This window comes from Harpegnathos saltator, unplaced genomic scaffold, assembly GCF_003227715.2.
Source record: "Harpegnathos saltator strain DR-91 unplaced genomic scaffold, Hsal_v8.6 scaffold47, whole genome shotgun sequence".
In the NCBI taxonomy this organism is placed as follows: Eukaryota; Metazoa; Arthropoda; class Insecta; order Hymenoptera; family Formicidae; genus Harpegnathos; species Harpegnathos saltator.
Window position 1 is genome coordinate 2,526 of NW_020230283.1, and position 72,089 is coordinate 74,614.

General features: G+C 41.3%; 1 protein-coding gene across 2 annotated transcripts; it reads right to left on the reverse strand.

The window, feature by feature from the left end:
- Positions 1-2,255: 2,255 nt before the first annotated feature.
- On the reverse strand, positions 2,256-13,481 carry LOC112589330 (fatty acyl-CoA reductase 1-like). Of its 2 annotated transcripts, XM_025302214.1 has the most exons (8): positions 13,110-13,481; positions 12,789-13,037; positions 12,450-12,595; positions 10,809-10,918; positions 6,374-6,569; positions 2,969-3,151; positions 2,787-2,867; positions 2,256-2,412 (listed from the first exon to the last, which is right to left on the reverse strand). In XM_025302214.1, the coding sequence occupies exons 1-8, from the start codon at positions 13,305-13,307 to the stop codon at positions 2,334-2,336; spliced, it is 1,242 nt and encodes a 413-aa protein (XP_025157999.1). In that variant the 5' UTR covers positions 13,308-13,481; the 3' UTR covers positions 2,256-2,333. The 2 variants fall into 2 exon arrangements, 1 of the variants encoding a protein (XP_025157999.1); XR_003113473.1 differs by lacking the exons at positions 2,256-2,412; positions 2,787-2,867 and adding an exon at positions 4,897-5,144 and having other exon boundaries at positions 3,003-3,151.
- Between the last annotated feature and the right edge of the window lie 58,608 nt (positions 13,482-72,089).

A 72,089-nucleotide genomic window follows, 5' to 3' on the forward strand; every position in this document is an offset into this window, starting at 1 on the left:
AGATATCGAGTATCGCACGTAGCATTATAATGTTACCCACAGATGTCTATACTATAAATATCTGTGGTACTACTAGAAACTTAGGTTTGAAATATATAAAGTAACTATTAAAGTAACTATTAAATTAGTTACCAGTTGCATTAGTTACTAGTTATCAAATAAATGTAACTAAGTTAAGTTACAGTTACAAATGAAAAATGGAACGAAGTTAAGTTATAGTTACTAAAAAAAAGTAACTGTAATTGTACCTTCGTTACAAGTAACGAGTTACTTCCCAACTCTGAATTCTTCATCTCGAAGTACTTACAGTGCTCTCATTAACATGTAACCTCTCATTAACATTAATGCTGTCACACGTCAGTCAGTTTTTGTGTATAGAAAATAGGAATCGCTTCCTCTTTGTAATGATCTGTATAGCTCATGAACAATCCTGACCTGTTGGCTCGTGAACGCTATCTTTCGCTAGAATAACCTAAAACTAACCTAGAACAATATGAAATCAATCTCCCGTGCGGCCTAACGTATATTCCGGCCCGCTCGGCCTAACGTAATCTCCGGCCTGTTCGGCCTAACGTAAACTCCGGCCCGTACGGCCCAATGTTACTTTTTGCCCAACGTTTGGCGTGCCACAATCTCCGACTCGTACGGCCTACAACTCGAAATGCACCTCATTTCTCGGTAACTACTGGGCGGTGACTCGATAAGCTCCTTATCTGAGGTCCAATACAATCTCACTCACGAACGATTTCTGAATAAACATGTTAACATCTCCCGTATTGCTAAATTGCGTCACGAAAAGTCGTAATCCTACACGTTTCCTTCACTTACTATTTTAATATATCACTTCTTTTGTACAGTAGAATAATCTTTTATCGAGTTTTATTATAGTTTTATTATAGTTTGTTATAGTTATAGGTTTTATTTGTAAAAACTTATGTACATACATATCTTGAAAAAAAGAAATAAGTTGAATTTGAGGTTTCTAAAAATAACAATACGTGTTGCGCGTGTACTTGGCGCCTTCTTTACCTTTTTGTTTAAAAAGGTAAGTTTTATATTTTTGATATCTTCGCATGTAGTTAGGTAAGTTTTATTTGTAAAAACTTATGTTACGTACATATATACAGGGTGTTTGATAGCTGATCATGCAGACGAAAGTTGGAGATAGATTGGGTATAGCCGAGAAGAAAAGTCATGTACCATAATGTCAAAGTGGCAATAATTACTGAGTTATTAATTAAAACATGTGAGCCAACGAGCGCGTAGAGAGCGGAGGGCGGCCGCAGTAAGCACGTAGACATTTGATACAGGCGGAGTCAATGAGTAGCGGTAGACAAGCGCGCGCGGCGAGGGGCAACGTAAGCGACAAGAGGCGATCGCGCGCGACGAGGAGCGAGCGAGCTTTTTCTTTACAGCTTTTTCTTTATAGCTCGCTCGCTCCTCGTCGTTCGCATCGCTCGCGCTTCGTCGCGCTCGCTCGCCTCTTGTCGCTTGCGCTCGCTCGCTCCTCGTCGCGCGCGTTCGCCTCTTGTTGTTTACGTTGCCTCTCGCCGTGCGCGCTCGCCTACCGTTATTCGCTGACTCCGCCTGTATCAAATGTCTACATGCTTACTGCGGCCGCCCTCCGCTCTCTACGCGCTCGTTGGCTCACATGTTTTAATTAATAACTCGGTAACTATTGCCAATTTGATATTATGGTACATGACTTTTCTTCTCGGCTACACCCAATCTATCTCCAACTTTCGTCTGCATGATCAGCTATCAAACACCCTGTATATTGAAAAAAGAAATAATTTGAGTTTGAAATTTCTAAAAATAACATTAATATAACATTACACAAATTACATTAACATAACATTATATAAATTATATATAACATGTACATTACATTATATATATCATCTCCACTACGTTCGCTCTCCACTAGTATTGAAAGAATTTTATTCACATAAAACATTATTGTGTTTCACTATTTCTGTCATGCAAAATGTAAGCTTATTATATATAATGTATGATTGGATTTTGTACAAGAAGACTTTGCATAAGAAAAGAGGGACGATGTTCACAATTTTTGCTTTATTCAACCCATAACATTCAACCCATTACAATTTAATTATAAAGTAATACAATACAACGTCCTATAAGACTCAAGAAACAACGTTTTTCAAATGTCAACTTTGACATTTTATATAAGTAATCGCTAATAAAAATTATTATTTTTAATAATTAATTGATAATGAATAATTAATTGATTTTGACATTTGGACATTAGTCTTCGATGCTAAATGTCGTACATGAAAATTGTATACTTTGATGAAAATCAATTTACCTTGCTACACAGTGTTTTTGTAAATGATCCATATAAAGAAAATAACAAACGAAGCTTTCACAATTATGTCGATCCAATACATTCTGATGATACCGAAAACAAATAAATATGTTCATTATTATATATTTAACGACCATATAGTCGAAATTTACAATTTGAGTCGAAGCGAATAACTTTATTTGTCGAAAAACTCGTTTTTTAATCAGCCTAGCATTAACAACTCGATGAGGTGGAACTCAACTTTTTATTTAAAAATTGCCATATGTTATCGAGAAATTAAAAAAAATTTACCTGCTAGCTGTTCTGCTTTAAAATGTAGACGTTAACAAGACGTTAATCTTTTATAAAAATGAGATCGTAAAGAGAGAAAGACGTAAAAGATATTCATCAATAGACAGAATAATGTAAATTTCAGATCATTTTGCAATAAAAAATGTAATAAAATCTGGGTTTTCACCTGTTAAACTGCGATTTTGCTTTGTCCAAGTGATCCATACGTTCATTCAGAAGATGTGTTTTAGCTCCAATTATACAGTCTCTATGAAAGATACGATAAAAATAAATAGTTTCATTTATCTACTAGTAAACACCTATGTGTGACATTTTATAATTAGTAAATAAAACAGGTGTGTCACTTACTCAAAATATGTTATTACGTTAACTCCTTCAGAGAGGACCGTTCCATATTCAAATTCTTGTTGATCGTTTAGTATTTCATCAGACAGACTTATCGCACTTTCATTTCGTATATCCCAATTGTTTAGTGTGAAATGTGCCAAAATGCAATTATTTATAAAAATTTTCCTCTGCAATGCCATCAACCTGTGATTTAAAGAAGGTCGAATCAATTTGGCAAAAAATCATGTTATCTACACAGTAAGTATACGTGTTTATTGTAAAGAAATAGTGAGAAAAGAATTGTTGAGTTTTATCTTAAAATGTAGGTAATATTCGTTATTTTAAACACATTATCTGAGCTTAGCTCAGATTACATCTGAGCTTAGCTCAGACACATTATTGATCTTAGCGTCTATAGTATACAAGGTGTCCTATTGTAAACAGTCGATCCGAATATCTCGAAAATTGAGTCCGATAAACAAAAATGTTTCAAACAAAGTTGCATGGTTTCAAAGGAAACATAAAACAACTATATCAGCTTGTTTACAGAAGATGCACTTTCAAGATATTCATTGTTTATTACTTTATTTAAATAGAAACCCTAATTTTTTATTATATCTTCTGTTTCTACTAATTAATTTGAACAACTTTATCTGAAATATTTTATTCGCCTAATATTTTTTAAGATATTTAAGAAAAACTTGGTAATTTTTTTAATATTTAACTTACGATATCTCGCTAACTATTTGTTGGAAGAAAAAATGTTATTAGATTTTTTTATTCTAAATGATCTCAAGAATACATTGTTATTGGTTTGGCAACTAAATAATTGCGAATTTTTTAAGAAAATAAAAGACAATTTTTTCATGTAACGAAATAACTTTATGCAGTATTATATATTGCCTATTTTTATCAATGACTTTTTGCTCTCTTTCAGGCATCGTTATAATTCAATGTTCATAAAACTTCTGGCTTTTATAAGCAAAAAGCGAAAACAAGTGCGATTTGACATTATCATTATTGAAAATTTTCCCATTCAAGAAGTTTTGCAAAGAACAAATAAATAATAATTTAATGGTGCAAGGTCAGGACTATATGGTGGATGTGGCAACATATCCCAACCAAGCTTCAATAATTTTTGCCGAGTGACCAAAGTGTGTGGCCTTGCATTCTCATAGTAGAATACAATAACTTTTGGATTTGCCAATTCTGGTTGCTTTTCTTGAATTGCGTTGTTCAGTTTGGTTAGTTGTTGAATGTATACATCTGAATTGATCATTTGGTTGCGTGGTAATACTTCAAAGTAGTCAATTCCTTTGCAATCCCACCAAACTGATAATATAACTTTCTTTTGATGAATATCAGCTTTGGATGTTGTTTGCGTCGGTTCATCTTGTTTGCTCCACGATTTTTCCGGTTGATATTGTTGTAATCAACCCATTTTTCATCGCTACTTATCAATCATTTAAAAAATGAATCATTTTCGTTAGGTTTCATAAACAAAGAGCAGATGGCAATGTATTGTGATAAGTAAATTTCTTTAAGTTCATAAGGAACTATAAATCGAGTGTTTTTACGTAGTCAAGTTGTTTTAAACACTTTTCAATGCATGTGATATATCGAACTTCTCTGCAATCACACGTGTTGTGCTATAACGATCTGCATCGATTAATGTTTTGAATTGGGTGTTATTAACTTCACCTAGACGACCAGAGCGTTGTTCACGTTTGAGTAAAAAATCATCGGAACAAAATTTAGCAAACCAATTGACACTGCAGTTCTTTTAAGTTTTCGAGATATTCGGACCGACTGTTTACAGTGGGATACTTTGTATACATACATATCTCGTATAAATCGTCTCAGAAGATTTTACCTTTTGCTCCAATAGTGAATACACGATTACATATGTTTGCACAATCGACTAATCGAGAGAAAAATTAACATCTTACCTTGGTTGTCTGCCTGATAATCGTAGGAGCTCATCAATGAACCAGAAAGGTATTATTTGGAACAATATAAACAATAGGTTGTAGATGTACAGGTTCTTTATGAATACACTTGAGGATACCAAAGTGGATTTTCCACAGGAATTCTTTTTAGACAATTCAGGCAGAAACTTACTAGGTCTTCATATTTTGGACATATATAATGAGATGTCACGCAATTGTATACAAGTGGAAGATTGATCCTCATGTTTCTGTAAAGAATTCGAAACAACTCGTTATATTCTTATGTATTGAATGAGAATAACCAGTACATAAATGAAATGAAAAATTGTGAAAATTGACCAACCAAATTGAGAAAAAAAGTTATGTACCATTTTCCAAAAATCGCAATACATATTAAGTTATTAATGACTGAAAATGACTACATTTAGGGTTTTTTAATTGATAACTTGGAAATTTAGACACTTATTTACAAAATGGTAAAGGACTTTTTGATTTAGAATGACTTAATCTACAATTATATGACAACTATTATGTATAGCGATAGATATGAATATATTGTGCTTTGAACACTGAATCTGGAAACTGTCGTTACAATAACTGTCATATAATTGTAAATTAGGTCATTCTAAACCAAAAAGTTTTTCACTATTTTACCCTTTCACAAATGGCACCATTTTCGAGATTTACTGATCATTACTTTTCTTAAATGGAAATCCCATTTTTTATTACATTATCTTTGTCTACCAATTAATTTTAACAACTTTTGTCTGAAACATTTTTTTATTTGCCTAATATTTTTTGAGATATTTAAGGAAAACTTGATAACTTTTCAATATTTATCTTACGATACCTCGCCATTTGTCGGAAGAAAAAGTAGTACTAGATTTTTTTGCTCTACTTGGTCTCAATAATATGTATATTGTTACAATAGCGCCCTGACTTTTGTTAATCTGATTTTGAAATTCCCAAAAGTTAGTAAGTTAACAAAAGTCAGGGCGCTATTATAACAATATATTCTTGATATTAAATAGAATAGAAAAGTCTAGTACTTTTTTTCCGATAAATAGTTAGCGAGGTATCATGAGTTAAATATTGAAAAGTTACTAAGATTTTCCTTAAATATCTCAAAAAGTATTACAAAAAAAGACAAAAATGTTTCAGATAAAAGTTGTTCAAATTAATTGGTAGAAAAAAATAGTGTAATAAAAAATTGGGGTTTCTACTTAAGGAAAATAATGATCAGTAAATATCTCGAAAATGGCGCTGTCTGTGAACAAATTGAAATAATTGTTGTATGTCCTCCTTGAAACCATACAACTTTTGTCTGAAACATTTCTCCGTATCTTCCATCTTTTTCAAGATATTTGCCTAGGGGATTTAAAATGGGACTCCCTGTATATTCCGTTACTTTTCCCTTCAAAAATTTTAACGATTCTTCTGATCCTCGCTTAATATCATATAATAAAATGGAACTTACGTCTTTCTCACTCCACATTTCCATGATGCAACAATGGCAGATTTGCTGAAGGTATCAACCGGTACGAAGTTATTCTGTATGTTTTTATCTGCATATATTAACTTTAATAGTCCTTTTCCAACGCCGATGAAAAGTGCTACCGGTCCATTAAAATTGTCCATCCATCCTTTTACCGGTTCGCTCAACGTTGCTACAACTGTTAAAATATTAATTTTTTTAGAAAGGTTTGATAATATCAAATAATTAATAAACTGCAAACCTGAGATAAACAGACTGATATTCAAAATTCCATTAATTTATGAAGATAAGTTGTTTAAAAACAAATTCTCGTCCCTTTACGTTTATGTACCTAAGTAATCTGACAGTTTTCTAATTCATGTTTTTTCTAAAAGGATGGTGTTGGTGTACCATGTAGGTGCATAACATCCCCTCCGAGGGATGCTACCTTGTCGTGTTGGAGGGGCTCGGGCGTTCCCGTGATCCACTGGGCAGTACCTCCGGTCCAACCGAAGGGAGGGCCCGGTGGGAAGTACGCCCGCTAAGAGCATCCCAGGGAAGGTTTTGAGACCTCTGAGTGGAATTCCCGACTCAAGATCTCGTTTTCACGAGGGAGGCCTCCCACCCCAAGGGCATAGCCCGCCGGTGCTCCGGCAGCCCGAGGGGTGGATTGGGTCCCTTTTGTGTGGTGTAGGGAGCGCTCCTGAGGGCATTGCACGCCGGTGTTCCGGCAGCCCGAGGGAGCGAGTCACATCTGGGTCTGCACACCGTTAGGGCTTGGGATCCCTCATCGTACCCAGGGGTGGGGGGTTCCGGGCCGCTCAGACATATTCCGAGGTCGGGGCCGGGACCCCCCGTTATGCCCGGTGGATGGGGATCGCATCATCCCTAAACCCATCCACCGGGCGACGACGTTAGGCTGACTGCCGTGAGGAGCGGTCCCGTCGGGGTGCGACGGCGGTGACCTAACTCCTTCCACGGGGCCTCCGCGTGGCGGCGCTACAGAGGTAACCCGGGGTCGAGAAGGGGGCCCCTGAAACCGGCCTGGCCCCAGTGATGGGTCAGGGCGGAAGTAGGGGGCTGGAACCCAGAGACCAGATGTCCTTCCTGGTTCAGAGGTATAGACCGGTTCCCCGGGGGAACTCGGGGACACCACCGGGTCATGTTTTCGGTGGTGCGGGCATGCCCGGCCGGTCGAGCCCTCAGTAGTGGTGGGTTTCAACTCCAATGGTTGAAGTAACTGATACACGGAAGGATAAGAAGAGAAGGAGGAAAAAGATGGGGAGGGATCGTCGAGTGGCTCGGTGGTGGCACCCGCTGAGCTTGAAACATCGGCGGCCTCTACGGTTCTCCTGGAGGAGGATCCAGAGGTTCCGACGATGGCCTTCTACTCCATGGATGGGTGGTTCTTATGGGATCAGAGAGGGATCAAATGGAGAAGGACATAAAGGATATGATCAATGGTGTGGAAAGAGAAGATGAATGATATGAGGAAGCAGGAGAAAGATGGAAGGATTATAAGAAGACGACGAGGAATTTCGTCTGGCGCCTTGCGAATGAGGCCAGGCATTTACACAAGGAGAGAGCCACCCTTAGAAAGGACCTAAGGTAGTGTCGGGAGGAGCTGTCGCAGACCAAGACTGAGCATAGCAGACATTATAGGAAGGATCTATCAGAAATGATAGAAAAAAGAGAAAAGGAATGGGAAAAAGGGAAGAAGGGTAAGGAGAAAGCGGAGATAGATGCGAGGAGAGGAGCTTAGGCTATTTCAGGGCCAGCTTGCCAGATGCCGAGAGGAGCTACAGGAGGCCGTTAAAGCAGGTAAGCGAAGCCGGGGTGAAAATCTCAGAGTGTCATGACAAAGGAAGCGAGCGAGAGACACCTGAGACAGGAAGTGGGAATCCAAAAGGACGAGGAAGGAGGAGGGATTGCGTGGTGGGGGATCTCTGGGCCTGAAGGCCCGATGAAGGCGGATGCGTCTTCTCAGACGAGAATCCCCTTGCCCCCGGGGTGGAACATTGAGGTGCATTACGACGGTCCCTCTGATGAAGAGGGATGAGTGTGTGCCGAGCACCGAAAGAAGAAGAGGAGAAAGGAGCAGGTGAGGCTGGGGATAGGCCGCTGGTCGGTAAGGCGGGCCTGCCCAACCTCAGGATGGGAAACGTGGGAGAGTGGAGGAGGGGTGAACATTGTCCGCCCCTGAACCACCCGCCCTAAGAGAGCATAGAAGAGATGGGAGAGAGTGGATGGACAAGGCTCGGAGGGACTAACCCCACCACCCCCAGCCCCCGCACCCTCTCTGCAGGGAAGGAAATGGCCACGGTTTCCTAGTATCGCGGTGGTAACGGTGAAGCTGGCTAGGGGGGCCTCCTATGCGGAGGCCCTTAGGCGAGCAGAGGAGATTCCCCTCGGGGACATGGGGATCCTGGGCGTGGACGTGGGGCGTAGCGCCGATGGCGCATTATTAGTCCGCGTCCAGGAAGATGCGTCTAAGACCCAGCCCCTAGGGGAAGAAAGGCGGATGCCTTGGCTGAACGCCTGAAGACGTTGCTGTCAGATGTGACTGTGAATCGTCCGGTGCAGAAGGGGGAGGTTCGTCTGGCCGGATTTAACGAGGCGGCCTCCCCAGATGCGGTTAGGACGGCTTTAGCTGGCTGCGCGGGTTGTGTGTCAGAAGCCATCCAGTTCGGCCCGCTGAGGTGGGGTCTCAGGGGCCGGGGGGTAGCATAGGCCCGCCTGCCTCTGGTGGCGCGGTGGCGGCTGCCAGGAGGGGTGGATTTGCGCTGGGCTGGTCGGCCGTCAGCGTCACCCTGCTGGCGGCGAGGCCGGCCCAGTGCTTCAAATGCTGGGGCCTCGGTCACACGCGAAGTAGCTGTACGGCTTCCGTTGACCGCGGAGGCCTCTGCTATCGATATGGCCGGGGCGGGCACGCCGCGCGGGAGTGTAATAACGCTCTACATTGCGCGGTGTGCCAAGAGGCCGGTAGGGAGGCCGGTCACCGCATGGCAGGGCCTGCGTGTTGGCTGGCCTCCCAGCGGAAGGGGGCGGTGGATGCATTAGGCGTTCACGCGGCCGCCCTCCCAACATGGGATCTGTGGGGGCGGGCACGTTTTAGTGTCCGCCCTAAAGGGGGGGTTTTTCTTTAAACCGTCAGCTTCGGCTGACGGTAGTGGTGGGCGCGTTTAGCGCCCATAGACATGGGTGAGCGCCGGGGGCACTGGCTGGGGCGGGTGTGTTTCCCATGTGCCGCGGGTTGAGCCTGGCACTTGCCTCTGACCGGCTCCTGGGTGCTGTGAGCCCGGTGGGGTATGTGGTCTTCCGCTGCTGGCTGGACGGGATTGGTTGCCCTGTCCGGTTGCAGCGGTTAATTCTCTCCCGTGGCATCGGAGGGGGGCAGGTTTTTTCTCTCCCCTGGTGCGTGCCGCCCCTGGGGGTGGGGGTTTGCCCCTCCTTGGGCCTCGGGGGAGATTTTGGAGAGGTGGGGACAACCGGCGGGGGTTCCGGGCCTACCTCTTCGCCCACCCCACTCCGAACATCCGGAGTGGGGGAGAGGGGGTTGGAGATCCCCCTCCCTCGCCGGCCAAGCAGCTTTGGTCGGCGGCGAGATAGTAAATATCCCGCCTCACCGCGCGTCGCAATATGGACGGCGATCCTTGTCCGGATCGGTTTGTGAGGAATCTCGCCCAGGGAGAGGTTCGCTCCCTAGAGGGCCGAGCATGGTAGTACTCCCCCTTCCAGGACAGGAGTGAAGGATACGGTACTGGGCTTGCACGGGAACGGCGATGAGCGCATGCTTTTGCCTCTAGAGGTAGAGACTGCTCTCTCTTCCTCTCCTAGTCACCCCCCTTCATTAAAGTCTGCGGCGCGCGGTAGCCGGAGCGAAGCTCTTAAGAGCGTGGCCGGCATGGTTGTATAGGGACAAGTAATGGGTGACCCGTTCGGCCCCACTCATGCATAATATGCCCGATGGCAGGTCTCCCCCAGGAGTTTTAGTGGGTGCGAGTCCCACATAACCTCCGTTCTTCCTCGAGGACGGAGGTACCCATAGGGGTTTCTCCTAGGTGATAAAAAAAAGAAAAAAAGTTGCATAACGTGCATAACAATATTATGAATGTTCCTCATTGGAAAACGACTGTTGTGAAGAACTACAAGTCATTTATGTATCGTGAGAGTCCAATTCAGGATTTAAACTCGATGATAGAAACATATAGTCTATACGTTGAAAAGGATTAATTGAAACGTATTTCAAAACCGGAAAAACCATAATTTCTGAATCTTAGAAACAAATTTGATAGTCAAGAGATCCTATATTCTTCAAGCAAAATAATTTTGTTTTGTTGATTGCATCGTTAACATATGTAAATTATTTTTCTCCGTGCAAAATTTGTATAACAAGCGATATGAATAATAAGCAGTATATTTGTTAAAAACAGCATACCTATGGATGGCCTCAAAATTACACACGGCAACGACTCAGAGTAATCGACTATCACTTGCTCGGCGAGTTTCTTGGAAAATACGTAGCTATTCGGCATACAGCCCGTGTACCTGTCAATAATTCCATTTGCAAGTGTTTTAAATTTTTCAAGAATATATTCTAAATCTGTCATAAGCGATCGTTTTGATGCAACATATCACTTTAGATGAAATCAACTAAATTTGCTAACGATTTGAGAACATAAATTATCTCATTTTATTAATATATTTTAAATTTATCAGATATATTAGATGCGCAACTAAGTTCCCGCTGTTTTTCAAGAGATGGCTCCAGTAGTAAGTGCTGGTCGATTGTGGCATAACCAAAACGTCATGAACCGAGCTTAGACATATGGTAAACAAACCGCTTTGACACATTAGTGATTTTGTTTTTGCGTCATATACTTTTGGTTGTGTGAAAATGTATGATTTTGTGCCAAATAATCGTCATTTGCGGGAAGTGTTGCTTTTCTTCTTTCATTCGAAGAAAACGGCGGCTGAAGCGCATCGAGAACTCCAAAAAGTTTACGGAGATGCTGCTCTAAGTGAAACAACGTGCCGTGATTGGTTCCGTCGCTTCAAAGACGGTGATTTCGATGTTGACGACCGTTCGCGTGAAGGAAGGCCAAAAACCTTCGAAGACGCTGAATTGGAGGCATTGCTCGATGAGGATCCGTGCCAAACGCAAAAAGAGCTTGCTTCAGCATTAGGAGTTACCCGCCAAGCCATTTCCAAGCGATTGCATGCGTTAGGAATGATTCAAAAACAAGGAACTTGGGTTCCTTACGATTTGAAGCCAAGAGACGTTGAGCGTCGTTTCTTCGCCTGTGAACAACTGCTCCAGCGACAAAAAAGGAAGGGTTTTCTTCATCGTATCGTTACGGGTGATGAAAAATGGATTCATTACAGCAACCCAAAGAGAACAAAATCATGGGGACTGCCCGGTCATGCTTCTACGTCGTCGGCTCGGCCGAATATTCACGCTGCGAAGGTTTTGCTGTGTATTTGGTGGGACCAGGGCGGTGTTATTTATTATGAGCTGTTGAAACCGAACGATACCATCACTGGGGAACGGTATCGAACTCAATTGATGCGATTGAGCCGAGCACTGCGCGAAAAGCGGCCACAATACGAGCAGAGGCACGAAAAAGTGATTCTACAGCATGACAACGCTCGGCCTCACGTTGTCAAACCCGTTAAAACCTACTTAGAAACGCTCAAATGGGAAGTCCTACCCCACCCGCCATATTCCCCAGATATTGCGCCGTCCGATTATTACTTGTTCCGTTCGATGGCACATGGTCTGGCTAATCAGCAGTTCCGCTCATATGAAGACATCTCAAAATGGCTTGATTCGTGGATAGCCTCAAAAGACGAACACTTCTACCGTGACGGTATTCGAGCTCTGCCAGAAAGATGGGAAAAAGTTGTCGCTAGCGATGGGCAATATTTTGAATGATTCACTTGTAACCATTTTTTCACAATAAAGTTGCATTTTCATAAAAAAAAAACAGCGAGAACTTAGTTGCGCACCTAATACATATGTGATATCCTCGATGAAGCACTTAGTATATACAGCGTAGATACCGGTTTCTATACTTACTTTGACTTAAACACTTCCAACAGTTGTTCGTCCAAAGTCTCGACGACTTGAATCATTTTCTTCCAATCGACTTCCGCTGGATACACGATTTCATCAATAACGTGTTTGTCGAGTTGTGAGTATACCGTGCTGACATATACGAGAGCCTTTAAGGAATACAGTTAAATACATATACATAATAATGTCTGATAATTTTCTAGTTAAGTATCTTATTGGTATTTTTATAAAAAAAATATCGGAATTTCCAATATAAGAAAAAATTTACATCGCAATTTTCTCTTTCCTTCACACATACGTATGCAAGTACATGCCTTTAAATTTAATATAGTATCTACTTACCACTAGATTCTTCATATGTTCACCTAAAATACATATATCTCTTGTAGCTTTTACGTTCTGGAGCACCGACATTCTCAGAGTAATATCGAATCTCACGTTCGCCGCTATATGGAATATTACAGACGTCTTCTGGATTAGCATGTTTCTATCGGTGTCTGACAAATCCAGATTCTCAATAGCAATGTCACCTTTTACGGGAATCAATTTGTCGAAACAATGGGGTTGCTCACGCCGCAATGTATGAAACAACTAAACCACACAACACAACACATGATGAAAATCATACTTTGCGACATTGTCAATTATAAATAGTGAATTTACCGGGTTGGTCAGCAGCTTTCGGAGGCGTTCTTCTATATTCACGTCTTTCTTCGGGCGCATTAACAGAAATATCTCTTTTATATCAGGACACGACCTCAACAGTTTTTCTATTAATGATTTTCCTAAAAACCCCGTAGCACCAGTAATGAAAACGCTTTTTCCGGAATAGAAGGCCGGTATCGAACACAGCGAATCCATTGTGATTTTAAGGATGAAAATGCCAAATGTAATAATCACTAGAAAGAACTTATTAATTGAAGCGTAAGGGAATTTTTATGTGGTGTTTTATGTGGTAAAGTTTGCGAATTTTATCAAATGATAATCAATAGATGAGTTGAGAAGGTTGTGGATACACGAGTTACAACAGCTAAGTCTGATTTGCAACTGCAACGTTCTTTTAAGAGAACAATAACGATTATTCATTCTGATAATTCTGTATGGTCATCGTTCAGTCATCGTGAATATTTATGTGAATATTATACCACAGGTCATCGATTTATTCACCCATATTCATTATTCTCTACCGCGTATATTATGAAATTTTGCTTGCCTATTGAATTCTAATCAGTTCGTGAAGAACGTTCGTGAAAGTCGTTCCAGAGTGTCCCTTTGCATAAATTTTGCATAATTCCTTCTTGCAGTGTAACTATTGCTATATACGACATCATTATTACATTGCTACTGCGAATAGTCCTGCAAATTTATTTTTTGTGTAACTTACAAGGGACATTCGGCAACGCGGAAATTCAATAAAATCTGAAACTCTGCATAATTGTAGAGCAGATATACCTAATAACAAAACAATTTTTCGTTGGTGCCCAAAAACGGTTTTTGGGTTGGAAACAACCCCTTGAACAAAGTTGATTTTTGTCTTTCTAAGCGAATATTATCGAAACTATTAAAGATATGAAAAAATGTTTTAGACAAAAGTTTTATGGTTTTAAAAGTACTTTATTATGCTGTATTTAGATTTTTTAAAAATGTAAAATTGTATATAAAATACCCCCCCTCCTTCTCTTTTTTCAAATTGTTAAAATCAATTGTCCAACCAAAATAAAGCTTATTTTATGACAAATGCAACCATATATAATAACATTATGTTTGGAAAAGGCAATATTGAAAAAAAAATTAAACATGCTCTTATATGTATGCTACGCGTACCAAACTTAAGGATTCGCTACTTGACGATGGCATTTCTTTCTTCCTCAAATCTTCCTCATAATTGCAAACTGTAAAAGATAAGGAAGGAAGAAAATAGAAAATCTAAAAAAGCAATAAAGTTGATGTTAAGAAGTAAGTAGGAGAAAAATAGCATGATAAGGATACAGTCACTAATATTTAAAAATGTTATAAATTATAAAATTTCACGTAATAGACGTTTATTTTGCCAACATTGCGGCTACCTTTTTCATTAATTTAAACGACACGCGTAAATATAAATAAATATGTGTGTGTGTGTATGTGTGTTTTTGTACGTGCGCACGTGTGTGTACATCATGGCAACATGCAAAACACTTGTCACAAGTTTTATGACTGTGCGACCAAAATAGCACTCTTTATCAAGTACAGTGCAATCAAGGTTCATTATATTGACATATGTTATCTTCATTCATTTGCATATAAAAGCTGTCCATTTTGGAATACATTTCAGTGTTATTGAAGCAGTTATTGAAGCAGTACGTATATTATTATTGCTGTGAGAAATGTTTAATTAAAATATCCTTAAGATTTGTATCATAATGTCAGTAATAAATCCAGCTAATGTTATTAATTTGTTAATTGCGACATTTCATTTCACAAATATTGCAATAACTCCTGTTAATCATCAAGAGGTGGAACTCCATGATACAATTACTGATTTAATAAAGAGTGCTATACATCACGATATTACGATCGAACATGAGTGGGGACTTGATTTTGACGATCCATCAGAACCGCATGACGTACAATTTGTAGATGTGTACGATATTGATGCTGAAGAAGATAATTATGGAAATGAAGTTTGCACTGTGGATGATGAAGGTGGAAATGTAAACTTAAATTATAAGAAAAAGGCAATCGAATTTTGGAAGAGTGGAAAGAAAGGACATTTATCTCTTACTTCTGTACAACATCGTTTTAGAAAAGTAAAGTTTAATTAAAAAATAAGAAGAATAATATATAGTAAAATACTTGAGGCTTTTACGGTGTACAGTGACCGGCAGTGATTCGTTCCGCGACAGAGAGAACTCTATTTCCCCTCTCGCGGAACGCATCATTGTCGGTCATTGTACATACAGCTTTGACTATAAGTATAAAGCATCCCAAAAAATTTATTTAAATTGTGTAACAAAAACATACTATATGAATATATGGAGAACATAATATAGTATACGAGTATATGGAAAAATAATATAATAAAAAAATATAATATAAGAATATGTGGAAAATAATATTTATTTTACAATATTTATTGTAATATAATATAATATTAATATAATATAAATTATAATATAAATATAATATACATAAATATAATATACACATTATATTATAAAATATTAATATAATATTTATTGTAAAGAGATTATATATTTACTATGAGTATATGCATTGATTTCTAGGAAAATACAATGAGTTAGAGATGCTTTATACTTATGACCAAAGCTGTAAATTATATAGTTAGAGTCGCGTTGTTTTTTATTTTAAGTTTTACAATTTGATGTTTCGTGAACATTTAATTCGTATATAACTTCTTTTATTTTTGAATTCGAATTGTTTAATATTGAGATTCGTTTTCTTCTAGGTAAAATCTATTCAACAATTGCACAGATGGCAAGAACATGTAATGCGTGGGGGTTCAAATACAGACAAACTTGTAGTTATTGCTGAATATGTTCTTATAAAATTCCAAGAAGCTGTTAATAGAGGACTTATTATTCATGATATAAATCTGCGAAAATGGGTACTAGAAGCAAAGGAACAAGTGGATTTTTCTTCATTTAAAGCAGGAAATTGGTGGATATGGAATTTTAAAAAGGCACATCGTATTACATCACGTAAAATAACTGCATTTAAAACGCGGTCTTCTCATTTAACTGATCTAACTATACGTCAACACGCTGAGGAATTTGTAAATACAGTAAAGCCACATATTAATGTGATCGGTGCTGAATCAACTTATAATGCGGACGAAAGTGGCTTTAATTTAGAAATACATGCAGGAAGAACATTAGCTAATGTAGGAGTGAAGACAGTTGGAGCTACTATCCAATCTTTATCTGCTATGACTCATAGCTACACCATTATGCCTATTATATCTGCAGATGGACATCTCCTTTCGCCTTTGTATATAGTATTAAAAGAATCTACTGGTGTTTTTGGACCACAAGTAGAACAAACTCTTTTTAGACCAGTGAATATTTACATTGCGGCTTCAAAATCAGGGAAATTGACAACTGAACATTTCAAAAATTGGTTCCAAGAAGTGTATCTAACAAACACTGGAGAGAAAAGTATACTACTGCTTGATTCATGGACAGGACATTGCCCGAACCAATTGGAAGAACTTGTACCAAAAGACAAACATGTAAATATTCTAACAATACCAAAAAAAACAACTGCTTTTATACAGCCATTAGATGTTTTTGGTTTCAGAATCTGGAAAAATTTTGTTCGAAGCTTTTCTGATAGTGTTATTATAAATAATTATGACATAAATTTACATTTACGTAATAACATAATAAAATTGCAATCTTTAACACACAATCAACTGTCTTCTCCAAGATTTCGAAATTTATTTAGATATAGCTGGTATAAAAGTGGTTATTTATCAACACGGCCTGAAAAATTTCATAATCCAATCGATTATTGTTATTTTAAAGAAGAAAAACGTATACCAAAATGTAGCATTTGTGGTAAAATGGCTTTTATACGTTGTGCATGGTGCAAGCAATATTTTTGTTTTGAACATTTCTTTGAGCAATATCATTATTGTAATAATTATATAGAATAAATAATATTTTACTGTCCTCAATTCCTGTAAAATTTGTATATATTATAATCCATACCAAAATATAAGATATCTTTCACTCGAATATCTATATCGACTACTTAATTAATAAAACCTATATACTGAATGAAGCAAAACACATACACACAAATGTACACTGAATAAATTTATAAATTATATTTTTCATTATTAAATCCGTGTGTGTTCTCTTTTTTTCTTCATATCATTCATTTCCTTATTTGTTCTTTACAATTGAATTTAAAAGATTATCTATATTAGGGTTATATACACTCTCTCTGCGTCCTCCTTATCATGCTGTTCTTCTTCAACTTACTTCTTAACATCAACTTTATTCTTTTCTTAGATTACCTGTTTTTATTCCTTCCTTACCTTTTACAGTCAGTAATTATGAGGGAGAAAGAAATGCCATCGTCAAGCAGCTAACCCATAAGTTTGGTACGCGTAGCATATATATAAGAGCATTTTTAATTTTTTTTTCAATATTGCCTTTTCCAAACATAATGTTATTATATATGGTTGAATTTGTCATAAAATAAGCTTTATTTTGGTTGGACAATTGATTTTAACAATTTGAAAAAAGAGAAGGAGGGGGAGTATTTTATACACAATTTTACATTTTTAAAAAATCTAAATATAGCATAATAAAGTACTTTTAAAACCATAAAACTTTTGTCTAAAACATTTTTTCATATCTTTAATAGTTTCGATAATATTCGCTTAGAAAGACAAAAATCAACTTTGTTCAAGGGGTTGTTTCCACCCTTAAAACCGTTTTTGGGCACCAACGAAAAATTGTTTTGTTATTAGGTATATCTGCTCTACAATTATGCAGAGTTTCAGATTTTTTTGAATTTCCGCGTTGCCGAATGTCCCTTGTTAGTGTAATCATAGTGTTGAAGTTTTAGAGATTTTGTCGGAGGACATAAAAATTGGAATATTCGATATCACATATATATTATATATGTACGTATCATTAGAAATCAGAAATATCGTGCAAATGTCTCTATAGATATATATAATATAGTACTTGTTAATCAGACACATTACATTAATGTTGAGCCAATTTATAAAAATATCATTTTTCATTCAATGCAGATTTATTTATCCTTTTGCGTATTTCATAAATGCGATCGTAACTCTTAATATATCTTGCGAGATATTATAAAAACATCAAGATATTTTATTAAACATGATCATAATGGAAATTTTCCCTTTTATATATTTGTACCATTTTTCAGACAAAATTAAGATATCCGTCAAATAAACATGAAAATTATTTCACAAAGTTTATAATATAAATCCATACGAGGCATTCCTTAACCACTCACTCATGCCACACGAATTTCGGGATTTGATATTTATCTTTACGCTTTACATTGCCTATGAATAATTATCAATTTTTTAATGCTATGGTATTTTTCAATCACACTTTACACTAAATCGCTGACAAGCTTTTATTTATCGATACTTAATTAATGTTACTTATACTATTTGCGTGGTACGTACGTTACTTATATTATTGGTGCAGCCGCGCCAAGATTATTTGTATTAAATATTTTTTATTGCATTGTTACAATAATTAATTTGTTATAATAACAAGTAAAATAACCATATAACTGAGTGTTCTAATAAATAATGATAAATTTTACTTGTAAAAATTTATGCCATGGACATTTTTTGTACCTAGGTTTTTTGTGAATAACAATAACCTTAAAAAAGATATTTTTTTAAATATTGGGCACTATTAATAAACGTGTTAAATTTTTTTAATATTATATAATTTTTACTTTTAAAAGCTTATGTACATATATAAAAGAAAAATGACTCAATGAATGGGCTGCTTCGAAGGATGAGTCGTTTTTCCGTCACGGAATGCAACAACTGCCAGACAGATGGAAAAAAATAATAGCAAGCGATGGCAAACACTTTAATTAGTACACTTTTTCATGTTTTTTCATACTAAAGTCTTTTTTTGGAAGAAAAAACGGACCGAATTAATTCATACACCTAATAACGAGTACTAATCTTATAATTCATTATTCTTATGCAGCTCAAACGGTCAAAAGGATAATGTTTATGGTCGGAATTTGTTGTTTTTATGTTGTAAAAGAAAAGGAAAGGTGTAAGTTGAATAAAAAGTTGGCTGTTTTTCTTTTATATCACATTTGTTACATCACGTAGAAATGTCGCAGAAATTGTATTTTGTGCACTGAGTTGCAGAAAATAGACGGAAGCAGTCGAGACAGAAGATACATTTACATTTGACTGCGCGATCGGCTACGCAAAATCATATAGACAAAGAATTAATAACTGTTTTTCAATGTTACACCTTTAACCTTTTCTAGTGGATTTCTAATGGATCTCCGTGATACGACATTTTCAAGAGTCATATTAAGATATATATTATGTACATAACATATATACAATTTTTACAAGTAAAATTTATATAAAACTTACCTTTTTCAACAAAAAGGTAAAAAAAAGGCGCCAAGTACAAGTGCAACACGTATTGTGTTATTTTTAAAAATTTTAAACTCAAATTATCTTTTTAAGGCATATATGTGTACATAACATAAGTTTTTACAAGTAAAACTTATAACTATAATAAAACTCTACAACACTATTCTACTGTACAAAAAAAATGATATATTAGAACAGTAGCGCCAATTGAGAAACCTGACATATATATATGATTATTGTATACTTAATATTTTTAGAATTCCTTTTTTAAGATATATATTATGTACATAAATTTTTACAAATAAAACTTATCAAATTATTTTTCTTTCAAGATATATATGTACATAAGCTTTTAAAAGTAAAAATTATATAGTATTATAAAAATTTAACAGTTTATTAATAGTGTCCAATATTAAAAAAAATATCCTTTTAAAGTTATTGTTATTCACGAAAAACCTAGCTACAAAAAATGTCCATGGCATACATTTTTACAAGTAAAATTTATCATTATTTATTAGAACACTCAGTTATATGGTTATTTTACTTGTTATTATCAACAATAAATCAATTATTGTAACAATGCAATAAAAAATATTTAATACAAATAATCTTGGCGCGGCTGCACCAAAAACTATATCGAACTAAAACTTGTTTAATACATACATGACAGCATTTTTATTATAATAAAATGTACTTATAAATTCTCTCTATACATATACGGTGTAATGTTTTATTATTTAAGTTTATATAGTATTATATTAAATTATAAACCTTCACTATAGAATATAGATATCGAATGTGTATATATTCTACATATTTTGATATTTTTTTATTCAAAGATGTTATTCTTATTATAATTGACGAAATGTCAATGATATCTAATTTGACTTTTATGTACATACATCTTTGATATAGTTTTTGGTGCAGCCGCGCCAAGATTATTTGTATTAAATATTTTTTATTGCATTGCTATAATAATTAATTTATTATAATAACAAGTAAAATAACCATATAACTCAGTGTTCTAATAAATAATGATAAATTTTACTTGTAAAAATTTATGCCATGGACATTTTTTGTAGCTAGGTTTTTCGTGAATAACAATAACCTTTAAAAATATATTTTTTTAAATATTGGACACTATTAATAAACTGTTAAATTTTTATAATACTATTATCCAGGATATACCGCGTGGAGATTGCATGGTCAGACTTTACACCCGTGTGTGTGTGTGTGTGTGTGTGCGTGCGTGCGCGTGTGCGCGCACGCGCCCCGTGGTTGTCCCACATGTGTGTCCTCTGGAAAAATTTTGCAAGTCCTGCTCGGATTCGAACCTGGACTCCCTTTGTGGGACAGGGCGTGGTACTCGAGGCGAAGGGCTCCCGTGGAGCTCTGGGGCCGGGGTATCGGGGAGGGAATATGGGAGTAGTTCCCTTGACTCCCCCAACGCCGGTCCGGTTGGTGGACATCCCGCAGGAGTTTTAATCAGTAAAAGTCTGACATAACTCCCGCCCCTCAAGAGTCGGGGTTATCCTACAAGGATTTCCCCTGCATTACCAAAAAAAAAAAAATTAGACTATGCTGCATTTGGCCATTGTACATATGTAGGCAATAATTGGGCCAAAGTATACATCACATTTTTAAATATATTATAGCTAGTACTTTTACTTTTTTAGCTATGCTAAATCTGTCATAAATGTCCCATAGCTAAAAAACTTTCAGGCTTACTTAATGTCCAAATCGTTAATATTAATTTCTTGTTTACGCATATATTAGGTGCGCAACTATTGGGTGAGTGCAAAAGTTCGTGCGGAGTTTGTGAGTAAAAGTCACACAGTGATTAGGCAAACAAAAATCTTTATTCAATCAATGATATATTCTCCATCGTTTTCTATAATCTTTTCCCAACGTTCTGGCAGCACACGGATGCCTCGATCATAAAAACTGCGCGGTTTAGATTCGAAGAACGAAGAGACGCCGTTTTTTAAGGCCTCCAAAGAGTCAAAGTTTTTTCCATTTAAATAATTTTGCAATGACCGGAACAAGTGATAGTCAGATGGTGCGATATCAGGAGAATACGGTGGATGCGTTAAGACATCCCATTTCAGGCTCTTCAGTTTGCGCAGCGTCTTTTTCGAAAATTGTGGTCTGGCGTTGTCGTGATGAAAGACGACTCCCTTGCGATTTGACAAAATCGGACGTTTCTCTTTTATTTCTCGATTCAGATTGGTTAATTGGCGACAGTACTTGTCCGAATCAATCGTTTCGCCAGCGGGGAGAAGCTCGAAATAGATTATGCCCTTGCAATCCCACCAAACAGAGAGCATCACCTTCATCGGGTGCAAACTGGCCTTTGGCATTGCGTCACCATGCTCACCTGATTGTTTCCATGTCCGTTTGCGCTGAACATTGTTGTAGAGGACCCATTTCTCATCGCCCGTCACTAGTCGATCCAAAAACGACTCGTTATTGAGCCGCCCGAGTAAAGAAACGGCTGCAGAAATTCGCTTGATTTTGTTCTTCTCGGTCAGCAAATGGGGCACCCATATATCGAGCTTCAAATCGAATCCCATCTTTTTTAAACGCCGAAAAGCGGTTGATCGGTCAACGTTTAGTGCTGTAGCAACTTCTGTTGAAATTCGCGGATTATTGAGCACTAAAGTACGCAAAACATCGTCATCAATGTCAGAAGGTCGACCAGAGCGTGGCTTGTCTTCAAGGTTAAATTCTCCGCGCCGAAATTTAGCAAACCATTTTTCCACAGTTCGTTTAGCTGGTGCTTCATCCTGATAAACATCCTGAATGTTTTTTACGGCTGCGGCAACGTTTATTCCCTTCCGAAACTCGTAAAGCATAACATGCCGTAAATGCACCTTATCGATACTCATTTTTAAAGTGATATTTCTCGAAGCAGTTTGTATGAAAACAAATGATTTTTTTTTAATAACAGCTGAAGACGTCACCTTTCTAACGTTATATAATATGTAGATGGAAGTATTAATGACAACACTTTACGACGCTTATAACTCCATCTATTGAAATTCCGCACGAACTTTTGCACTCACCCAATATATCCCAATGTTACAATCGCACCATCGACTGCAACTTGTTTCGTCACCTTCCCCTCAACATAGTAACATAATACGATGTAGTTTATAATTGTAAATATCACAATTCTATGCTTAGTCCCAGCAAATATGGACGTCATTAGTGACGTATTATTAATGACGTATCGTTAACGTTAAATATGTCATTAATGCATCATTAGAACGTCATTTGACGTCATCATGTTTGCTAGGCTGTCATATGTCACGTAACAAATATACATATTATATGCTTATTTAGTGTATGAAATATAGAGTTCAAAATAAATACATTTTTTACGCTTACCATTAGTATATAAAACATCATTTTCAGTATGTTCATTTTCAGTATTACACGGAAGTTTCCTTGTTGTTATTAGTATCTAAAAAATAACCAAATATTATTACTTTTTCATATATACATTGTATGTATTGTATGCCAATAATATAATTAAATGTTAATTATTTCTGCTTACTGCAATTAAATAACGAGTTTTCGTGTAATATATTGCTGTTACCTTGTATAGATGCTCTTAATAGTTTATCATCCGATAGAAAAAGTTTCTGTGGAAGAACGGGTAGAAGTTTTTCTTGTGTTTATATTTTCTTTCATATGGGAAACATTCTACCATTCATGTATATTCCCTTAATTGTACATTTGCTGCAACTATAAAAACCTGTATGACCTTTTATATATAATGCAAACGATTTAGCTGGTGCGTCACATATTAAAGCAAATAATGTAATTTGAATTACGTTCCTGTTATAAATATAACCATTATTAAAGTAATGTATTAAATCGTTTACTAATGGTTGCAAGAAAACATGGTTGAATTACTTGGTTTTTTGTATCCAAAATATGCACCAACAAGATATACTGTTTTATTTACTGTATTTGAGCATAATATAGTCCACAAAGATGTTTGTGATGATTTTGCTACAAGCAGACCATCAATATTTATTAATAACTTCAAACATGTACCACTATTGTTTAATACCATTTGTTTAATAATATTGTGCATACCAAAATGAAAATATTCGCCTTCACATACTTTTATTGTATTTATTTGTCTTGGAGTTTGTAGCAATGTTCGTGTATCTATGGGCATACTATATGATGTATTGGGTCTGGGAAAAAGTTCGTGGCGTTTTTCCCGATAGATGGCGTCAATTGCAAATAACTTAGGAAACACAGATCGCAGCGACACCACTAAACGCTCGTTGGAAAGATGACACATCGAATGTTACTTTGAGTGTATAAACATCAAAATTGGTACAGTGGTTGGAAAGTTGTTTGCGTTTGAAAATGGAGAAAAGTAATGAAAAATTGCGCTATATTTTGTAATATTATTACGACAAAGGGAAGAACGCTGCGCAGGCTTGTGAAAAAATTTGTGCTGCGTACGGTGGAGCTACTTTATAAAAATCTGCTACGCGGAAATGGTTAGCTCGCTTTCGTTCTGGTAATTTTGATGTGAAAGATGAATCACGCTCTGGTCGTCCAATCATTGAAAAAGCTGATGAAATTCTTGAAAAAGCCCAGCAAGATAAGCATATCAGCAGTGTCGATATTGGTATGGAGCTAGGCATTGATCACAAAACTGTTTTGAACCATTTACACAAAGCTGGCTACGAAAAGAAGCTCGATGTATGGGTTCCTCATGAGTTGAGCGCGAAAAACATGATAGACCGAATTAACATCTGCGATGCGCTGCTGAAACGCAATGAAATCGAGCCATTTCTGAAACGTGTCATAACCGGTGATGAAAAATGGATCACGTACGACAATCGGAAGCGTCAAAGATCGTGGACAAGGGATGGTGAACCGTCACAAGCGTTCGCAAAGCCAGGATTGACGCCGAAAAAGGTGATGCTGTGTGTATGGTGGGACTGGAAAAGAATCGTCCACCATGAGCTACTTCCACTTGGTCAGACGATTGATTCTCAACTCTACTGTGGACAACTGGAGATATTACGCCTGGCAATTGAAAGAAAACGGCCCGAATTTAATAATAGGAAAAGTAGTTAAACAAGAGGGATTCTAACCCACTTTTTAAAATGAATTTTCAAAAACCGGACCTTTTTTAATGAAATCTTTTTGAACTTGACCTTTTTAATTAAATCTTTTTGAACCTGACCTTTTTAATGAAATCTTTCTTAACCTGACCTTTTTAATGAAATCTTCTTGAACCTGACCTTTTTAATGAAATCTTTTCGAACCTGACCTTTTTAATGAAATATTATAATTAATACTACCCCCCCTATTTATTGATACCCCTTCTTTATTGATACCTTCCCTCCTCCCCAGAATTGTTTGATTCTATGGGCAAGATGGCGGGCGGCCGTGACGTCACGCACATATCCAGAGAAAAACGGGCCGGGTGTTGCTGGACTCGAACCTGGGCCCCGCGGTTGCCATCGAACGCTCGAACCTCGTAGACCACTGCGCCTCCTATTGCTAGTAGACGTCACGTTTACGGATAAGAGATGGCGGCTGTGACGTTACGCACATGTCCGGAGAAAAACGTGCCGGGATGTAGGTAGGCTCGAACCTGGGGTCCCGCGGTTGCTATCCGAACCTTTTAGACCACCGTCGCCTATTGCTAGTAGACGTCACGTTTACGGGTAAGTTGGCGGCCGTGACGTCACGCACATGTTCAGAGAAAAACGGGCCGGGTGTTGCTAGACTCAAACCCGGGTCCTGCGGCTATTATCGAACGCTCGAACCTCCTAGACCACCGTCGCCTATTGCTAATAGATGTCATGTTTACGGGTAAGTTGGCGACCGTGGCGTCACGCACACGTCAAAAGAATAAACATGGCGGCGGTGTAGGTAGGGTCGAACCTGGGCCCCGCGATTACTATTGAACGTCTATCGGACGTCTCTCGAACGTCTATCGGACGTCTCTCGAACGTCTCTCGAACGTCTCTCGAACGTCTATCGAACGTCTAATAATCATCATACCGCAAATGAAGAACTGTATTTTTATCAAACACAATTATCATATAAAATCCTAAGAGGTGAAAGGGGATAAGCGTGTTGGAAGAAACATCTGTACATTTGAAATAATGTTTTATTAAGCGTCGTACAATTCTCTCTAAGTCCACCAATTGAAAATGTTTAGTACGTTCTGTAAGGCACAATTTTTCATACGATTATTACATCGAAAAGTGTTATTCAATTTTTGCAGAGAAGGCATGTCATCGTAATCGGTGTCCACGGTCCTAATGATCACGTTGCTTCTCACATTGTCATCCAGAAGGTGTAACAACCATTCCCGCTTCTCGTGCCCCTTTACATACACAAGTTGAGATGCGACATCTTCAAGCTCGCCATAAATATCACCCACCACAGCTGTAGCAATCGAATGTTCAGCTCTGCAGTATTTGACGGTTCCATCTTCCCATCATAATCCATAATGGGATTATGATCCTCTGGAGGTGTATTGTCAATATGCATTATTTCATTATTATTGATGATGAACATTACATATGTCAACCTTTATATCAGTTTTATTATATGTATGTACATGAGTACTATATTTAGAAGATATATTGACAGTATAAGAATCTAAAATTTGTTTTGAACAGCCAGCAATATCTATTTCAGTATTACTGGCAATTATCCGTCTATTATGGCGCTTGCAAACAAATCCGTAATTTTTATGTATGTTATACATATTTCTTATAAGCAATATTTAAATTCAAAGCACACTATAAAAATATAGATAAGATATATATATTTGCAGAATATTAACCCTTTAACTGCTGAGATATTAAATGACCAGTATGACCCTCTTTGTTGAGTAATTTTTACAATTATAAAATATTTTATAATTTGCTGATGATCCAGATTTTCACAAATTCACATTTTTTAATTAAGAAAAGAATACCACACGCAATACCACACACATTGAAAGTCCAAATCGAATAAACTCGATCGTAGCAAGGCCACCATTTTTTTCCACATTCGAGTTATCTCGACCGTAGGAGTTAAAGGGTTAACAAATATTTAGGTGTTTATATGTATATTGATTATAGTATAATTATAATATAATCATGTAGTATTGAACATTAAAACATTGTGATATTAGGTGTACAACATTGCTTCCGCCGTCTTTTTTCCGAAATTCGAGGCTTTATTGTAAAAAAACATTTATGATTCAAAGTTATACATTTATGATTCAAAGTATTGTCCATCGCTGGCCACTACTTTCTCCCATCTTTCGGGCAACGTACGAATCCCGCGTTGAAAAAACTGGTCATCTTTTGAAGCGATCCACAAATCGATCCAATTTCTTACTTCTTCATAAGACCGGAAGTGCTGGTCAACCAGACCGTGTGCTATTGATCGAAACAAGTGATAGTCAGAGGGAGCAACGTCTGGAGAATATGGCGGGTGGGGTAGGACTTCCCATTTCAACGTTTCCAAGTATGTCTTGATCTCTTTCGCAACGTGAGGTCGAGCATTGTCATGCTGCAAAATCACTTTATCGTGTCTCTCGTTGTATTGCGGCCGTTTGTCTTTCAATGCTCGGCCCAAATGCATTAATTGCATTCGATAACGATCGCCTATGATTATTTCGGTCGGTTTTAACAACTCATAATACATTACGCAGAGCTGGTCCCACCAAATACAGAGCATGACCTTGGAGCCGTGAATATTCGGTTTGGCCAACGGGCCAACCGTTGGGTTAGGTTTGAATATATGTTGGATCAACGTGGTAGCATGGCCGGGATATGCCCATGGTTTTCTGCGCTTGGGGTTATCGTAATGAACCCATTTTTTGTCCCCAGTCACAATGCGATGCAGAAATCCCTTCCGTCTTTGCCTTTCAAGCAACTGTTCACAAGCAAATAAACGCCGTTTAATATCTCTCGGTTTCAATTCGTACGGCACCTAATTTCCTTGCTTCTGAATCATTCCCATGTCTTTGAGGCGTTTTGAAATTGCTTGTTGAGTCACTCCCAATGATCGTGCCAATTCTTCTTGACTTTGACACGAGTCTTCATTAAGTAATGCCTCCAATTCTGCATCTTCGAAAACCTTCTCTCTTCCATCGCTATGCCGGTCTTCAACGTGAAAATCACCGTTCTTGAAACGTTGAAACCACTCACGACACGTTCTTTCACTAATAGCGGCCTCACCATAAATATTTGAGAGCATTCTATGAGCCTCAGCCGCAGATTTCTTCATATTGAAGCAGAAAATTAAAACCTCCCGCAAATGATGAGAATTTGGATCGTAAACTGACATTTTCAATCGAGAATAACTTCATGATGCAGACACAAATCGACTAATGTTTCTATAGGGTTATGTAGACAGATGCCCAAGTTTATTGCATGACGTCTATGATCTATTTTTTTGGACCACTACTTACCGCTAAAGCCATCTATAGGAAAACGGCGCAAGCAAAGTTATACACCTAATAGCACAAATATTCACTACGCATACCAAGTATGTATTGCCTATCGTTAGCTATACAATTTTCCCACCTGTCTGACAATTTGTGGATGCCGCGCTAAAAAAACTTGCTCTCTTGAGGCAAACCAGTCATCGAGCCATTTTCATACATTTTCGTAAGAAATGAAGCGCTGCTCAGCAAGTGCGTGTCCCATCAATGCAAATAAGTAGTAATCGGACGGAGCCAAGTCTGGTGAGTAAGCTGCATGCGAAAGTATTTCCCAACTAAACGCCTCAATTGTTTCCTTGACCAGTTTTACTGTATGTGATGGTGCATTATCATGAAGCAAAATCATTTTGTGTTGCCTTTTTTGATATTCTGGTCGTTTTTCACGCAAAGCTTGATTCAAATCGATCATTTGTTGTCGGTAGCGTTCAGTAAGAACGGTTTCGCCAAGTTCTAGCAGCTCATAATAGATCACACCCTTCTGATCCCACCAAACACAGAGCATTGTCTTCCGTCCATAGCGATTTGGCCTTGCAGTCGATGTCGATGGTTCGCCTGGAGTTACCCATGATCTTTTACGCTTAGGATTCTCAAAATATATCAACTTTTCATCCCCAGTCACAATTCGATGGAGAAATAACTTTCTTTTGTACTTGGCGAGCAGCATTTCACAAGTGGTTTTTCGGTTTTCCTGCTGTCTTTCATTCAGTTCATGTGGAACCCATTTTCCCATCTTCTGGATCTTTCCCATGGCTTTCAAACGCATGGAGACGGCTTCTCGTGTCACATTTAATTGATCCGCTAGTTGTTGTTGCGTTTGAGCGTCATCCTCATCCAACAATGCTTGCAATTCGCTGTCTTCAAACTTTTTCAGTGGTCTTTCACGTTCTTCGTTTCTCACGTAAAAATCGCCACGTTTGAATTTTTTAAACCACTCAAAGCACTGTGATTTACCAAGAGCATGCTTGCCGTAAGCTTCAACAAGCATTCGATGTGATTCTGCAGCTGTTTTCTTCAAATGGTAACAGAAAATCAATACTGTTCGCAAATCGTAACTTCCAGGCACAAAATTCGACATGTTGAACGCTATTACAAACTATGCTGTTGTATAAAACTTGTATTGTTGTGAGTTGAAAATCTTTGTCAGATGGCAACAAATGGAAATGGCGCCAATGACAAGGTTTGACAATAATTACATTGGCAGCTAGATGGGCAAATTCCGGTTTCATATTTACAGACTTGGTATATGCTAAGTAAAGAGGACTGAATAATGAACTTGCGAAACATATATAATGATTTGTTACATATACCTAAGTTCATAAAATAAGTATGTGTATATGTAATATAAATGTTATATATTTACACACTTTGTAACTATATAAAGCAATATCTTACAATAATAAATTCGATGTGCAACTCAGGACCAAGTTCAGTTAGGTTATATTATGTAGAAGATATTCTTAGGATGTTGTATATCCTTTAAATGTCTTTCTGAAGATTGCAGAACATCTCTTGAACATTTATGCTGTCGGTATTCAACTTTGTATTCAACTATTTATTTAGATTCCCGAGCCTTGCAATATTGATCAAAATCATCTTGCTTTACGGAGTAGAATAACACTTTTTTCTTTAAAATTCGTTCATTTTGTGTAAAAGCGAATCGAAATAGCTTAGTCTAATCAATTTTCGAAGTAGAATCCGGGAAACTAAATAAATAAAGAGATATATAGTCTTAGCAGCATGCATTACTTACACCACCTGTTGCAGGATCTAGTCTACGTATATACTTATATTGGTCGACAAAATACAATTTCTGAGTACGGTGGTTCCAATGAGGCCTTTCAGAAAGATTATAAGGCTCCGTCAGTTTCTCAACATACACATTTGTATCATCTGCAACTTGACCAAATAAAATATAAAAGGGCGAATTGTAATATTTTACGGAGTGAATTGCGTTACAAAACGATATTTACATTGCCATTATATGTCGATAAACGTTCTTTCTCGTTTGAGATGAGAATACGACCTAGATCTAGATCAGTTTGATCGAAAGACGTTACAATAACGTCTTTGTTACAATAACCAAATGTATTTATATATCTCTTTTCTCCAGCTACGAAACAGACACTGTAAGGAGATTCCAACTTCCAGCTAGAGAGCCTCAAAGGGAGAGAGTAGCAAACTGATCACGTGACCAGGTCTCTGCTGATTCGATGTAGGCACAAGGCCTTCTTGACTAATTAGAATATTGATCAAGAGGCACACCGTGCCTATTATACGCGAAACTCCGAGTTGAAACGAGGTGAAATTTTCATATCTCAGCAATGGCCGAACCGATCGAGGTTTTTTTATACCTAATCGATTCGGCCTTCAAAAATAGGAAGAAAAGTGTTCTTGTGCTTTTTGTGTACGTTGTCCCTTAGTGGAGATATTTTAAGATAAAGTCTGAATCACGGAAAATTTCGATTCAGTAAGAAACGTCGGACGCAAAGGAGTGGGGTAAAACGTGCACATTGCTTTCCCGACACCGGGGGCGCTACGAGAGCGCTGAAGAAGCAAAGAGCAGCGAGTGCGAGTAAGCAAGTGATAGAGAGTAAGAGAGAGAAGAATATTGCTAGAATACAGGAGGTGAAAATGTGTGACAGAGAGAAAGAGAGCGAGAGCGAGAGAGAGAGAGAGAGAGAGAGAGAGAGAGAGAGAGAGAGAGAGAGAGAACGGGAGAGAGAACGGGAGAGAGAACGGGAGAGAGAACGGGAGAGAGAACGGGAGAGAGAACGGGAGAGAGAACGGGAGAGAGAACGGGAGAGAGAACGGGAGAGAGAATGGGAGAGAGAACGGGAGAGAGAACGGAAGAGAGAACGGGAGAGAGAACGGGAGAGAGAGCAAGAGCGAGAGCGAGAGAGAGAGAGAGCGAGAGAGAGAGAGAGAGAGAGAGAGGGAGGGTGGGAACAGGCGAGAAAGAGAATGGGCGAGAGGAATGAAAGAGAGAGGCATAAAAAGGTGAGAATGTTGGTATGCGTTGGTATGTTATGACGCACGTCATTTGATTGGCGATCAGCTGATGCTGAGCAGACGATGTGATGAGCTATGCCATCGAAAAATCAATACCGGTGTTTATTGACTCGTCGTCCAGGGTGATCGCCTTTCAATTATTGTGAATTACGGTGAAGATAATAAAAAAAGGCGCCAAGTACAAGCGCAACACGTAGTGTTATTTAAAAAATTTCAAATTCAAATTATTTTTTTAAGGTATATATGTGTACATAACATAAGTTTCTACAAGTAAAAATTATACTATGTACATACGTATCTACATAGATATATACGTATGTACATACATACGTATGTACGTACATACATACGTACATATTATACAGGGTGTCTTATAACTAATCTGGCAGAGCTCGTGAAGACATAGGGCGGGTTAAGACAAATATAAAAGTCCCATATCGTTTTGTGAGATTCGCAATAATTATCGAGTTATTAATGACAGAAATCTGAGGAATGAGTGCATGTCGAGACGTTATGGGAGGAGCATCTAGCCGCTCAGGCTAAAGAGCACTGCCCAGTCGACAAAGGAACTGTTGCCGGCGCGCGGCGAGAGGAAGGACGACGCGCCAATGTTTATGTCCTTACCTCGCCGCTCCTACATCCCGCCGCACCGCGTCTAAGCTCGCGCCGATATGGCCGCTGAATATTCGCGATTACAATTATGAGATTATTTTATGAGGTACCACAGATAGCTCATATTGAATTGTAAAGTTCAAGATTCAAAAGTTCTTTGATCAAGAAAAACATCGAAAAGGAGAAAGCGATAGAGAGCAATGAGATCTACAGAGATTCTCACCGTTTTCTATCGCAATCTATCGTTTTGCTGCATCGGATCCGAAAGAAATGATATCGCGTAAAGATAGAGTACGATGAACACTTTTCATCGTACTCTATTGTACTCTATCGTTAAGAGAATATTTAATTGTTAGAGTATGATAGAATTCGCGTAGAGACTCATCATGTCCTATCGTTTTATTCAAGTCTACACGGAAAATATGTTTGGTTGAATGAACCCATTTTCTGACGAAATGAGAGAGAGAAAGAGAGAGAGAGAGAGAGAGAGAACGATTAAGAAATTTTGATTGAAAAAAGCACAATTTTGTTTAAGTTAACCATAAACCTTGATGAATTAGATTCAGTGTTAATATTTTCAGTTAATATTTCTCTGTATCGTTCATATTTCATTTGCAAGCTGTATCATGGACCAAACATTTTTACCATATATCATGCATAAATTGTTGTCTTATATCGTAATTCTTGTCAGTGGTATATTAACGACAGAAGGAACTGAAAGTTCTGTATCGTACAATTGCGAAAAGAGGACCATCGTTGTCAATGGTGCACCAACGATACTCGGCATAAAATTGATTCCTAGATATAATCGCGATATAACGCAAATCCGAGTGTGTTATTTTGACACGTTATTTTTATGCGTGTCAAAATAAGGGAAGGGATAGAGACGAGAAGGAAGGAGGACGAAGAAATGGAGGGGATGATGGTGAGGAAGGTAAGAATTGCAGAGGAATGGTAGAGAGTAATATGGTTATACGTGAATGGGGATATGGAGATAAAATTGGAGCGAATGAAGAAGTGGGTGGCTGAAAGAGGGGAGAAAGGGAGAACGATAATTGGGGGGGATTGGAACGCGAGGACAGGAAGAGAGGGAGGAGAAGTGGTAGGAGGGTGGGAAGAGGAGAGAGGGGAGGAGGGGAGCAGGAACTCCAAGGATGGGAAAATATGTAGGAAAGGTAGGAAGCTATGTGAATTTGTAGGAGAAAGAGGATGGTGGATATTAAATGGGAATACGAAGGGGGATGAGAAGGGGGGGTGGACGTACGTAGGGGGAGGGGGGGCGTCGGTAATAGACTATGGGTTGGGAAATGGAGAGACAATGGAGAGGGTGGAGAGGATGGAGGTGGGAGAAAGAGTGGAGTCGGATCACCAGCCGGTAGTAGTATGGATAAAAGGGGGAAGGGGAAGAAGGGAGGAGAGAGGAGTAAGGAAGAGATGGAGGGGGAAGGGCTTGAGCAGGAGGAGATAAGGAGGGCGGTAAAAGGACTGAAGGAGGGAAAGGCAGCAGGAAGAGATGGGATACCAAACGAGGTGTGGAAATATGGGGGGTAGGAGGTGAGGAAATGGTTGGGGGAAATATGTGAAAGGGTATGGAAGGGGGAGGGTTGGCCGGAGGAATTGAGTGAGGGAGTGGTAGTGCCAATCAGGAAGAAGGGAGAGGGGGAGAGAGTGGAGGAGTATAGAGGGGTAACGTTAACGCAGACGGCGTATAAGGTGTATGCAGCGGTACTAGCGGAGAGGTTGAGATAGGAGGTGGAGAGGAAAAAATAATGCCGGAGATCAGGCGGGGTTCAGGAGGGGAAGGGGGACAGTGGACAATATTTATGCACTAAATTACCTAATAAATAGGCAGGTAGAGAGGAGATAAAAAAGGATGATAGTGCTATTTGTCGACTTAAAGGCAGCATTTGATTCGGTGAATAGGGAGGTGTTGGGGAGGGTGATGAGGGAGAGGGGAATAAGCGAAGGGCTGGTTAGGAGATGTGAAGAGGTGTTGATTGGGAGGTAAAGAATAGAGTGAGAGTAGGGGGGAGAGAAGGAGGGAGCTTTTGGACAAGAAGGGGATTGAGACAAGGGTGTCCGCTGAGCCCGATGTTATTCACATTGCTAATAGCGGATATAGATGAGGAGCTGGAGAGAGGGGGATGGGAGGTGAGACTGGGGGAAGGGAAGGTGTACACGTTGGTATATGCAGACGACTTGGCGATTTTGGCGGAAGATGAGGAGGGGATGAAGGGAATGATGGCAAGAATTGGAAGGATATTTTGAAGGGAAGGGGTTAGAGGTAAATATAAAGAAGACAAAGGTAATAAGGTGTAGAAAGAATGGGGGGAGATGGAGGAGGGTGGAATGGAGATGGAAAGGGAAGAGAATAGAGGAAGTGAAGGAATACAAGTATTTAGGATATGTGATGAGGAGGAATGGAGGGCAGGAGGCACAGGTGAGGGATAGGGTGAGGAAGGGAGCGAGGATAATGGGGCAAGTATGGGGATTGGGAAAAAGGAGATTTGGAAAGGACTGGGGAAAGAGAATATAGTTGTTTGATAAGTTGGTGTGGCCGGTGATAAATAAGCTATAGGGTGGAGATTTGGGGATGGAGAGAGAGGAGGAATGTAGAGGAACTACAGGAGAGGTATTTGAGATGGGTATTGAGGGTAGAAAGATGGACGCCGGGGTACATAGTAAGAGAGGAAATGCAGAAGGAATTAATGAGGAGCAGAGCGGGAATAAGAGCGTGAAGGTATGAGAAAAGGTTGGAGGAGGGAAAGGGAGGGGAAATAGCAAGAAGGTGTTGGATGGAGATGAGGGGTAGGGCGAGAAGAGGAAAAGAGGTGGGGGATGGGAAAAGGAGAGAAAAAGGTATTTCGAGGACAGAGGGTGGAAAATTGATAGGGTGGAAGAGTTAAGGGAAAAAGGAGAGGAGATAAAGGGAGAGGAAATAATGAGTAGAGAAAGGAGAAGACAGGAAGAGGAAAGATGGGAAAGGATAAGGAAGTTGAGGGTCAATGAGGGGTATGGAAGGGTGAATGGAAAAGGAATACCGGAATATTTAAAGAAGGAATGGGAGGGGGCTATGGAAGGGTGAAGGGAAAGGGAATACCAGAATATTTAAAGAAGGGATGGGAGGAAAATAGATGGAGGAGGATAGCGAGGTTTAGGCTGGGGTGGGAGTTGAGGGGAGGAAAATATTGGGAGGAAGAGGAAAAGAGAAGATGCAGGATGTGTGGAAGAAGGAAGGAGACGTGGAAGCATATATGGGAGGAGTGTACAAGGTGGGGGGAAAGAGGGGGGTCGCAGGAGGTGGAGATAGAGATTCTGGGAGGGGTGGGAAGGGAGGTGGATGAGGGAGGTGGAGAAGTGGTGGAGAGAGGGAGAGGGAAGAGGGATAGAAAGAGCGGCGGAAACGGAGGTCAAGGTATGAAAGGAAAGGAATGGAGAGTGAGAGGGAGGGAGTGAATGGAAGAATGGAGGAATGAGAGTGAGTGTGAGGAGTGTTCTCTCTCTCTCTCTCTCGCGTGCGATCGGAGATTAGTTGTAAGAATAGATTATGGAAGTAGATTGTAAAAGATAGAGCGAAGGGAAGAAATGTAACCCCAAGGGGAATCAATAAAGTACGATTATTATACAGTAATCTGCTTGCTTATTTTTTTATTGATTATCGTATGTAGTAGTTAATATGTAGTATCTTATTCTTGTAAAAAATATGAAAAAAATACGGATCCGATGTTTCACTGTTTTATGTCTTACAAAACTCGCGGATCTGCAGATAGCTCGATTCTGAAACCCGAAATTGGATTTGTCTTGGATATCCGGATAGTTATTCATCCGAGTATGTCGGAGTTTTTATTTTGTAGGTACATTTTTTATATTCTGACGTCATCAATCAAGAGGTACATAACGAATACTTGAAAGCCTTATGGTTTCTGAGGTCATCTGTCTATGTGTGTGTTGGGCTCGATAATGCGTTAAAAGCGAGAAATCGCTTATAAAGAATTCGTTCATAAATTGTAGTAAAGAGATACAGCCATAAAAGGATACTTGTAATTAAATCAGCAAATTTGTGTGCTGCTCCGAGCTCTTACCTTTTAAGTAATGACAAATAAATAATAAGATTAACCTAACAAAAATTATCAAAAAGGATAGGTTTTAACTTATATATATTAGACCTATATAGGTTAAAACTTGTCCTTTTTAATAATTTTTGTTACGTTAATCTTATTATTTATTGATCATCACTTAAAAAGGTAAGAGCTCAAAGTATCTTACAAGTTTGTTGATTTAATTACAAGTATCCTTTTATGGCTGTATTTCTTTACATCAATTTATATTGAACGAATTCTTGATAAGCTATTTTTGCTTTTCACACATCTTCGCATCAAATATGTACATAAGCAGGAAACCTCAGGAATCCTAATGAAAAAGAAATATTTTTGTAATATTTATATAACCTATTAAAAAACCTATTTATATAACCTATTAAAAAAAATGCTATGATGAAAAAACATTTATTTCAAAAACATAATTTATTACATTTAAGTGCTCATACAAATTTTTAAAATTTTATTCATAAGAAATATTTTCTTCATATTAACAAACGATTATTATCTTTTAATAACTCCTCATTTAAAGTAAGAAATTATTTATTAAAATCAAGTTGTCGTTTCTCCGATATAAAAATCTATTTCATAAATCTAAAATCTTTGATAATATTTATTTTTTTTATTGAAATAAACGTTTCTTACTTTTTAAAAAACCAATTATTATCCTTTAATACATATTTATATAAATGTAATAACTATTTTTTACATTCAAATTAATATGTATTTTATTCAAAAACTAATTCTTTTTAATTTAATACCTCGGCAACAAATATTTTTGTATCCTTAAAAATATTTTTTTATAAATTACTAATTTCTTTCGCATTAGAAAATTCATGTTTAAAATTAATAATTACTATTTATCTTTAAAAAAATCTTTTTTTAAATTCAACATTTATTTTCTTCTTCATAACTTCTACATTTTTTCTTTGAAAAAATATTATTTTAATTTTACAAATCATTTTCTTACATTTATAAAGGACATTCATTTGTTTTAAATCAATATTTTGTTAGGAGTATTCAAATAAATTATTTTTTTGAGTCAAGGAAAATTGTTTTGATTATAATAAATTTTTCTTTCAGTGTACATACCTGGTAACGTTGAAATGACATTTTTTTTCTTAAAATTTAGAACGACACCTACAACATGAACTTTGATCAATTCTATCAATAATTAAATAGATATCGATAAATCGATATATATAATGAACATACCCTTTCGTCATTTATCCAGTGTTGTAACAGATACATGTTTTAGCTAGATATAGATACAGATACTGAAAGAAAAATGTAGCTAAATATAGACACAGATACGAATTTCACGCGAGCAACTAGATACAGATACAGATATTATGAGAATATATCTAAGATGCACTTCAGATACTTCTCGGGAATGTATTGAACAAAAACAACAAAATTGAAAAAAATAATAAAATAATAAAAATTCTTTTTATTATTTTATTATTTTATCGCATTTTGTAAATATCGGCGAATAAATAATTATAAATATATCGGTTGTAAATTTAATAATACAATAGGCTAATAGCTAATATTTCAAATTACAATAGGATGCTTTGAGCTTTTTTTATTTTACTCTGTAAAAATTTAAATTATCATTTTGAACATTATTAAAATAGAATACAATCTTATAATTTGAATAGGTATTGGCAAGTTATTTTAAACTAAAAAGTCATATACATTTTATATTAAATTTTTATTTATTAAAATAACATTGCACATATATTTCTATTAACCTTAGCAGTTTAGCAGGCTACTTACACGTACAAAAATAAAAATATTAACATATTGATCATGAAAAATATACAATATACAATATACACACAAAAATATGAATTATAATAATATGTCAATGATGAAAAATTATAATGCTTATTGATGATTATGACTTATTGAATAAGTTACTTTCTCAAATATTTTTATTCCTATTTAACATAAGAAGCATTTCAAAATGATCATCGGATAAACGGTTTCTTCTCGGTACTAAAATTTGTCCTCCAGCGCTAAAAAGACGTTCTACTGGCGCTGAAGAGGGTAGGATTGTGTTGTACGTTTTAAATATCTCGAGAATAATATCGTAATTGTACAAAGATTTTAAATCCTTAGATTTATCATCTAAGTATTTTAATAACTGCATGATACATACCGCGGATAAAGTATTTCCATCTATGGTTGAATTAGTTTTGGTAGTACACTGACTTTTTAATATTTCGAGAAAGTTATCTTCGTCAAAATCTATTATATTATTACTCGTATCTTTGTCTTTAAGTCTATGTATTTTTTCCATCTGTGACAAGAATAGTGATTTAACAGCCTTAATTTCTTCATCTACTAACCATCTCAACTTAAACTTTGGCAATGAAATAGTTGCGAACATATATGGTTTAGAAGAATCACTTTTTAAATTTAATATGTTACCAAATCTTTTTGAAATACCAGAGAGGATAGCATTCTTTAATGGTTCACAATACACTAAGGATGTCAAAGAATTCAACGTTTGTTTTCTGAAACATTGTTCATCTGAAACAATGTGGGCAAGACATATCCTAGATAACAATTTTCTTCACCTTGAAGTAAGTCTATGCTCTTGGCCAAAGGTTTCATTACATGCCTGTATTCTTCCAAAAATTCTAATTCCAATGACTTCAACTTTGGTTTTTGCAGAGATTCACAAATTCGTGACAAATATTCTTTAATATGAAGAATTCTTGTTACGGAATCATATAAGGAATTTCACCTAGTTGGGCATGGAGCTATTAATTTGTACTTACAAATATTTTCCACTACATCTGAAGCATTTGTTGATCTATGACAAATATTCCACAATGCAATTAACTTTGCAAACGTTGAATTATAAATTTTTTTATAATCTGTGACTTTCATAGCCCCTTCAATATCTACTGTAGCAATTAAGTTTAACGTATGTGAGCAACAACGAAAATGTGGTGGTAAATTAATTATAAACTCATCATCATCACTGTCTACATCAGTAGATAAATGAAGAGTTTTAAAATCAGGAATATTGCGTATTGAAATAACGCATTGATCATCATCATTAATAAAATCAATATCTTCTGTGTTACAATTCTCAGGGATAGGATATACTTTGAACGACTTTGCAAAATTGGTGGCATTATCAGTTACTGTGCCAATTAATTTCTTCCCAACTAAGTTAAATGCCTTATGTATCTCAGTAAGTAAACGTCCAATTTCTGCATAAGTATGATAAAACTTAATTCTTTTACAAGCTAATATAGCAGAACATCGACTTAAATCAGTGTTTATATAATGGCACTCCCATATAATGGTTACTCCCATATAACTTTTTTGATTACTGCTCCATATATCTGCTGTAGTGCATATACATATATAAAGTCACCAAAATTGTATTTGTATCTAAAATGACAAATTTAGATACAGATACGAGATAAAATGTAACTAGTTAGAAATACAGATACTGAAATGAAAAATGTAACTAGTTATAGATATAGATACACAATAAGTATCTAGATACTGCAATTAGATACATGTAACTAGATACATTACAACACTGCATTTATCATTATGGCAGAATTTGAAATGGAACAAAAAAATCAAGAAACAATGGAAAGCCATCAAATCCTTGTAAGTAGTAAAATTAATCTATCCTTGTAAGTAGTAAAATTAATCTATCAAAGCGCAAGAGATATTTTTTATATACGTACTAAACTAATTCTAAGATATATCGTACATGTTTGTCAAAATTATTATACGTATATCTCTCGCGCTTAGGTTTAGGAAAATATATGAAATAGAATTGTCCTTTTTTTATTAATAGTTATGCGTAATAATAATAAAAAATATATATGTATTTTTACTGCAGATCAACAATGAAAATGCAGAGATATCAAATCTGAAAAAACGTATAAAAATTTTAGGACAAAAATGATTAAACATGCAACAAAATCCGCCGGGATTTTTGATGCTGTTGCAGCCACCACCACCACCATCGCCATTACCACCACCACTACCAACACCATCATATCCATTACCACCATCACTACTACCACCACCACCACCAATAACACCACCACCATCACCACCACCACCACCTCTACCACTGCCACGACAAGGCCAAAATAATTTCGAAGAAGGTAAGTATTGCTATATATTATTAATAATTAATATTTCAAAAATTTAAATAATGGTAAAGAAATTTATTTATAAATTTTAAATAATTAAAAATAATAATTTATTGCAAAATTGTAGATTCTGCCAGATGGTACAGGGCTGGAAGAAATAGAGGAAAAGAAAGAGGAAGGGGAAGAGGAAGAGGAAGAGGAGGAACCAAATTTATTTTTCATATACAGGGTGTTTGATAGCTGATCATGCAGACGAAAGTTGGAGATAGATTGGGTGTAGCCGAGAAGAAAAGTCATGTACCATAATGTCAAATTGGCAATAGTTATCGAGTTATTAATTAAAACATGTGAGCCAACGAGCGCGTAGAGAGCGGAGGGCGGCTGCAGTAAGCACGTAAACATTTGATACAGGCGGAGTCAGTGAGTGTCGGTAGGCAAGCGCGCGCGGCGAGGGGCAACGTAAGCGACAAGAGGCGATCGCGCGCGACGAGGAACGAGCGAGCTTTTTCTTTATAGGTTTTTCCTTATAGCTCGCTCGCTCCTCGTCGTTCGCGCTCGCTCGCTTTTCATCGCGCTCGCTCGCCTCTTGTCACTTGTGCTCGCTCGCTCGCTCCTCGTCGCGCGCGTTCGCCTGCTGTTGTTTACGTTGCCCCTCGCCGCGCGCGCTTGCCTACCGTTAAGCCCTAAACACAATGCCAGGCAACAGGCAATAAGAATAAAAATAGACCAATCACAATAGATTATTCTTGTAATAGTTGATTGTGATTAGTCTATTTTTATTCTTATTGCCTGTTGCCTGGCATTGTGTTTAGGGCTTTACTCGCTGACTCCGCCTGTATCAAATGTCTATGTGCTTACTGCGGTCGCCCTCCGCTCTCTACGCGCTCGTTGGCTCACATGTTTTAATTAATAACTCGATAACTATTGCCAATTTGACATTATGGTACATGACTTTTCTTCTCGGCTACACCCAATCTATCTCCAACTTTCTTCTGCATGATCAGCTATCAAACACCCTGTATATTAAATTTTAAAAATTATTTTTGCTTTGTTGAAATATTATATGTTTAAATGTTGAATTTAAATGTTAAAATGTTAAAGCGTTTTGTTAAATTGTTATATGTTAAATTTAAATAAATGTAATGTTATGTTTTGAAAGTTATTATTAAAAATTTTATATAAAATTATTTATTAATTAATTGTTTGAAAATAAAATTGAACCTTAGTGATAATTTCTCACACGTAAAACTAAACTTCTTTTTCATCTTCTAACACGCATATATTAAGAATTCTAGACAGTTTCGATTATTTTTACACGGAAACTTATTGTTTCATGTGTAAAAAATTGCAACATTTATTTTTTCATAAATTTTTATAAAATAAATTTTTTTATAAAATAGAAAAATAATATTTTATATAAAACATTTTTATGAAGTAGAAAATTAATTTTTTATAAAACATTTTGAATAAATATTTTAAATTATCATAATGTTATATTTTTTTTATCATTTTCTTATACAATAATAATACAATACAATTGTAACGTCCTAGAGGAGGAACGCAACCTTTTCGTTCGCAGGAAAGGCGAACCTCGTTCGTACACGCGTGTCAGTGAACGGGTCAGGGACCCGACGGATCCCTTTACTCGGACACCGACATACGACGAGCGGTCCGTTTTTCGGTCAAGGACGCGAGTCCCTTTACCGGGGATAGGACCATGAGTTGACTGTTGGAAGGTGGGGCGATTTTGAAATTAATTGATGATAATAACTATTAACAGATTTATTGAAATAAAGATGACAAAATGATATTGCAATACGGTTTGAATTAGCAAATTTGATAATAACGGCGCGGTTTGGATTTTTACAGATTTATTAAGATAAATATTTATACATTTAGACGAATGAGTGTATGTGTGTGTGAGTGTATGAAATGGAAGAAGAAAAGGATGGGAAAGAGAAAGAATAGGAATAGGAAGTTAATCAGGTGAAGGGGAACGAGAGTGGTATGGCGAATTTAAAGGAGTGGACAGTTCAGAAAAAGAGACGGGAGAATATGAGATTGAAGGGGTAGAAGGAATGGATGCGTGTGGGGGAGACGAGGGAGGACTAATAAGTAGACGTCGGAGTAGAAAAGGGGGTAAGAGTGTCGGGTCTGGGTGAAAGTCTGTTTCAAGTGAAATATTTATAATGGAACGGAGATATTGCAAATGATGTTCGAATTCATATAGATCTCTAGTTCCGTACACCGTCTCAAAGAAACGAAGGACTTGTTGGATGGATACCACTGAATGACGGTAATGGCCCACTAAAACCGGATTTCAAAACAAGGGTGGAATAAATAAAATAGAAGTAGGAAAGATAAAGTAAAAAAAATAAAACTTACTACTGATTCAGGATGAGTTGACACAAGTAGAAGTGAGAATGACGCAGATCTGCGTAAGTGTTCTCGTTTCCAATATTCGTATTCCGATTGAGGCACCAAATAGTCGTTCACTTATATAAGCCCGCATTTTTTCCAAAATCCGAATGCTTGAATATTTGAATACTAAATATTTGAATGAACTGGAATTCTGAAGATTTGAATCTGAGTTCTAATGCTCAAGATCTGAATATCCGAGTTCGGAATATCTGAGTTCTGAATATCTGCGTGAGAGTGCGAGTCTGAGCTTTTTCGTTTCCGTGTTCTTCTGTTCGCGGAGGTGGATTACCGCGGTTTTTATATCAATGATCGGAGGCAGAAGCTATCAGGGTGGGTAGAGAGATGGCCCTTTGAGGGAGGGGTGAAGCCCTAAGGAGAACCCATTGAAGTTAAAGATTTTGTTACTAATTTTTATTATTGGTCCTGGTTGACAGTAGTGGGAAAAAGTCTTAGCCATTAGCGAAGTTAAAAGACATCGTGGGAGGAGACAGTTAGTTCTAGAAGACGTGAATATAGATGGGATAAGGGGTGGAGCGTGGATGTCTCATAGTTTTGGGTGGATAGGTTATGATTAGGCACGACAAGTATGATGATGGTGGATTTTTATGAGATAGAGAAATATCAGGTATAGTAAAAAGAAATCCATTATTTTTGCATGAAATTGAAGGCTTTAATTACCATAGTTAGAATGATCCGATTTAGGTCAAATATGCGCCGTTTTGTCCGATAACTTGTTGCCATTTTGAAGGTAATTTCATTATGCCTCTCTCATAGAAGCCCTCGTCCCTATTGACAAAAAATTGAGAGAGTCGATTTTCACAAGCCTCTCTTGAAGCGAATTTTTCACCAGCAAAATTGTTCGCCATGGACAGGAACAGATGGTAATCACTTGGTGCCAGGTCCGGACTATAAGGTGGATGCATAAGAACCTCCCAACCAAGCTCCCGGAGCTTCTGGCGAGTCACTATCGATGTGTGTGGCCTGGCGTTGTCCTGATGGAACACAATTCCTCTCCTATTGGCCAAAGCTGGCCGCTTCTGGGCGATTGCTTCCTTCAGACAGTCCAATTATTGACAGTACAGTTCCGAGTTAAGAGTTTTGCCGTAGAAGAGTAGTTCATAGTAGATAATTCCCTGCCAATCCCACCAAACACACAGCAAAACCTTTCTGGCCGTCAATCCTGGCTTGGCCACCGTTTCCGCCGGCTCACCGCGATTCGACCACGACTGTTTTGACATTGACATTGTCGTAAGTGATCCACTTTTCATCACCAGTGACCAACCGCTTCAGAAATGGGTCGATTTTGTTGCGATTCAGCAGCGATTCGCAGATGGAAATTCGGTCCATGAGGTTTTTTTTCGTTAACTCGTGTGGCACCCATACATCGAGCTTCTTTTTGTATCCAGCTTTATTCAAATGGTTCCAAACGGTTTTTTGTGCAATCTTTAGCTCTTGGGCAATCGAAACAGTGCTTACATGACGGTCGGACTCGACAATGTCCATGATTTTATCGATATTTTCGACAATTGGCCTTCCAGTGCGTGGTGCATCTTTAACATCGAAATTACCGGAACGGAATCGACGAAACCAAAATTGCGCGTGATTGGCTGTTACAGTATCAGGACCATAAACACTATTCACATTTTCAGCCGCCTGGCTTGCGTTTTCGCCTTTATCGAAGGAAAACTGTAAAATATAGCGTATTTTCTCTTTGCTAGTGTCCATCTTTGACGCGCGCTCAAACAAAACTGAGTCAACTAATCACAAAACTGCCAGAAAAGTTTTTTTAGTACGAAATCTCATCTTTCTAACGCCATCTAGTGGAACCCGATCGGACTTATGCAACGCGAGATACAGATAACTAAAGCCATCTATTGGAAAAATAATGGATTTCTTTTTACTACACCTGACATATACAACTGGCCAGCTGGAAAAGTCAAGATGCCGTAAATCAAAGGCTGAGATCAGATTTTACGACTATCAGTGAAGTAAACTTTGTTGGTTAACTGATAGGGCACATATGGTTTTGAATTGGGAAGATGTAAGTTTCAAGTTTTAGAGCAGGAATGCTCTGAGTTGCTTTGTTTTACTGAAGATTTGTTAGCGCGGAGTTTCAAATTTTTATAGCTAGAACAACGGACACACTTGGCGAACACTACCCAGATATAAACTTTAAACGAAGACATGTAGATTTTTACAATAGGGCACTGTTTCCTGTTATGAAATTTTTCCCGAATCACCTTTCATTTGGAGCGACGGCTGTTCGCCAGATGGGTCTGTTTCTTAATTTATATTTATATATGTATATATTCCTATTATAGTTATATTAGGAGAATATAAATCCGCGAGAGGAAAAGACAATTTTGTTAGTTAAATCTGCAGGACGTAACACAATAATAATACAATAAAACATTGTTTTTCAGTGTATCGAAAATATTGAAACTTGAGCCAAATAAGCGTCATTTACGCGAAGTGTTAATCTTTTGCTGCAATTGGAAGAAAACTACAGCTGAAGCTCATCGAATGCTTGTAGAAGTTTATGGTGATAATGCTCCTTCCGATAAAACATGCAGAGAATGGTTTCGACGCTTTAAAATTGGTGATTTTGATGTAGCGGACAAAGAGCGTTCTAGACGGCCAACAGTATTCGAAGACGAAGAATTGCAGGCATTGGTGGACGAAGACCCATGTCAAAGGCAAAAGCAACTTGCAGAAGCATTAAATTGTGCTCAATCTGTCATTTCCGATCGTTTGAAAGTCTTAGGAAAGGTTTACAAGGCAGGAAAATGGATCCCATATGAATTGAAACCAAGAGACATTAAAAGGCGAAAAACCACCTGCGAAATTCTGCTCGCTAGGCAACAAAGAAAAGGGTTTTCACATCGTATCATCACTAGGGATGAAAAATGGATTTATTTTGACAAACCCAAACGTCGAAAAACTATTTGCGATCCCGGTCAAACCTCAACATCGACGCCAAAGCGGAATATCCACGGAAAGAAGGCAATGCTCTGTATTTGGTGGGATCAGAAGGATGTACTGTACCATGAGCTGTTGAAAAGTGGTCAAACAGTCACAGGGGATCTCTATAGAGGACAAATGATCCGTTTGAGCCGAGCATTGCACGAAAAACGAGAATATGAAACGAGACAGCATAAAGTGATTTTGCTTCATGACAACGCTCGGCCTCATGTCACAAAATCTGTCGAGGAAACGTTAGAAGTATTTCGCTGGGAAGTACTCCCCCATGCAGCTTATTCACCAAACTGTGCCCCTTCTGACTACCACTTGTTTCGGTCGATGGCACACGCACTTGCTGAGGAATGCTTCAATTCTTATAAAAACGTCGAAAAATGGGTCTCTGACTGGATAGCCTCCAATGATGAGTCATTCTTTCACCGCGGAATTCGCTTGCTGACCGAAAGATGGGAAAAACCCAGGTAGCAGACTGACGTCAAATGACGTACTAATGACGTCTTAATGACGTCTCTAACGTCATTAAGATATCATTAGTACGTCATTTGACGTCAATCTGCTACCAGGAAAGTCATCGCTAACGATGGACAATACTTTGATTGATGTACTTTTTCATTTTGTTTCTTAAATAAAGCCATACGTTTTGCAAGAAAACGGACGGAACTTTCCGATTGACCTAATAAAATATCTCATTATCGTCATAAAGAAGTAAAAAGTTATTAAAATTTCCGTTACTTTTGCCACTAGATTTTGAATATTACTTTTTCACCAGATTATTTTTCTCACCAGAAAGAGATTTTGAAGATTTCTCTTTCTTTTTTAACGATTTATTATTGTTTGTCCCATGTAACTGTAATTTCATCATATGTCATCAAAGTAACGGTAAATCGATGATTATATTCGTCATGCGAAGCACGTAATTGAGTTATCGTCATTTCGTTACTAACGAGAAACAAAATGAGGAATAATGCCATTAGCCAATTGGAAAAATGAACTGTTAGGAAAAAAGTAACGTGTTATTCGTTGAATGCAGTAACTGTCGTTGACGTTGCTGTTGATTTTCTTGAAAAATAACTTGTTACTTGTGTTGTCGTTACTCAAGAAATAACGAGTTGTTACAATATCTGTTAACATTTTCATCAAATGATAATTCGAAGATCTCTTTTCTCACAATTTGCTGCTGATCATTTTATACACATGTATTTCACACATACAAAGTACAGATCGTTTTACAATTTGATGAAATAATCATGATAATTCTACGATTTTCGCTTCGAATGCCTTCGCTCGTAACGCAATTTGACACGAATTAAGGAAGAAAAAGAATAAATGAAAGAGAGAAAGAGAGAAGGGGAGAGAGAGAGAGGAAGAGAGGAATAAAGGAGAATAAATGTTAACATTTGACTTTTTAACTCAGGTCAAATATTGAATAATCACAAGTGAGTCGTCCGATATCTACGAGGGCGGTCCGATAAGTACTTAGCCTCACCGCCCGATGGCGCCACTATCGCAAGAGAAATTTACTATCGTGTAGTACATTCTCGTAGACGGCTACTGTCGAAATTTCAGCCGAATCGGACTCGTAGTTTTGTTTTGACCGCGTGTGGAAGCGAGCGTGTCCGCGGATTTTAGAAAAATGGAAAAAGAGCAATATCGGTCGGTGATTCGATTCTTGTTTTTGGAAGGGAAATCGCGCAGCGAAATCAAAGAGCGCTTGGATGCTGTGTACGGTGATTCTTCTCCTTCGATGGCGACCGTCAAAAATTGGTTTAACGAGTTTCAACGTGGTCGCACGTCGGTTTTTGATGAGCCCCGAAAACGGCTACCACGGAGGATAACAAAAATCCACGATCTCGTATTGGCAGACCGCCGATTGAAGGTGCGCGAGATAGCTGAGACAGTAGGCTCAAAAGACCGCGTGGATCATATCCTGCATGAAATTTTGGGCATGAGAAAGCTGTCGGCGCGATGGGTGCCGCGTTTGCTCACTCCGGACAACAAGCGCAACCGTGAGACCATTTCAGAGCAGTTTGTTTGATGCTGTTTAAGCGCAATCCGAAAGAGTTTCTGCGTCGTTTCGTGACCGTCGACGAAACATGGATCCACTGGTACACACCAGAGACCAAGGAACAGTCGAAACAGTGGACTTCACCCGGCGAACGTGATCCGAAGAAGGCGAAGACTGTCCTATCGGCCGGAAAGGTGATGGCCACCGTTTTCTGGGATTCACAAGGTGTGATCTACATCGACTACCTGGAGAAGGGCAAAACGGTCACAGCGCTGTACTATGCCGAATTATTGGGCCGATTCGACGTCGAATTGCAGAAAAAACGACCCCATTTGGCGAAGAAAAAAGTGCTCTTCCACCATGACAACGCACCGGCTCACACCTCCCTCGCCACGGTCAAATTGGTCGAATTGGGCTACGAACTGCTGCCCCATCCACCGTATTCTCCAGATTTGGCCCCGTGCGACTTCTTTTTGTTTCCAAACTTGAAAAGTCACTCGCCGGGCAGAAATTTGAGTCGAATGAGGAGGTCATCGCCGCCACGGAGGCCTACTTTGTAGACATCGAGAAAACGTATTTTTCAGACGGGTTAAAGAAATTGGAGCATCGCTGGGTCAAGTGTATCGAGCTAAAAGGAGACTATGTTGAGAAATAAATCGCCACTTTTCCAAAATTTTCGTTTTTCTTTTGTAGGCTAAGTACTTATCGGATCACCTTCGTACATCTTTGATTGCGCCGCGATTAATGCGTTTTGAATCAGTCAGACATTGTGCGTTATCTTTGCACTCATATGTTTTTGCATTCCCGGGTTTATGAAACATATAAATCGCAAGTTTTCGTTTCAGAAAAGCGAACATCAGTAATTTACTATTATTTTTATTATTATTTCATTATTATTTTATGAATTAATAATTTATGAATATAACTTTATAAATAATTATGAATGAATTAATGATTTAATGATGAATTAATTAACGGATTTAGCAAAAGAACGTAGTATATTAGATATATTCGTATCGACTTGACCGATTTTATTCAATAAGATCATTCAATTTCCGCATTAAAAATTAAATTTGATTCAAAATAATAGCGATACAATTTTCAGGCTAGTGCAAATCACATAAAATATGATGGATGATGATAAATAATTCTTGCTACGAGACAATATTATCATTCTAGCGTAGCACTTTTTGGCTTGAAAAATTAATCTGTATGTTCGAATATTCGAAGAGCTTTAACCTTTCGAATGCAAAGTATTTCAAATGGCCAAAGATGGAATATTGATCTGTTGTATATCAGCTGATGAGAAAAATAACTTTTTGAAAAATTAGAAGCACTATAGGAAGAAAGAGAGAGAGAGAGAGAGAGAGAGAGAGAGAGAGAGAGAAATGAAATTTTATGTATAAAAGAACAATGTTAATAAGAACGAAACGCTGCTTTTGATACGTGAAAAAAATATAATCATAAATCTTTATCTTCATGTATTGAAGAAAATTGTTTAACAGATATTAATAAAGATTTTATTAATTACATTCGCTAAAAATATAAAAAGTGGAAGAATATAAGCAAGGTTGGGAAGTAACTCGTTATTTGTAACGAAGTTACAGTTACAGTTCCTTGTTTTTAATAACTATATCTTAATAACTATCTTTAATAACTATATCTAACTCTATCTTCGTTCCATTTTTCCATTTGTAACTGTAACTTAACTTAGTTACATATATTTGGTAACTAGTAACTAATTTAATAGTTAGTTTAATAGTTACTTTATATATTTCAAACCTAAGTTTCTGTACCTAAGTAGTACCACAGATGTTTATAGTATAGACATCTGTGAGTAGCATGATAATGCTACGTGCGATGCTCGATGTCTAATAAGCATTAGTTATTCTAGCTGCGTTCGGAAAGTGTGCTATTGCGCCATCTTTATCATTCATTAGATGTAAAACAAGAATAAAACGACGCAATAGCGCTGGTCTCTTCTTCGAACGCAATCTGTATTTCTTTCAAAAAATTAAATTTCTATTAGACATTTCCATCGCGCGTCGCCAGTCCTTAGTCGTTAATATAACCTGCGTTTAGCGTGAAGTATACTGCGTGGTTCCAGTTACTTAAAAATTGAAGCAATGGATAAGAATCGCAATCATTAGAAAAAGATTTTAAAATCCCATAGCTAGCATATGCGGAAGTATTTGAAGTATTATTTATTATTCAATATATTTATTGCGACGTGACTCTCGCTCGCCGTCGGCAAACTGCCGTCGGTCCGCGCGCCTCGGCCAACCCAGCTCTCACGAAATAGGTTGGGCGCCAGGTGCAACGGGCTGCACTGTTCACCAACGCTACGCTACACGCCACCAAAGGGCCGAGACACGCGAAGTCGACGGGACCGGTAGCTCTTCGATATTTAAGTCGGTAGACGGGAAGGGTTCGTCGGAAGTCGGGAGCGACCGGGAAAACACACGAACAACGAGGCGCGCTTCGACTATCTTCAGTTTTATTATTTCGGGGATCGGAACGGTCCGACCCCTCGATACGGTACACTCAGTTTGGCTCTCACGGATTCGAGACTTTGCGCTACGCCGATAACTTTAACGAGACTCTTTACGTTCACGACACCGAAACAATAACGCAGGTGGAAGGTCTTACAGAATCGGGAACCTCCCGGCGACGTGGTCCTCCGCTTTTCTCCTTCGCCCGCTCGCTCTGGCGCAACGCTGCCACTGACGTTCCCTGCTAGGGCGAGGGGTACGTCCGGATTCCTCCACTCGCTAACGCCAAACTTCACCAATCTCCTTTTCCACGGTAGTCGATATCCCTCCGGTAATACTCGGAAGCAGGTCGGCGATATTAGAGAGCGCGACAATGGGAGTCTCCTCCTTTTATTTTCTTCTCCCGACAGGTCTTCTTGTCCGTTTGTGTTGTCTCGTGCTACCTGTCTTTCCCCGTTCCTCGTTAAATCTCCCTATACGGGAATCCTTCCGCGGATCGTTGTTTTTCGATCCGCGGGACGGGTGCTCGGTCTCACTTTCTTGCTCGTTCTCTCTCTCTCTCTTGCTCACACTCGCCCGGTCTCTGTGTTTAGGCTGGCTTTGTCTAGCCGGCGTTCACGCGCCAAGCACGGGGACGCCGACCGTTCGGCGCGATATCCTTGCAGGCCTGTGGACAACGGAAGCGGCAGCGAGAACCTTTCACCACGATACGGAACCGATAATAGCATTGCAAAAAGATTGCGTTCACCTGGGGTGGCGGTCCAGCCGAGAGCGTCGTCCTCTTCCCTCCTCCACCTGTCCCTTCGGTCCTGATGGGCGGCGCGGGAGGTCCAGGGGCACAGAGCTTGGAGACGCGGGACCGTTCCACCTGCACGCTTCGATGGCTGACACTAATTATTACGGGGGGGGGGAGTGCAAGGCGACACCCCCCCCCCAAAGTCTCGCCTAAGGGCCGAAGGGTCGGCCTGGGACGGGCGCCTTTCCGGCTGCCACGTCACATTATAATAAAGTAACATTGTAATATATAACATTTTATATTCATAATAAAGTATAATTAACTAAGGTATAATTTAAATTAATTTTGAAATTTACACAATTACGAAATTTAAAATAATAGCACATTTATTATAGAAAAGTAACTGAAAAGTAACGACTCGTTACTTCTTAAGTAACTGTAACTCAAACATGTTACATGTGTACTTTTGAAAGTCAGTAACTTGTAACTGTAACTAGTTACTTTTACGAAATAACTTTCCCAACCCTGAATATAAGTACCTATCGTCAAAATCGATAACTATTGCTTGCGTCGGGAATATAAGCCGAAGAAATGTTTATATTCACCCATATGCAGAACTCAAAAGATTAATATTATGTCATTTTAGTAAAAATAATTTTCCAGTCTGCTCATACAAGTAAAATAGACTTGAAGCTGCTGCTGACATGACCGCAGCCTGCAGGCAAGTACGTCGTACAAGGACTTCGCCGCCGTCGAGTGAGCGTATCAATAGTTCCATAGTTGGTTTTTTCATCCCTTGTTTAGCGAAATTATCCTGGTATGATGATCAGCACGTTCATACTCAACAGCTTTCTTCAGGTATCTCGCGTTCACGTCTGCCGACATTCACGAGCGTCCAAGTTACGAGTCTCCAATGGGGCGTGCATTTCCTCGCGATCAATTATTGCACGATTCGCATGACATGTGCGAATTTTCCTAAGCTTTACGATGTTTCATTTCAGAACGACGCGAAAATAGCGGAGTTATTGATAACAACCCAACCGGAAATATTTCGGTTAGTCACTGTCCTTCTTCTCTCCATTGTCGTTCAAAATTATGATGAGCTGGCATATTATCACAATGGGACGATTTTTATTATTAGATGTGTGAATTAGTTCGGTCCATCTGGCGGTCAATTGCTATACTATGTAATTTTCTAACCTCTAATGTCTGCAAAAGGCTTTATTTTTTAGTTTCGATATCTGGCACTAATATTCAGTTGATAAACGTTTGGATTTGTAACAATAACATCGTGTTTATTTGATTCGAAAATGTCGAAATTCGAGCCAAAAAGCATCATTTCCGGGAAATTCTCATTTTCTGTTTTCATTTGAAGAAAACAGCCGCTGAAGCTCATCGAATACTCGTAGAAGCTTATGGTGAAAGTGCTCCCACCGATAAATCATGCAGAGAATGGGTTCGACGTTTCAAAAGTGATGATTTCAGTGTCGATGACAAACTTCGTCCGGGTCAGCCGAAGAAGTTCGAGGACGAGGAATTGCAGGCACTAATCGATGAAGATCCGTGTCAATTGCAACATGAGCTTGCGCAATTGTTAAATGTTGATCGATCAACAATTTCTGTGCGTTTGGCAGCCATGGGTAAGATTTACAAAGAAGGAAGATGGGTGCTATACGAACTGAAAGAAAGAGACATCGAGAGGCGAAAAGCCATGTTTGAAATCTTGCTTGCCAAACCTTGCAACAGAAAAGGTTTTTTGCATCATATTGTGACTAGAGACGAAAAGTGGATATATTTCGATAATCCCAAACGAAGGAATCCATTAGCGGCACAGGAAAACCATTCACATCGATCCACATCCAAAGCAGAATATTCATGGCAAGAAAGTAATGCTCTGTATATAGTGGGACCAGAAGGGTGTAAAGTATCATGAACTATTAAAACAGAGCCAAACCATCACTGCCGAACTTTACCAACAACAATTGATCCGTTTAAACAACGCATTGAAGAATAAGCGGTCGGAATATGCAAAGAGACACGACAAAGTGATCTTCCAGCACGATAACGCTCGGCCACATGTTGGAAAGATTGTGAAGACCACCTTGGAAGCACTTGGCTAGGACGTTTTACCTCACCCGCCGTATTCACCAGACATTGCTCCATCCGTTTATCACTTGTTCAGATCGATGGCATACGGGCTTTCGGACTAGCACTTCAACAATTATGAAGAAATAGAGAAATAGCTCAATGAATGGATCGCTTCGAAGGACGAGTCGTTTTTCCGTCACGGAATGCAACAACTGCCAGACAGATGGGAAAAAATAATAGCAAGCGATGGCAAATACTTTGATTAGTGTACTTCTCATGTTTTTTTATAATAAAGTCTTCTTTTGGAAGAAAAACAGACCGAATTAATTCACACACCTAATACATTACTAGTTCCAAAAACTGTTTTCTTTTTTTCAGGACACGACATGGAACTTGGAAAAACTCTTGAATCGACTGAACATCGATTGTCCAAAATTATAAAGATAAATAAGAAGGAAGATAAATATAATCATATATTAAAATTGATAAATACCATAAAAGAAGTCATCAATATCACATAGATTACATGGTTTAACATCGATGGCGGATTTCAACGTTGAGAGAATCGTTGGAGAGGGCGCAATAAAAAATGTCTTTTAAGATTGACAAGAAGAAAAAGCCAATAAGGACCAACACAAAATCCCAGTTGCGAAAATTTTATTTAATAGTAAAAACGAAATAAAGAACGGAAGATCAAATGGATTCGTTCAAACGTTTTGCTTGTTATTACGGATCCTCTTTAATAAAAAGAAAATAAAAATAAGAGTACTATTTTATATTTATATTTAATTTCTAGAATTATCTCGAACATGTTAAATAGTGTTGATAAAAAATATCTGGAGTAGGCTACAGTTAATCGCATAACAGCTTTCTTATCGTAATGCGATTATTCATATTTTGCACATGGAATATTCAATCTCTCGCTTGCATTTTAAAGACTTATTTTGCATGACTTATTTCATCATTTTTTTTTATTAGTGATGAGCGATTTTTTAGAAACAATCGATTTTTGTATTGATCTGGAGTCAAAAAACTAGAATCAATCTTTTTATTAAAAAGTCAGCCTAAAAGAATCGATTTCCTAAAAATTGATCTAGGAAAATCGTACGCAATGAGCTCATTTAAATGTTTTTATAATTGTCTATGATTTATATGTTTCTTCTTATTTTATAAAGATATTAGTACACGGTGCTTATTTTCATACTAGATCTAGTGAGATCCATTGAAATAGTAGAGATGTATTAATTAAAACGAAGTATCTTTAGTCTATCACTGAATCTCGATAATATAATTGTATAAAAGCAATTGTGTTAATAAGAAATTATTATATTGTCTCATTTGTCCGAAGACAGATTAATTATCTCAGTCGGAATTACATGAAAATTCATCTCCTGACCTAAAAGATTAATGCTCTATATCTTTAATGTAACCTACGGTATCTTTACGTTAAAATGTAAATAATATTGATTGTCTGCGAATTTTAAGTTTACTACACGCCATTATTAAACGTCCTTAAATGGCCTATTTTTGCCATTGGCTTGCCACACAATAGCAGATATGTTTGATTTATGTTGCCAAATGTACATGGCGCAATGGCGAACATGAGTCTTCTAGTGATTTTCATACTGACAGTACTACCAAATATATTTCGATCGATCATTGAGGTCCAAGGAGTGTTTGTTAAATTCGAGAAGGATGCTCTTGACAGCAACACCTTTCCGAAGGATTTTCTTTTCGGAGTTTCGACTGCTGCGCCTCAGGTCGAAGGTGCATGGAATATTAGCGGTAAGATAAGCAATACACAGATGAACGCACGAATTACGGAAGTTGATACGTTGACTGTCATATTGACAACTTACTTCTTCAACGTCTTCCAAAATCAGTGTGTGGTTTAATCTTTTCAGAGATAATAATGTTCAGATACTTTCTCTTTCCTTTTTCAATTTAAACATTATTGAAAAATATATTATGCGTCTAAACATATAAATAAATATCAATATATACTTAAACAAATATTCACGAGAAAAAGCCTAACAAGAAAAAAGAGAAATCTCATTATGTGTGTGTGAGTGTGTGTGTGTTGACAGATGTCAGATATTTCTGTCGCTTTAAAATCGAATTAATTTCTTACTCCTTAATTTAAGAGATTTATCATTGAAAAGATTAATGTGTTAATTAATTAAATAGTAAATAGTAAAACAAGGCGGGTTCTAACCCACTTTTTAATATGAATTTTCAAAAACCTGACCTCTTTAATGAAATCTTTTTGAACATGACCTTTTTAATGAAATCTTTTTGAACCTGACCTTTTTAATTAACTCTTTTTAAACCTGACCTTTTTAATGAAATATTTTCGAACCTGATGTTTTAATGAAATATTTTCGAACTTGACCTTTTTAATGAAATATTATAATTAATCCTCCATCCCTCTTTATTGATACCCTCCCTCCTCAGAATTGTTTGATTCTATGGCAAGATGGTGGGCGGCCGTGACGTCACGCACATGTCCAGATAAAAACGGGCCGGGTGTTGCTAGACTCGAACCTGGGTCCTGCGGCTACTACCGAACGCTCCAACTTCCTAGACCACCGTCGCCTATTGCTAGTAGATGTCATGTTTACGGGTAAGCGAACGTGGCGTCACACATACGTCAAAAGAACAAACATGGCGGCGGTGTAGGTAGGGTCGAACCTGGGCCCCGCGATTACTATCGAACCTGGACCCCGCGATTACTATCGAACGTCTATCGGACGTCTCTCGAACGTCTATCGGACGTCTATCGGACGTCTATCGAACGTCTATCGAACGTCTCTCGAACGTCTAATAATCATCATACCGCAAATGAAGAACTGTATTTTTATCAAACACAATTATCATATAAAATCCTAAGAGGTGAAAGGGGATAAGCGTGTTGGAAGAAACATCTTTTTTTTTTTGGTAACGCAGGGGAAATCCATTATGGATACCCTCGACCCCTTTGGGGGGGTCGGGGGTTATGTCAGACTCTTACTGACTAAAACCCCTGCGGGATGCCTACCTGTCGGACCGAGTGGAGGGGAGTCAGGGGAACTACTCCCGTATACCCTCCTCAACCCCCCGGCCCCAGGGCTCGTTGCCGAGCCCCCCGCCATCCTTCACCGCGGCCTGTTCCGCAAAGGGAATCCAGGGCGCGGTCCCGGTCGGTCTAGGACCGACCGGTTGGCCTTCTGGTGTCGCCTATGGGTGAGGGAGCATCCGCCCTCACCCCTTACCCCCCTCCCCTAAAGTCGGGGTGGTGGGGTTTTTTGGGGAAGTGGGTCCGCCCCAAAACAGGCACCACTCCCCCCTAACCTATCCTGTCCATGGCCAGGAGGGATCCATCTTCTTCCTAAGTGCAAAAAGAGCCGGATCCCCCCTGCCGACGGAGTCAGGCCCGAGGAGGAGGGCTTGGACCCCCGCTAGTCGGGGCTCCTCCTTCCTCCTCAGCCGGTGTCTCCTCGGACCCGCTGCCTAAATGGCCCCCCCTCTGGGTTGCCGGCCACCCCGTCGTCGTCGAGGACGACGGATTGTGTATGGCCGGCGCTCCCTCTCGGCGGCCTCCTTCTTGGACATTACGCCCCTACAGAAAGAGGCCGCCGCTTCCCATTCCTCCTTGCTCCCGCACATGGACGCCACCATGCGCGGGAGCGAGATGTCGCTCAGTCCCGCGTTGCGCACCCTGGGGGCCAGATCCCTAAAGTGCGGGCCGAAGTCCCACCGGCCGTCCAACGTCAGGCCGAGATATTTAATCGTCGGCCCGACGCGGATGCGGACGCCATCTACTAGGACCTGGGTCTCGGGTGGCGCCCCTCGACTGCCGTCGTGAAAAAACACGGCTTCAGCCTTTGGGGCGCCACCTTCAGTCCCAGGCCCTCGATGGTTCCCACCACCGATGCCGACAGCAGCCTCTGCGCAGAGGCGAGCTTCCCCCCAGCTCCTCCCCCCTGCTGCCACTAGGGTGTCGTCCGCGTAGCAGACGACGTGGCAGCCCGGGGGGAGAGGAGTTCGCAGCACCCGGTCGAACGCGATGTTCCATAGCAGAGGGCCGAGCACCGATCCCTGCGGAACACCGCGCTCCATTGCGCGCCGACCTAGAACCCCGCCTTCTTTGTTGAAGGCGAGGTCTCTGTCCTCGAAGTAGGCCGCCAATATGCGCCGGAGGTAGGCGGGCACCCCGTGGTACTCGAGGGCCCGCCCCACCTCCGGCCAGGGCAGGGTGTTGAAGGCGTTCTTGATGTCGAGAGACACTGCCAACAACACCCCGCCCTCTCTCTCCACGACCGTCGCGGTCAGATCCCGGAGGTACTGAATGGCATCCAGCGTCGACCTCCCGGACCTGAAACTGTATTGACGGTCGTGGAGATCCGGCCCCTCCGAGGACATGTGCTGGACGAGGCGGTCAGCAATAATGCGTTCTAGCACCTTGCCCGCCTCGTCCAGCAGGCAAATCGGCCTGTAGGCCGGCGCGCTCCCGGGTGTCTTGCTCTCCTTGGGGAGGAGGACCAACTTGGCCCTCCTCCACGCCGGGGGGAATACTCCCTCCTTAAGGCACCCGCTTAAAACGCCGCGAAAGGCGGCGGATAGGCTCTCTTCGCCGAGCGCGAGAGCCCAGGCTCGGCCAGGGATCCCGTCGGGGCCGGGGGCTTTCCCCTTAGTCCCGAGCTTTCTCCTAGCTTTGACGAGCTCCTCTAGTTCCACAGCCAGGCCCTCGCTCCAGTCCCCCTCCGCCAGTTCGGGGGCGGGGATCCTGGGCGGGCCCCCCTCCACCCTCGGAAAGAGAGTGTCGAGGAGCCCTTCAAGGGCCCGGCTGTCCAACGACTCCGTCGGCGGGGGCGCCCAAGGACGGGCTTTGCCCATCACCCTCTTGTACGGGCGCCCCCACGGGTCGTCGTCCAGGGAGCTCGTCATTTGATTCCAGGCTTCTCGCTTTGCCTCGGCGATGGCGGTACGGAGGGCCTTCCGGGCAATCCGGTAGGCCTCCATCGCTCTCGTGACGTCCTCGCCTCTTCCCCGGACCCTGTACAGATGCCGTCTGGCTTGGACGGAGGAGTCGCGGAGTTCCGCGATCTCCTCCGTCCACTAGTACGCGACCCGGCGACGACGAGGGTGGGCTTGGGGCATCGAGGCGTCTCAGGCCACGATACCCACTAGTTCCTCAGCCCCCTCCTGAGGGCTGAGGGCCCACTCCCCTGGCTCTTTATCAAAGTGCCAGATGGCCACGAGAACGGTCGCCTTGAACCTATCCGCATCGAATCGACTGAGAGCCCATCTCTTGGGGAGGGGAAAGTCCCCCTCCCCGGGGCAGCGGGGGGCCCGCACCTGTGGAAGTCCGGGTAGGTGGAGGGCCCATACTATGTATCGGTGATCCGACAATGTTTCGCCCTCCACCTCCACCTTCCACTCCCGGAATAACCGGGCGGCTGAAGGGGTCGCCCAGGTCAAATCGATGACCGACTCCCCGTTCAGCCGCACACATGTGCTGGCGGACCCCTCGTTTATCAACGAGAGGCCGAGTCCCACTGCCCAGTCTATCAGAGCCTCGCCCCTGGAGTTCCTTTGCCGGGGACTACACCCCCACCCTTCCGAGTGGGCGTTGAAGTCCCCGGAAATCACGACGGGTCGGGGATGGCACCTCTGTACCAAATCCCCGATCCCGTCGAGGATCCTCTCAATGCGGGTGAGGTCTCCCAGACCTTTCTTATTTTTACGGTGGTGGAGATATACTCCCACCACCGTGATGGACCCGCAGTCGACCGCCACAAACGAGGACCCCTTTGCCCTGAGTACACAGGGAGGGATCCCCGCCGCGGGGTTTGCCACCATGGCGACCGAGCCGTCACCGCTGCCAAACCAGCCCTTACTGATATGTGGCACATAGTGCGGCTCGGTCGCCACCCCCAGCCCGGCACCCAGCTCTAAGATTCTGTTACAGAACAGGTCCTGAGCCCGGGTGCCGGTGCCGAGGTTGGCCTGTAGTACCCGGAGGGGCGTGAAGGCTAAGCCTTGTTCGCCTTCTCCGGGCTATCTATGTCCACACCCCCTTGGGAGACCTCGGACGGCAGAGCCGTCTCGGTCTCCCCCGAGGGGGTATTGGCCTTAATATCGGTGGCTTCCTGTGCGGATGTCTCTGAGTGCACAGAGGCTTGGGGGGTCACTAACTGTTCCCGCCCTACCCCTCGGGAGTATGGGGGGGTGTCTACTCGGGGAATCGGGGGTGACGCTCCCGCCGACTCCCCACCTAGGGTCGATGGGGGTTCCTCTTCGCCCGAGGTAACCCTCCTCACCTTCTCCCTCCTTTTGGGGGCCGGGTCCTCATCGGAGTCCTTCTGCCCCCTTGTCTCCGTCCCTGTTCGCTTCTTGCGTCCCAGGGGCGCGGTCTCCATCTTTGTGTCGGAGGATGTGTCCCACGAGTACCGTGTCCCCCACTCCTGCGACATGAGAACGGTGGAAGCCACCTCGTCATCTTCCCCTTGGTCCCTCGACGGTGGCGTCACCTCGGGTGGGTCCCTCGTTGGGAGGGTGTCGGGGCCGACACTCTCCGCACCGTCCCTCGTCGGAGGGGTGTCGGGACCTCTCCTGCAACACCCGGTCCAGGGGGACCTCCGCGGGGGTTCGGGCATCCCCCGCATCGGTCCCTCCCTTTCCGGTTTGCTTTTCCTCCTTCTTCTCCTTCCCTCCCCTCCTCTTCCTCCTGGGGGGGGGTTTGCAGGCCGGCCCTCCGACCTTATGGCCAGAGGGCCGCCCCAGTTCGGCGCAGACCGGGCATTTTGCAGCCGCCATGCAGCCTTTGGCGCGGTGACCGGGGCTACCGCAGCGGTAGCAAAGACCGCTGCGATCGACGGAGCTGGTACAGCGCTCGCGCACATGCCCCCGCTCGAGGCAGCGGAAGCATAGTTGTGCGCGAGGCGGCAGCGCCGTCACCCCTGCGCGGGTCCACCCTACCGGGACCCGCTCCGCAGCAGTGACCTTCGCGGCCACCGCTAGCGGACACCGCACCACCATCGCCCCCATGCCCCGCTGGGAGACGTTAATCCCTCCCGCGGAGATCTCCGCGGGAGCGCATCCCCCAACGCGGGCTACCGCGGCCGCTACCTCTTCGGCCCTTATTGTCGGGTCCAGGCCGGAGAGTCGCAACGCTGCGACCTTCTCCGGTCTCTGGGCCCGAAAATCGGGGCCCTTTTCCGTCGCCAGCTTGCGGAGTTCTCCCGCAAGCCGGTCGGCGGAAGGTCCGGCCTTGAGGCCAAGCACATCCACCATCATGGCCCCGCTCACGGCCTTTCGGATCCTTAAGGGTCCATCGATCCCTAGGTCCTTTGGCTTTATACGGTGCCTGGCCTCGGCCGTAAATTCATGGTAGCGGCCATCGGGGCATCTCACTGTTATGGCTGCCGACTTCGGCGGCTTCGGTGCGCCCGATCTGGCCGTCCCCCTCCCCGGTCTTACCTTGGAGGGAGGATTTCTCGATCCTCCTTCTCCCTGGGTCTTCTTTCCCCTCCTTGTAACCATCGCCCAGGTCTCCTGCTGTTATCCGGCTCCTTGGGTGTGGTCGTCCGATGGCCTCTTCTCCACAAATTGGCGGGCCCGCTCCCTCAACGCCGTCGCCGGGACTCCCATCCCTTGGGATTGTTCCTGGGCGCCTGACTTCCCAGGCTGGGGCTTCAGGGGAAGGCACCCTCCTCTCCTGGCCACTCTCTCCTGTTCCCTCTTCCTCTTCAGTCTCCTCCTCTCGCTCTCCCTCTTCCTCCTTCTTGCCCCTTCCCCCTTCTTCTAGGGCCCCGACTCCGCTCGTCGTGGCTGATCCTGGGCCCGGATCTTTGTGGGGATCGGCACCTCCCTCTTCCTCGGAGCCGGCGTTGGCACAGGGACTCCCCCGGCGCGTAGCTACCCCTCCACTCGACGTCGATGCGGGCCGCGACCACCCTAAGGTGGTCCACTCGCGCACCAACGCCGGGAGGGGAGCCCGGCGCACTAAGGGCGGCGTCGAGAGCCTCCCTAGCCCCCGCCGGCTTCCACGTCGCGAGGGGAGTTTCCTCCGGGAGGTTGTCGTTGAACGACTTGATTCCCCCGGGAGAGGCCCCCCTCCTTACCTCCATTTCGAATTCTTCCGAGGAGAGAGGTGGAGATGGTCTGGCCGTCGTCCTCCTCTTCTTTCTCCTCTTCCTTTCGAGGGTCCTAGCATCCCTCAGCTCCTCCTCCGTGGACGTGGAGCCCCCTGTTGCATCTGCATAGGTCCTTCTTCGCCTAGAACCAATGCTGGAGGGGAGAGGGGGGTAGTCCCTGAGGCTGAGGGCCATAGGGGCGCCAGCCCCTCAGAGCTCTGAGCTCTTCAGCCTGCTGCCGCATTTCAGCCCTCATCCTCCGGTTTTCCTCCCTCATCCCCTCCATCTCCTTCCGGAGAGCGGAGGAGGACCCACCCTCATCCCCCTCCATCACCGCCACTCTCGCGATGAGGGTGGCCATCGCCGCCTCGGAGTTGGCCAGAGCGCGCTTGATCAGACCCACGAAAGTACCCTTAAGGGTCCTGGACCTTTGGGTGATCATTCTTACCGCGCCCAAAGCTCAACCCACCTCCGAGGCCAGCTCCGCCGCCCTCGCACCCCTCAGCAGCTCTGTGCAGGCCGGGTCCCGGTAGACCTCCTCGGCAGGGCGAGTATCCTCCATGGATCTGAAGATCCCCCTGTCGAGGAGGTCACGAACCTCCATCTCCAGCCGGCACAGCTCTCTCTCCCTCTTTTCCTCCGCCTCTCTCTTCCTCCTCTCCGCGATGCCCACCCCTTTGAATGTCGTGGCTGGCCTGCCACGCTTTCGCTGGGGGGATCAGTCACCTCAACAGCCGAGGACCCTCCACTGCTGGTGTTGTTGTTCGTCACCCTGGCCCTCTTCCTTCCTATGTTCCTGGAGATGTCCTCCTCCATCTTCGCAGGTGATGCCACAGCCGCCGCTGCCGCCCTTGTTGTCCTAAGCATGGAGGCCCTATTGGGCCTCACCGCCCTGGGCGACTCCTGGATTGGTACGGTGCCTCCCTCGGTGGCTGTCCTCATTGTCGGTTGATGCATCACCCTCGCCTCCAGGGCGACGGTGCATCGCCTCATTTTTACAGAGATTCTGGAGCCCTGCGAATAATGTCGGACCGGATGACTGGCTTACCAGTCGACCGGCACGACGCCGCTGTCCCCCCGTTAGCTCCCCCCTTCCCCATATCCGTGGGGGTCCCTCTCTTGATCCCCAGCATCCCGCTGGGGGCAGGTCCTCTCTTTGAAGAGAGGGGACCTGGCCTGTTTGCCTCTGGTACAGGGGTCCCCTGGTCCACGGGAATCCCGGACCCCAGAGACTTGTCGGTCCCTCGATGGGTGGTCGCCTGCTTCCTATCCGGCAGGCTCACTGTCTCATCCTCGCGGTCGAGGGGGGACCGCCGGCTACGTGCCAGCGAGGGCGGTGGTCTTCCCTCAAATTGTGGCACCCTGGAGGCTAGCCCTCCAGGGCCCACGGCCATACACTCCCCGGGGGGTGGGGAAGAAACTGCCTGCCAAGTGGTGGACCTCCACCTTCTCCTCTTCACCCACGCTCACCTCTGAAAAATCACCCATACTGGGTGGTCGGCTTTCAGACGGGCTATCAAGCCCGCCTCTACAGAGCCTTGAGCCCAAGAGCTCAGAACCCGAAGGTTCAGGGTTTTGTTTTTTATTAATTTGTAGGTCCATTTTTCGTCCCACGAGTGTGGCAGGAAAGAGGCGCCGACCCCGGGTAGAGCCTCCACATTACCTGGGGTAAGGCTAAAATGTCCCTGGGGTTCGCCAGGTGCCCCAGGTGAGGAACCACTAGCGACAGGTCACGCACCTGCCATTCATCCCATAAGCGTGGCATGCCTCAACCATAGGATTACGTGGTGTTTTATAGAGGACCCGCATCGCGGTCCGGCCAATTAAGGCAAGACCCCCGGCACCAGAGACATGACCTAGGATTACGGTGTGATAGGCTAAGGTCTGCCGGGGTTGCCTGAGTCCCCTGTACCAGAGTGCCGAAGCACCCTGGCCCCTCGCAATTGTGTCAGGTTGTACGTCCTGACAAGTACGGGTTTGCAATCAGGGTTTTCCTTCCCCTAGAACGGTTACCTTCACCCGGCTCACGAGCCCGTTCTGCCCGCGCTGTAAGGTCCTTTGGGCCCCACAAGTGAGACCCTCCAGACCCTATTAAAACCTGGAGGCAGCTGTCCATCCAGGAGTATTATGGACGCTCTTAATCTGGCTCCTTTGTACAGACCACTCCGGCATGGTAGAACCTGTCAGAGGTCAAAACCCCCGCCGGTACAGCTCTGTACATCATAGGGACACGCAAGCTCCCCCACCGCGGCAAGGTGGCGTCCACGGGGGAGAAAAGAGGGGACACTATTTTGGTCCCCTTCCCCACCCAATGACCAGCAACCTGGAACAATCGACAGCCATCCCTTCCGGAAGGGGCCCCAATGCTCGACGGCTTTTGCCTGACGGATCAGGTCACCCACCACCTGCAGGTTCCCCGTTGTCGATTATCTCCAGCCGCCGAACACCAAGGTACTCCCTTTCGGACGGATAACCCCCAACTGTGTGCTCCAGATTTCCCGGACACCGGGTGTTGTACCGTTGGTCATATGCTGAATGGTGGGTGGTGAACCTCATCCATCCCGCACACAATCCCGGCACCGAATTTGCACAAGACTAACGAGTCCACTAGCCCGGGTTTTTACAGTGGGTGTCCTTTCCCTCGTCGGGTTGTTTGGCAACCTGCCAAACTAACGAGTCCGATACCCGGGTTTTCGTGGGTTTTCCGTCCCTCGGTTTTTACAATCGTGGGTTTTCCTTCCCCTTGTTCGGATGCCTTGGAAAAATAGACTCACAGGCCCGATCGCCCGGGTTTATTAGTCAGGGTTCTTCCTTTCCTCTAGTTCAGACGCCTGGACTGCCAGACTCACGAGTCCGAACGCCCGGTTTGGTTCAGAGTTTTCTCTCCGTTTCGGATGTCTGAACCGCCAGACTCAGGAGCCCGAACGCCCAGTTTGTGCGGAGTTTTCTCTCCGGTGCAGATACCTTCAGGCTAACGAGCTGCACACCCGGGTTTGGTATTGGGGTTCTTTCTCCCCTAATAATAGGTTACTTGTCCACTAAGTCAAGCCCTCGAGCCCTCGTCCGGGTTTGATAACGGAGTTGCCAATCTCCGGAATGGGTTGCGCAAGGCTAACGAGCCCACTAACCCGGGTTTTTACAGTGGATTTTCCTTTCCCTCGTCGGGTTGTCTGGCAACCTCCCAGACTAACGAGCCCGATGCCCGGGTTTGGTATTGGGGTTCTTCCTCCCCTTCACATAGGTTGCTTACCCACAAAGTCAAGCTCTCGAGCCCTCGCCCGGGTTTGATAACGGAGTTTCCAATCTCTGGAATAGGTTGCTCAAGGCTGATGAGCCCACTAGCCCGGGTTGTTGCAGTGGGTTTTCCTTCCCCTCGTCGGGTTGTCTAAAAACCTCCCAGACTATCGAGTCCGATACTCGGGTTTTTACAATGGGTTTTCCGTCCCCTCATTGGGTGCCTGGAAAAAAGGCTAACGGGCCCTCATCGCCACGGGGTTTTATGGGTGTCCTTCCCCTGTTTGGTTGCCTCCCAAAGGCGAGGCTAACGAGCCCAAACGCCCGCGCTGCAGGGTCCTTCGTGCTGCTCGAGAGCAGCCCTCCAGTCCCTTAATGCTTCAAGAGGCAGCTGCCCATCTCGAAGCTTGTATTGGTCGCTCTAAGCAGCCACTCTCCTCGGTTCACCCTCGAACTTAGAATCCTGAGATTCTAAGTCGAGTCCATCCCCTTGGATCATCGTGGCTGTCAAGCTTCTGCACCACCACAAGGTAGGGACCATCCGCAGAAGTGGAACAAACATCTGTACATTTGAAATAATATTTTATTAAGCGTCGTACAATTCTCTCCAAGACCACCAATTGAAAATGTTTAGTATATTCTGTAAGGCACAATTTTTCATATGATTATTATATCGAAAAGTATTATTCAATTTTTGCAGAGAAGGCATGTCATCGTAATCGGTGTCCACGGTCCTAATGATCACGTTGCTTCTCACATTATCATCCAGAAGGTGTAACAACCATTCTCGCATCTCATGCCCCTTTACATACACAAGTTGACATACGACATCTTCAAGCTCGCCTTACATATCACCCACCACAGCTGTAGTAATCAAATGTTCAGCTCTGCAGTAATTGACGGTTACATTTTCCCATCGTAATCCATGATGATTAGCCGTTAACTCATAGGCACTCGATTTGTCTGATCTTGTGAGCAGATGCCATGGCATCGGACTCGTGAAAATGTAGTGTCAAAGAATAATTCCATTCTTCAGTACTGCCGCTTCTTTCATGATAAATCTCTTTCCAATCATGTACCCTTATAGATCCACAGAAGTCGGCACATCCATGGTGAAATATTGTTCGATACATCCGGGAGAGAAATGTTGTTTATAGCACTTTGTTGCATGTATTATTCTTTTCTCGTACATATTTTCTGATGTTAGTTAAGTTTGCACACCATGTTGGTTAGCGGGCTGTATTCAACTACACGATCATGCAGGATAAGACAATATGCGGTAATATTCGCCGGTATATTCTTCTTACACTCAAATTCTATCCGCAGATCCACAGTGGCATTCTTGACGGACTCATTTTGACGTGAACAATCGATAACCACGAAAGGACCTAGCCGCCAAAAGTCGGTAATTCCTAATCATACCTCAGTACTGTCGCATCCATAATACGATTTACGAAAACGTCTATACATATCGTAAAGTACGGTGTATTTATTTTTTGCAAAGTCCAAATTCATGTCGTCGTACGGATAACACTCTGACTTCAGATAGAGCTTCACGTTGATCAATTTGCAGTCATCGAAACGAGTTATATCAGGTGTTGTAAAAAGAAATCCATTATTTTTGCATGAAACTGAAGGCTTTAATTACCATAGTTAGAATGATCCGATTTAGGTCAAATATGCGCCGTTTTGTTCGATAACTTGTTGCTATTTTGAAGGTAATTTCATTATGCCTCTCTCATAGAAGCCCTCGTCCCTACTGGCAAAAATTGAGACAGTCGATTTTCACAAGCCTCTCTTGAAGCGAATTTTTCACCAGCAAAATTGTTCGCCATGGACAGGAACAGATGGTAATCACTTGGTGCCAGGTCCGGACTATAAGGTGGATGCATAAGAATCTCCCAACCAAGCTCCCGGAGCTTCTGGCGAGTCACTATCGATGTGTGTGGCCTGGCGTTGTCCTGATGGAAAACAATTCCTCTCCTATTGGCCAAAGCTGGCCGCTTCTGGGCGATTGCTTCCTTCAGACGGTCCAATTGTTGACAGTACAGTTCCGAGTTAGGAGTTTTGCCGTAGAAGAGCAGTTCATAGTAGATAATTCCCTGCCAATCCCACCAAACACACAGCAAAACCTTCCTGGCCGTCAATCCTGGCTTGGCCACCGTTTCCACCGGCTCACCGCGATTCGAGCACGACCGTTTTCGCTTGACGTTGTCGTAAGTGATCCACTTTTCATCACCAGTGACCAACCGCTTCAGAAATGGGTCGATTTTGTTGCGATTCAGCAGCGATTCGCAGATGGAGATTCGGTCCATGAGGTTTTTTTTCGTTAACTCGTGTAGCACTCATACATCGAGCTTCTTTTTGTATCCAGCCTTATTCAAATGGTTCCAAACAGTTTTTGTGCAATCTTTAGCTCTTGGGCAATCGAAACAGTGCTTATATGACGGTCGGACTCGACAATGTGCATGATTTTATCGATATTTTCGACAATTGGCCTTCCAGTGCGTGGTGCATCTTTGACATCGAAATTGCCAGAACGGAATCGACGAAACCAAAATTGCGCATGATTGGCTGTTGCAGTATCAGGACCATAAACACTATTCACATTTTCAGCCGCCTGGCTTGCGTTTTCACCTTTATCGAAGAAAAACTGTAAAATATAGCGTATTTTCTCTTTGCTAGTGTCCATCTTTGACGCGCGCTCAAACAAAACTGAGTCAACTAATCAAAACTGCCACAAAGTTTTTTTTAGTACGAAATCTCATCTTTCTAACGCCATCTAGTGGAACCCAATCGGACTTATGCAACGCGAGATACAGATAACTAAAGCCATCTATTGGAAAAATAATGGATTTCTTTTTACTACACCTGATATTTTCCGACATGACGTTCTTCTGGCCAATCTGCAGCGCAAAGGTAACGTATCGAGGTTTCTCCAAATTAGTAGCAGAGTTGACGGTCCACAGGTGTTTGGTCATGCTTCGCAGTAGAGGAAATTCATACAGATCCCACGAGCGGAAACTCATATTCATGTATAGTCCGTTCTCCAAAGTTTTTAGCATGGAAAGTTTATTGATATCGTTCAAGGTTACATGAGACATTTGCCATTGTATCTTGAATAGCTCAATCTTAGGATCCAGCGCTGAAGATCCTAGTAGACTGTTGTTGTCGCTGCGCGATCGTAATAGAATCAATTCGTGACGCGCGTTAATCACTATACACTTGTAGTCTTCACGGAATCCTAGCAACACGCTAAGTGGTACACAAAAGTTGAAGTATCCATCCGGCGAAATAGTGTCAGTCGTATCCCACGCGGCATTTTTCATGATAATATTTTGGTCTGAAGATACCGATACATGGTTTTTGAGCGGTGAAGTTATTCTCACGTTTCTGTTACGATCAATCTCCACCATTCGGTTCATAATGGATCTCATCAAACATGAATGCAATGCAATTATATCCCAACGTTACAGTCGCAGTATCGACTGTAACTTGTTTCGTCACCTTCCCCTCGATATAGAGATAACTCTCGCATGGCAATATGTATAAATCCTGCTGCTGTATGGGTATTCGTATCTCGTCGCTATATCCGAACGTTGTGTTAGCGTATGGATTGTACGTATGTGTCTCAATCTTGACGATGCGCTCGTCAAAGACCGGTTCACTTCCAATGTTCAAAATGTCAATCATCTTTCTTAATCGTTTCGTATGATGAATCTCAGAGATTTCAAAAATTCAACGTTCAACACGCTGAGTTTCTTTCGAACGAGGGATTTTGTACTGTTAATCGCGTGTCTCGTAAAAAGTATATTTTCAGCTTGTTTCTCCTGTTTGACTTGATTCACTACAAGCATTTCATAGATTACGTTTATTATCGTCGCCGTCGTACGTGCAACCTAATGGTAATCTCTTCTCCTCGAAAATCGAGCGACTGTCCTTCTTGATCAATAACACGCACCGTTAAATCTGTAATGCTCCGTGCGATGATTGGAAGGTAAATGACATGTGTTGGTGTTTCCGATATCTTATATCTTAGTGGCACGTTAAGCGAGAATTCATTTATCGTATGTACACGCATACTGTTACTGTACGCACCACTGGCAACGCTGCATTCTATACGAATGATATTCACGTTGATAATCTTAATCGGTGCGTCGATTCGTACTATCGGTGCGGTTCTAATATACGGCTCGATGAGAATCCCAAAAGCGAGCCAATGTTGTTTGGTTTGTTAAAATTTATTCTTTAAACACATTTTACTTCACTTCTCATCGTATTATTATTCACACGAATTATTATAGAATATTCATTCTCATCATCTTTATATGGATTATTTTTGGAACGCACTGCTTTTGGAGAATATGAAATTGCACGTTTTAGATATTCGTATATGACACGCAATTCGTACTATCCTTCAGGAATCGTAATTTCTTCATCGTTAGCACCATAATAAAATTTATTATTCGACGAATTTACATTTGGTATCGTATTGTATGCTTCGAAATCGGTTAAACCGAGCTCGTAATCACCATCGCTCCAATCTATAGCGGGAAAGTAGCTCACCGCAAGGGTGCTACTGTTGCCAGTCAACGTAAGCGTTAGCGACATGTTTGCAAACTGCCGAGCGAATACTGACTGCTGTTAGTGGAATGTCATCATCATCATTTAAATTAATCTTCTACTGGTTGGAGAAACTGCAAACACAATTGTCCGCAAATGCTCTGGTTGTAATGTTGATAAGACGTGCGATTGTACACAATTTTCACTACATCTCTCTCAAGGTATCGAATCAATTCCTTGAGTGGTCGAAGACCACCAAACTGTCAAAATATACTGCGCGATTTCCTCTTTTCGCATACGCCACCCAGTGAGTACCTGGTCCCACTGTGTTGTCTAAATTTACAATACCACTCTGGTTTTGACGTACTCCATCTATCGGTAAGGCGTCACGCATGAAAACACCTCTACAGAAAAATATACGCATATGCCTCCCTAGTCTTTCCAACTGTACATTAGTCATTGCACCCATGGGTAATTTTAGCCTCTCTTTGACGTTTTTTTTCCTGCAGCGCCTTTCCCGCGCTTGTACGGTGCAAGATAGATTCCGCGATCTTTCATAGCGCGACCTTCCATAGCGCGATGATGACGTTTTAATTCTTCCAGCTGGCTTCGCCATCATTCACCGCTTTTGCGACACCCGCCGCTCCACCGACTAGTGAACCGAGAACTCCTAGTAATGGTAGAATTGATAAAATACCACACCGTTTTGCTATTGGAAGTGCTCGTTTTCAGATTTCCTTCTTGGACGACTTCATTTTCTTCATTCCCATGCCCATGCCGATTTTCGCTTTGGCTTTCATTGCAGTCCAAACAGCTGCAGCAGCAGCTCTCTCGTCTAGAGTTGAATCTTTCGAAGTTATGCGTTTCCTCGCTTTCGTAGCTAGAATTTCATCCGCTGCGTGCCGATCAGTGAGATTGTTGCTACGCGAACAGGCTATATCGTGCTCACGACACGCTGCATCTAATGAATTAATGCCTTGGTCACCTCTGGCCAATCGTTTTACCAAGTGAGTTCCAGGACCACAAAATTGATATCCGGGAATGTGTAGTTTGATAGGAAGCGCATTTATCGCGCGATTCAATAGACCACTGCCGACTTTGACTTTTGTCGACGACATTCACTACAGTCTCTCATCAGCGGTGCTGGACCGTCGATATGCGTTTGCTGCCACGGACGATTGTAATGTTCCAAACACCGACGATACTGCTGAACCTCTGGATCGACTTTTAAATGTTCCGGGAGTCTATCCTGCAAATCGTCAATATACTTTGCAAATTCGCTTAACAGAACAATCTTCGTATATATTTCAGTTGTCCGGAAGTTAGCTCTCGAATATCATGAGTATCTGTCAACAGGCGCAACATTTTCTAAACTGCGTATTTCCAGGATCGACGCGCTTATATATATAGTTAAATCACCGTCATATTTAAATTAAATGGCAACGATCCGTAACGAAATTCATTTTGCAACTCACGGGGAAATATGCGGTTCATGAAGCAACCGGCGTCGATGTGCGTGACAAATTTCGATAATAGAACGGAATCAATGCTTGAGCAAGAGGCGCGCAGGCATGGAAACATGCTTCTGAACACCATACGCGGCATCATATGCGGTCCCTCGAATTGCGGCAAGACAAACGTTCTCATCAGCTTGTTGGAAAGTCTACGTTTCGAGAACTTGTACGTGTACTCGAAATCGTTGCAACAACCTAAATATCGCTACTTGGAAAATCTGCTGAAATCGATAGATGAAATTGGATACTTTACGTTCTCCAATAACAGCGATGTGATTCCAACGACCGAAGCGCCCAAAAATTCCATTTTGATCTTTGATGATGTTGCATGTGACAAACAAGATACGATAAGAGAATACTTTGCAATGGGTCGTCATTCGAGCGTTGACTGTTTCTATTTCTGTCAGGTGTACGCAAAAATACACCAAGCATCTTATACGGGACAATGCAAATTTTCTGATTCTCTTTAAACAGGATGGTACCAACTTGAAACATGTGTACAACGATCATGTGAATACTGACATGTCATATGAGGATTTCAGTGCATTGTGTTGCAAATGTTGGGAGGATAAATATGGTTTCACAATGATTGATAAGGACAGCTCAATGACCGACGGACGATACAGGAAAGGATTTAACGACTTTGCTGTGCTGTGAGATGCACAATCATCATTGTAACCTCAACGTGGTAACATCTTCAACATCTACAAGACAAACATATCAATGATGAATAGTAGCGTGAAGATCATGGATCGTGAAAAGGTAGCGGAAGAGATTGCGAAAACGAGCGAATCGATCCGCAAGAAGTATCGTGCTTTGAAAACCGGTAGAATGGTGGAAAATGCTGCATTGGAAAGATACTTTAAACCTATTATTGAACCTCTCAAGCAAATCGCGGGAAGCAGTGCTAATGTGGAAAGTAACGTTGATGTTAAAACTGAGCCATTATCAATGAGTACAAGCGAAGAAACAAAGAGTGTAATATTAAAACTCGAAAAAAAGATAAAGCATAAGGCAAAATTTTCGCCAGTCGCATTGACTACACCGAAACGGAAAGTATTAAACGATTCTCTGATAGTTCCTACATCGACGGGAGCTCTACAATATGAGGAACTACATGGAATGTCACATGAACCTTCACCGATCGACAATCTACCCATTGATGATGATGATGAGAATGTTTCCGAAACCCCCGATGAACCGTTAGTGACATCTGTTAGACGTCAGTTGCGAACGTTCAAAGGACAACAAACTTTACATGATCATTTTGGTCCGTTGGGTCAAAAATATATGGGAGCTGTGCTAAGTAATGGAAAAGATAATAGACCATAAATTATGTTTACGGCGTATGTCTTAGTAACGATGGAGCGATGCTCGGTGATAAACGTATCGATGGACAGAGACGATAATATAATCATAGACGAAACAGGATACATTGGAACACCCGATCTTTACGAACTAATATTCAAAAGAATCCCCGACGATTCTGTGTACACCGAAGCTGATATGCAAAAATACAAAAATATACTATTGGCGACAAATACTCACAGACACGGGTATCTCCCGCAAAATCCTATACTCGGTAATAAGGGACACAAATAGAAACATATAATCGCGCCCCTAGTATCAGATACGTCGAGCAATAAAGTGGGAGGAAAAGGTTTATACGTATCGCAAACTATGATGATCTTAAATGACAGCAATATCGATTACGTGCATTGAGATGATCCCAACGAGCTGGTGGATCGTCTGCGATTGCTTGACGCTTCGCGCCAAGCTGGCAACATCTCGCACGAGCATGAAATTTTATCGATTATCGAAGATCTCCGCGAAGCTGGTCTCATTATAAATTAAGCAGCGTAGCATTGACACGAGTCTGTCAGTCGGTACAACTTGCTCCGAAATGTCGTTGAATAAGTTTGGAGTGTCGCGAGAAAACAATGATGCGAAAACCGATCGAGCGCATCAATGGAATGAACATGTTGAAAATTACATACATGAAAAT

What these genes read in the sequence shown, in the direction of transcription:
- LOC112589330 (XM_025302214.1), bottom strand. Translation starts at nt 13,307, where the DNA reads ATGGATTCGCTGTGTTCGATACCGGCCTTCTATTCCGGAAAAAGCGTT. An exon ending in TTGGAAGTGTTTAAGTCAAA is followed by an intron (nt 10,919 to 12,449) that starts GTAAGTATAGAA and finishes AATTATTGACAG; the next exon opens with GTACACGGGCTGTATGCCGA. An exon ending in AATTTTGAGGCCATCCATAG is followed by an intron (nt 6,570 to 10,808) that starts GTATGCTGTTTT and finishes ATATTTTAACAG; the next exon opens with TTGTAGCAACGTTGAGCGAA.